At 37.6% G+C, this 72089-nt stretch overlaps 4 protein-coding genes across 6 annotated transcripts; 3 read left to right on the forward strand and 1 right to left on the reverse strand.

Annotated features, from left to right (window-relative positions):
* The first annotated feature begins 12768 nt into the window (after window positions 1–12768).
* On the forward strand, window positions 12769–16816 carry LOC132623795 (probable inactive poly [ADP-ribose] polymerase SRO5). 3 transcript variants are annotated; one of them, XM_060338611.1, is made up of 6 exons: window positions 12771–12933; window positions 13364–13932; window positions 14365–14606; window positions 14701–14837; window positions 14916–15011; window positions 15324–15671. In XM_060338611.1, the coding sequence occupies exons 2-6, from the start codon at window positions 13448–13450 to the stop codon at window positions 15336–15338; spliced, it is 975 nt and encodes a 324-aa protein (XP_060194594.1). In that variant the 5' UTR covers window positions 12771–12933; window positions 13364–13447; the 3' UTR covers window positions 15339–15671. The 3 variants fall into 3 exon arrangements, with proteins under 3 accessions (XP_060194593.1, XP_060194594.1, XP_060194592.1); XM_060338610.1 differs by lacking the exon at window positions 15324–15671 and adding an exon at window positions 16176–16816 and having other exon boundaries at window positions 12769–13932; XM_060338609.1 differs by having other exon boundaries at window positions 12771–13932.
* A 7430-nt stretch (window positions 16817–24246) lies between these two features.
* On the forward strand, window positions 24247–24804 carry LOC132624097 (uncharacterized). The gene has a single exon (XM_060338925.1). The coding sequence runs from the start codon at window positions 24247–24249 to the stop codon at window positions 24802–24804; it is 558 nt and encodes a 185-aa protein (XP_060194908.1).
* A 38073-nt stretch (window positions 24805–62877) lies between these two features.
* On the forward strand, window positions 62878–65242 carry LOC132625026 (chaperone protein dnaJ C76, chloroplastic). The gene is made up of 4 exons (XM_060339789.1): window positions 62878–63369; window positions 63837–64093; window positions 64180–64363; window positions 64540–65242. Exons 1-4 carry the CDS (start codon window positions 63025–63027, stop codon window positions 65149–65151), a joined length of 1398 nt encoding a protein of 465 aa, XP_060195772.1. The 5' UTR covers window positions 62878–63024; the 3' UTR covers window positions 65152–65242.
* A 325-nt stretch (window positions 65243–65567) lies between these two features.
* Window positions 65568–70891, reverse strand: LOC132625027 (thioredoxin-like protein YLS8). The gene is made up of 2 exons (XM_060339790.1): window positions 70642–70891; window positions 65568–66085 (listed from the first exon to the last, which is right to left on the reverse strand). The coding sequence occupies exons 1-2, from the start codon at window positions 70759–70761 to the stop codon at window positions 65777–65779; spliced, it is 429 nt and encodes a 142-aa protein (XP_060195773.1). The 5' UTR covers window positions 70762–70891; the 3' UTR covers window positions 65568–65776.
* Between the last annotated feature and the right edge of the window lie 1198 nt (window positions 70892–72089).

Below are 72089 nucleotides of genomic sequence, written 5' to 3' on the forward strand. Positions count from 1 at the left end.
TACAATTTCCTATGTCTAACTTCCAGCTCCATTTTGTGACGTCCTTGGTCTTCGTCCATTGTTGATCACAGACATACTCCATACCTGTCATAGAAATGTTAGTTATTCCCTCCCTCCTAAAGTTTAATTAATTAAAGAAAGTAGTCAATATTTAGGCACAATTACCTTCAAATATGCACATAAAGTATGATTATTGTCACTTGGGGTCGTGAACCCACTTGGACGTTTGGGTAAAGTCATCTAATGGGTTTAATACACCAAGGGTATTAAACTTCCTAGGTTATGAAATGTATGCTCTTAATAAAGGGTGTTGGTTTAGCTCTACCCTAGGTTGACTAAGAGCGGGTTTACTAGACGCAAGGTTCCCGAGTGGACTACTCGAGTGAGAAGGCTACGCGGTCACCGGTATTCGGACACCCCGCGCATATGCCAACTCTCCTAAAATTTGGATTTTTGAAGAAATTTGCGGGTGCGCAAAACACACCTCGCGTGTACGTGTGATAGTGTGAATTTCCAAATGTGGAGAAAAGTGATACGGAATGACAGTTTATATCAAAATAGTAACACATAAGCAATTTATATCAACAAGCAATTAATAGCATGTACAAACAGTTAAGAACAAATAAAGTAATTAAAATAAGCACACAAAGCCTAATTAAAACTAAGTCCGTTATGGTTAGAACCTAAGTAGTCCCCATCAGAGTCGCCAAGCTGTTATACCCTATTTTAACCGGGGTCAAAATAGTTTACAACATCCGGGTAATTCCGGGGTTATTTAAAGTTAAGAGTCGCCACCTAATTATTAACGGTGAATTAGGACACCTAAGTTTATTAAAGTAATTATCTAAAGTTGATATTATTGTAAAGTCTACGAAACCGAAAAGATTCTAGGTACGGGTTCAACTAATCTAGAGGGAAGGTATTAGGCATCCTCTAAATTCCATTAATAATGATTAATCCGACCGGACTAAAATTTAATTAGGCTAAAAGTGAAAATATAATATTTTACCCATTTAAGAAAAATATCTCGTGAGTGTTGCTAAGGTTATAGTAAAAATATAAATATGTTGTTTTAAATAAGATTTGTGAAAAAGGATAATAATTTGTATAAAAAACTTTAGTTATAAATAAACCAAGGGATGTATGGATTTGTGCAACATTTTATAAATATTTGGAGAGAGTAAGTTATGCCGATTAACGAATTTAAAAGCGTTATTGTAAGATTAATATCGGTAAAGTTTAAAGTTTTTATAGAAAACTATTAGTTCAACATAGATTATGTGAAAGTTGTTTTAATAAATACCTATTTCAAGTGTTTAAAAGAGTTAAAGTGAAGAATAATCTGCCTTTTATTTCTCAAAATAAGCTATCGCTAGTGTAAATTTTATGACGTTTCAAATTTCTAAAATAGTAAGAGTGAATCTTGATTCTTTTAACTTAAATGTGTAATCATGCTATTTTGAAATCAATTATTCTAATAAGAAGTAAATGTTATAGATCCTATGAATAACTTAACATAAAAGGGGAATGAAACCTATGAACTAATTATGATTTTTTCTCTTAAATTAAACTACCCATTATGCTAAAGCTAAACCCATTAATTTATTAGAAATTCATCTAAGTTAAGAAAATAAAATAAGATAAGATGTTAGTCATACAAAGCAAATAAAAATACACAACAAATGAAATAAGGAAGAGAGGAAAAGGTTAAATGGATCTGGCCCATTTATTAAGGCCCAACTGCTGCAACTGTTCACGTTATTGGGCTTAGGCCCAGTAAATTTCTTTATATTGCTGCTGCGGGCTGTCCCTGTTTATTGGGCTTTGGCCCAGATTTTTGTTTTCTATTTGTGCTGCGGGTGGGCTGACTCGAGGAGATTTTGTTGGGCCTTTTGGCCCAACACCGGATGCGGAAGAAGGCGAGTCCTCGGACTCGTATGCGATGGTCATGCGTAAAACAAAAGAAAAAGATTAGTGCATGATCAATGAATAAAACTAAACATACATAAGGTAAACTCAAAAGAAGGACAGGTTCATATACGTACTATGTATATCTAGTATATTCCATATTCATGGGGAACATAGAAGCAATTTGTTAACTACTTAATAACCTTTAATTAATCAGTGGACTGCTTATAATTAATATATTAACGATTTCCAAGCTAACAGTAAGAAAAGAGATTAAACAAGTGCAGCAGCCCAGCAGCTTAAAATATATTGATAATCTACAGAACTTCATAGATGTTGAAAGGTAAAAAGAAAAAAAACGAAAGATTAAATCATATCGTAAGGCTAGCTGACCATTCAAAACATTTAAAGGGCATCTTTGTAGCTCGTTTGAAAGAGAAGAAGGGTCTAATCTCTAGAGATAATAACTAAAGATGGGTATTTAGAGATTCAATATTTATCAAACTATACAAACCATTGTTCCTTGAAAGTGAAATTAAACATCATGATTCACAGTCTAGGGGTTCAAGAAATCACAGAAGGCAACACCCACATGTGAAATAGCTACCCGAACATCGGAACATGAAGGACAATGGACTCAAATGAAATAACATGCTCTTATATTTCAAGCCACCTAAAGTATAATTATTATGGTTATAATAATTACATAACCATATTTAAGCAAATTAACCTATTTCAAGGATTCAGTCATGTCTTTACACAGAAAACACACACAAACAGTAGCTAAACACATCAACATTCAAACTAGCATACGTTTTGCATTAATTCTACAATATGACAGTTGGGGAATCCATAGAGTTAAACACTTTTATTCCTACTAAACAGCGATACTCCACCAGGCCATACTTAAACTCTTTACTCAAACAATATGGCAATCAACACCACACTATAAGGACCCGAGAGATTTTACAGAGTGGAAGATGAACCCAACACCACTTGAACTAAATTAAGAATTACTACTCCATTAGCTTAGCTTATTAATGGACTAAAAAAACGTATTGTCGACAAACATAACAGAAACTATACATGATATTTAAGCTTTATCATTATAGCAAACAGGGGAATGTACATTCTATTAACGACCATTAAGTATACTGATTAACACCCATTCACATATCAAGCTCAAGTAAAGGCATGCCCTTTAAGAGTTTCAATGCTTGTGAAACAAATGAGTCCTGGGAACGCAATTTCTACCTAGGCGATGGCTAACGAAGATTTCTAACGAAGCAGTAAGCACAAAAATGACGACTCACACTCACGACATAAAAGATTTAAAATAAGCATGCTGAATGTCTCTTTTATGATACCCAAAATAAACACATAAAAAATGGAAGAACTAACAGCACTTGACAATATGCACAGAACCATAAATGTACAGAAAACTACAACAGAAAAGAAGAGATATTTTGCCGACCTTTTTCTGGTGCAGTGAAACAGGGCTGTCGATAGTCACGAATCTAAACTCGACTACGACGAACGATTCGAACCTCGGATTGAAACGAACCAGAAAGTTTTTCTTTGTCGGAAGTGTTCAAGAATAAGCTAAAGTGGCTTATCAAATCGTATGAAATTTAGAGTAAGCTGCAGACTAACCAAAGTCCCAATAGAAACAGAAACAATACCCTCTTTCTTTGGAAAAATTGGTTATTTCAAAATAATCTTCGGATGCCAGTAATGACTACCAAAAGACCTCTGTACAGAAATGGAATTTTAACAAATCCTGGATTTTGAAGTAGCAGTGGAGATATCGAAAATCTGTCCCCTTTCTTGAGACTTTCAAGATGTATTTATAGGAGATGTGTGCTAGGGTTAGGGCAAGCGGGGATTTGAAATCAAAATTCAAAAAATCGAGTCAAACCCGTGATAATCCGAACGTTGAAACCATTCACGTGTTGATTCAGAATTTTGCCCGAAGTGGACTGAATTCCTCTGGTCTTTTGAGGATATGTTGTGTTCTGAAGCGAAAAAAAAGATCCTTTGTCATTTCAACGACAGAACGCAGATGTGAGGACAAAATTTACTTGGAAAGGGAAGGACAAGGCTGTTCTTGGTTAAAGTGGACTAGGTTTTTTCTAGAAATGGGAGGGAGAAAGATGAAGAAGAGAGAGAGGAGGAGAGAAGAGCGTAGGCGGCGTGAAGGAGAAAAGAAGTAGGTTTTGTTTTTAGGTTTGGCTGATGTAGTAGTTGGGCCGGATCGGGTCGGGTGTTGTTGAAATGGGCTGGATCGGGTCACTATTAGGATGTGGGCTGGACCGGGTAGAGGAATGGGTAATGGGCTGAAGAGTTTTGGGATTAAAATGTGGGCTGCTCCTTTTGTGTTGGGCTGGCCGAATTAGGCCTTAGCCCATATGTTTTCAAGGTTAACCACAGACTGAATTAATATTTTGAGCTTCTAAATTAGATCAAATATATTATGTAGTAATAACAATAATAATATCAATAATAATAAATTCCATAATTAACGTTAATATATAAATATGAGCAAAGTGATAATAGAGTAAAAATACTACCTAAGTTATACATAATAAGTAAGTAGCGAGGTACGTCGTATTAATACTTAACAATATTAATATAGTAGTAGAAATTATAATAAAGTAAGGGTAAATATAAGATATTGATTTATTAATTGGAATAGAGGAGGGGCAAAATTGGGTGTCAACATCGTCAATAGATCAAAAGAGGCCAAAGCACATGCAGCAGCAGCAGCTCTAAGATGGATGCCAAAACCGTCACAAGTCACAACTGTTCGAGTACCACAAATATAAGGCTCAAAAACATGATCGGATGGAGTACAACTCTGCAGAGCGCATATTTGAACTCACAACAAGTGTGCACCAACGTAAAAGAGGTAACGTCCACACAATTTGTGAGATTCCAAGAACATGCACATGCGGCAAGTGGCAATCATATCACATGCCATGTTCTCATGCCTTCAAGTGTTTTATCGCAATGGGAAAGAACGTCTCCCCATACATGGCTGAGGAATATACAGTTGAAAATTATGCAAGAACGTATGCTGGAAGGTTCTAACCACTTGGTAGTGAGAGTTATTGGCCACCGGATCCATTTTCAATGGTTGCAAATAAAACATTTATCTGTAAATTCAAAAAGAAAGCATACTCCCGTATTCATAATGAAATGGATGTTCCATCGGGGAGATACAATCGAAAATGCTCATTTTGCAATTATGTTGGTCATGATAAGCGTTAGTGTCCCTTACGGCATGGTGGTCAAACTACATCTCGCGGTGGAAGTACCTTTCATGGTAGAAGAAACTTTCGTGGTGGTAGATCTAGCAGTGGTGGCACATCTAGTGGTGGTGGCGGAAGATCAACTCAAGGGCATTAACTTATAAATGTTTTTTAAGTTTTTTTCTTTCTTTAATGATTGTATTTTAAAAAGTTTGGGTTTCTTATTAATGTACAAGTTTAAGTATTTTCATATTGTTATGAATGATGCAATTTAATTATTTTGAGATTTGTATGAATGCTGCAATTTTGACTAAAAAAATAGTAAACGTAAATCTAAACCCAAGTATTCGTAAAGAATTTAAAGCTAATGACACCAAGCCTTCAAACAAAAATGGCGTTCGAGCACTTTTCAACCACTAAAACGGTAATCCGAAGATTTTCTTATCTTTGATGTATTGAGCCTACCTTATTAATCGCACAAAAATAAGTAGGGTTCTATATAAAATATTGAAGTTTCGGGTCCCGAAGCATGATTAATCTATGGTCAAAGTACATTAAAAAGTGTAATGAAAGAGGGGTTAACCAAAAGGGCAAAAACAAAAAACAAAAAAGGAACCATTTACTGCGCTAAAGCACTTAACGGTGTCGTCCCAGTTAAGTGGTTTAGCGCAGTAATTTATTGCGCTAAAGGCAGTTTTGTAACTTTTTTTTTTGTTGGGGTAGTTTGGTTCAAAAACACTTTTCTGGGGTTATTTTGGTTCCGGACTCCGTTTAATTGTTGCTTTCATTTGTTTTAAATTCATTACTCTCTCCATCTCATAATAAGTGTCACCTTAGCCAAAAACAGACATATTAAGAAACGAATGATGAAGTGTAAGTTTACCAAATTACCCTTATATAATTTTTTTTTTCTCTTGATGATTAGAGCATGCACAAGTAGTTTATCTTTTGACATTAGGAATCCAACCATCATCATTTAGAGTACTACTACTTCTTTTGCCCCTCTTACTAATCTTATCTTCTTCTATTTTCATGTGAACCCAAAATTTAACATTGTGAATCCAACTTTTGGCCTTGAATAAAGAAACTTGTCATTTTTTGTTCAAGGGCAAAAATGGAAAAAACTAATCAATATATGCATTGATATCCTAAGGTGACACTTATTATGCGACAAAAAAATATGATTAAGGTGACACTTATTATGAGACGGAGGAAGTATTATTTTGTTTCTTTCTTAATTTTTAAAATTTTATTTGAAAGACATAAAAAGTGTTAACTTTATTAACCATAAGAGTCAACAAGTAATACAGAGAACTAAAAGAAAGAAAACTAAGAGCCTGTTTGGATGAGCTTATGCCTATAAGCTGTTTGCAGCTTTATAAGCTAAAAAAAATAAGTTGGGGTAGTCTAACTTATTTTTTTTGGCTTATAAGCTGTTTTCAGCTTATAAGCTGCTTTAGATAAGCTAAGTTAAATGGGCCCAATTATTTTTTTGAGCTTATTTTAAGCACAAAATGACTTTAAGCTGGCCAGCCAAACACTCAAAAAAGCTGAAAACGGCTTATAAGCAACTTATAAGCCAATCCAAACGGGCTCTAAGAGCATGAGGAAACAAGTTGCATTACCTAAATTTTTACATTATCGTCATTTTGCTCTTGTATTATTCCGCTCATATTTAATTTGAGTTTGTTGTCAAATATTATATATAGAATGTTAAATGAATCAACAAAAAATAATAGAATCATGAAAAGATTTTCCATTAAGAAAGATTAATTTTCTCTTATAAAAAATAATATTCAATGATATTTTAAAATTTATATTGACCGCGCGCAGCGCGGACATGAACACTAGTTCAATATTAATTTATACATTTTCTGTTGATTTCTTAGCACATACTGAATTCGCCAAACATGTAGTCATTGTCAATCACGAATGCCTTCCCGATGTTAGACTACCCGGCACGAATCCGGATTTAGTCGGACCCCAATGCGGATACCGGACACCGGATGGAAAAAAAAATCATGAATGCCTTCTGTGTACATTGCTGAAAATTTACTTTAATGTATGTCCCAATCTATTTATTCAAAATGATTTATACCAAATTAATAAATACAGATACATATCTTTTATACATATATTTCTCACTTAATTATAATTAAGTGATGTGCTCACAGTTCAATTTTTAACTTGCAAGCTTAAACTGCTCAATTTGATGTACACACTAGATGTGAGAATAATTTTGCCAGAGTAGTCTCACCTACCACGGTGTGCAAACCAATAAATGGCGTTGAAGTGCAAACGGAAAAAGCTAGCTAGTCAATATAGGGCACATTATGTCCATTATGAAAGCATTATTATATCATGATGTATGGACAGTTACTACTGAACACTAATATTGCTTGCGGGCCAAGGAATACAAGTACGTCATGTCTCCTTTAATGGTGAGAAAAGATTATGGACTTTTTGGTTGATTAACGCCTTAACATTTCGTGTGAGAGAGATGGATGGACTGGACCAAAATTTGGCATGAAAATGGAACGTCTCTGCATGTTCTAATTTGTATTTCAGCATCAGAGGTGTAGTTTTACTCTTTCTTCTTTTTCTTTGTTGGCGTGGGGGATGGGTGCATTAAAAGTATCCCTCTGCTGGGAAAAGGGCTAAAAATATTCTCCATTATAAATTTGGGTCAAAAATATCCCTCCCGTCATTAAAGTTTTCAAATATATCCCTGTCTTAACGGAAATCCCCAACATAAACCCATTTCATTTTTAAACCTGCTTCATTTAAACTCGATCCAACTAAATAAAAAACGCATATGAGTTACCCACTCCTGTGCCTAGTGGCTCCAGATGTAGGACTCAGGAACAAGTTGGCCGCATATGAGCTTTTTATGTAGCTGAGTCGGGTTTAAATGAAGCCGGTTTATAAATGAAATCGGATTATGTTGGAGATTCCGTTAGGACAGGAGTATATTTGAAAACTTTAATGACGAGAGGGGTATTTTTGACAAATTTGTAATAGAAGATATTTTAGCCCTCTTACCAAAATACAGGGACATTTTTAACCCTTTCCCTACTTATAAAGACAAGATGGAGATGTGCTGTCATGGGAATCTTTCCTTTTCTGATCGGGAGGAAATTATTACTCCTTTCACTCGTAAAAGGCTTGAGAAAAATCTGTCAAAATAAATTATACTCCTGAAAAAGAAAAAAGAAAAAAAAAAAAAAGAGAAGAAGGAAAAACCGTAATAATTCAGCAGCCCCGCCCATGGGAAACGTTCGCATTATTCCTGGTTGATCACGTTTCCTAAGACCTTTCTTTCCCCCTTTTTTTTTTTTTTTCCCTAAGACCTTGTATATACGTACAAATAATTTAATCAAAATAATTTCGACATAAAATGTAGAATTATTTTATATCCCTAATTCAGTTTTTGGTATACAATTATGATAAGTATTGTTTTATATCAAACTTATTTAATGTTTGATAACAATTTCAGAATTAGCTATAAAACAACCAAATTGTAACAAATATGTCCTCCTCCGAAACTCTTCCCTCGTAGTCTTTTAAGAAGGTAAGATAATTTATTGAAAATTAATAAAAGTTTATTATATCATGTAAAACGAAACGCATGCATATTTATATTATATCTTCTATGTCCCTTGAACTCAATGAATCTAATATTACAGTCAACTTAATAATTTCTGTACATCTATCAAAAAGAGTACATCCCTTAATTATACTTCTGTTATTAATTAATTATCTCTGTACTACAATGCTCACATTATTATTTCACTATAATTTGTTTATAAACCAAACAATCCAGGAGTGAAAACATTTGTTACTCATGTAGAACTCTAAACTCACCAAGATCTTGTATTAGTGTATTACTAATCTTTCCATGCAAAAGGAGCTGGAATTTATGAGAAAGGGAAACGTCATCCCAACGCTCACACGACGGATACACCAACATGCGGATCTCATCATGCATCAATATATTTTGCAAAGTTGTCTCTTAGACCAAAGTCTCAAAAGGCACCGTAGTGTGTTATGAAGTTATTTAATTGTCTTATGAGGTACTCTATTTCACATGCATCAAAATACATATATATTAGGCGTATTCACATCCAAATATGGCCTGTGAATTGCGATAATATGGCCAAGTGGAGAGTAAAAGCTTTTTTTTTTTCTTTTTTTCTTTTTTGTTTTTACTAATTAGTACTCCCTCTGTTTCAATTTATGTGAACCTATTACTATTTGGGGAGTCTACGAGATGGTTCTTTGACTGGGTTTTGCTTGCATTTTTTCGAAATTATTTGAATTATAAATTATCATGACTTATGTAACACCCCCGCATCTTGGAACTAAGTCTAGGCTCATATCATTAAAGTTCTAGTGGGTTGATAGGCCTATTTCGGGCAGCGATAACTACTTGATCCGTTGTGAATTTGGAAGAACTTCCTTGGTGAAAGTTGTAGCCCTATTAACTAGCTTTCCAACGGTATATTATGGGGATTAAACGGACATCTGTGCAAAGAGTTATGCCCATTTGACTGAGGCCTGTTCGCTGGAAAATTCGTCTACGTTACGGTGACGTTACGGACCGTAACTCGTGTTACGGGCCGTAACAGTGAGCCGTAACACGGACGAAATTTCCAGAACCTCACTGGAAATTCACTCCAGGATACGGTCCCAAGATACGGTCCGTCCCTTCGTGTTACGGACCGTACCTTGTGTTACGGACCGTAACAGTAGACCGTAACACAGGGAAAATTTCCAGAAACTTTCTGGAAATTTTCATCAAGGTACGACGCCACGTTACGGTCCGTACCCTGTGTTACGGGACCGTAACATGGGCGTGTTTTGGTCCGCAGTTGAGTTTCGGGTCAACTGACTTCGGGAGGCCATAACCCTATCGTAAGTTGAGAATTTGGGAAAACTCAAAGAATGAAAGTTGTAGAGAATTGAAATACCTTTCCAACCATAGGTTGTGAGTTCACAGGCGACGTCGGGATAGGGAGATATGGACGTTTTAATACAGAACAGTCCCGACCCGTTTTCAAGTTGGGTCAACCCATTTTCCCATTGGTATATAAAGAAAATGATTACCCTAGCAGCCATTATTTCCCTCATTTTCAGATTTTTAGAGAGAGAAAAAGAAAGAGAGGAGATCTAGAGAGAAGAAGTGGAGAATCAACCAAGTTTAAGGCCCCGAATCCCAAAGTTCGTGAAGGATAATTTGTAGTACAAGTTGTGGTCGTCATTTTAAGCTAAAGATCGGACTTGGGGGTGTTGATTTCGTGGTGACCACCCAAAAGGTAATATTTCTACTCCCTAATAACTTATAATTGTGAATTGATGAATTCTTGGGAGAATAATAATTGGGTTTGTTGAAGATGATTATATGAACTATGCTAGTATTGTTGGATTGCTGACTTGGGATTGTTGTATTCATATGGGTGATGAAGAATGATGTTAATTGCATCTAATTGGGATTGTAGAAATGACTAGAAGTAAAAGAATGGGGATTTGGTGAAGAAAACACCATTAATGAGGGTTATAGAGCTTCATGCCCACTAAGTGTTTGATAAAATGCTTAGATGAACAAAACATGGATATTGTTGCTAATATAGAATCCCTATGACTTGTATTGCTATAGATTGAAGTTGAAGGGGGTTGAAGAACATTGTGATAAGCTCAAAAGCGGGAAGTTAAGGTATGTAGAACTTCCATCCATATGTGGGAATCTCTACGTTCTTCCCCATGATCCGTTTCGTAAAATCCATGAAGTTCAAATCCTAGGGCATTAAACCCAACATATTGGTAGCCCGTAATTATGTATTTATGTACATGAATTTTGTATCTATACTCGTTATTGTATTCCTAATCTTCCATTACGGTTATTAGGAATCCTAGCTAAATCCATGAATCATGAATTCTTCCTCATGCGTTCTCATTATGTTTATATGAAACTTTATGATTTCATCCGGCATGTTACAAGTATGTTTTCAAGACAAGTATATATATATGATTTCGAATTATTGTTATTTGCTCATGAACCAAAAACATGTTTTGTAAGACTATGACAAGTTATCTTATGAAAGTATACAAGCAAGTTAAAATTCATGAAAACCATGTACAAGCAAGTTATGATTCATGAACACTATGTACAAGCAAGTTATGATTCATGATATACCATGGGCAGCAAGTGCCACTATTTTACATGTTCATGTTTTGGGAGTTGCATTAATTACCGAGGAGGGCTTCAGATAGCCTGAAACTACGTAGCCACCGTAGGATGAGGATCGCTCCACCCATGTCCCGGACGATCTCTCATAATGACTGGATCCTTTCATAATTTACCAAATCTCATGTTCCCTGGCAAGGACTGAGTGTTCTGCTGGCGGGACGCAAGCACCAGACCATGGATCGGTTATAAGTTATTGCTCTCCCTACTTATCATGTTTTTACTAATGTTATATATATACATATGTACTCATGCTCATGTTCATGTCCAGGTTTTCAGTTCCAGTTCTTATCATGTTATTCCCTGTCCCATGTTATTTATTTCGGTTGCTTTACATACCAGTACATTCAATGTGCTGACGTCCCCTTTTATTGCCCGGGGGCCTGCATTTCACGATGCAGGTACAAACTTACAGGACGACGCCTCTGCTCATTAGGATCTGCACGTACCAGCTTATTGGTGAGCCCCATCTCATTCGGGGTTTACTTAATTGTTGTTTATGATTAGTTATGCATCTGAGGTATGCTGGGGGCCTTGTCCCAGTAAGTATGTATTCCAATCAGACTCATGATAGAGGTTTCATAGACTAGACGAGTCAGTTATGTCATGTCAGACATTTGGAGTCGTATAGCCATTTTGACTCACTCATGTTTAAACAAGTATTTTATTAAGTATTATGACTTACCATGTTTTATAAAGGCTCATTATGCATTCATGTTATATTCCGCTTATGTTATGTATTATGATGATTCAGCAAGCCATGTGGTTCGCTCGGTCATATACAGTCAGGCATCGAGTGTCGTGTTACGTCCAGGCCATGGTTCGGGGCGTGACAACTTATAGTATTTTTTGTGTACTTTCTAAAAATATAAATTTTATTTTTACAAACTAGAATAATCTATGTGAAAATATTTGGTCAAAGTTATAAAGTTTGACCCTCGTACTCCGAAAATGTTCACATAAATTGAAACAGAGGAAGTATAATGTTCCTATCGAGCGAGATTAACACTTTTTAAATCGGGGTTGGCTGATTTCGATTTAGATGAATATTGAATCAAACCGAACCATAAACATCCCTCTAGCCCCTCTTCCTTGCCCTTTCTTCTCTCAAAACATAAGGTTTCTTGCGACGGACTAATAACTCTAGATGGATCAGTAGTTGAAAAATGATGAACTACGGGCACACGTACTTGTACCATTCTACTTTTCGAATCCTTCACGAAATTAATTGCCCCACTCTGTATGGCCAGCCTCAACATCGTGTACAAAAAGGACTTATCTAAAAGGGTTTATATTTAATTACCTAACATTGACCAACCTGCCTTATAAACCAAGAAATTACCAAACGTCGGCTGAAGAAAACAAATTGCTGCCACCTCCAGAAATATTATACAAAACACGTTCAGACACCATAACTAACATACCCAAATTTAGGAGGTGGTAAATTAGAGACCCTTTCATAAACGTGTGGCAAGTAATTGTTTGCTTCATGCGTTTCATCGTCATTCTTTTTTCATTCTTCTTTCCCAAGTAATTGTAATCCTACTTCTTCTTTTATTTTTGCCACAACCCAAGTAGTGCATAAATTTCTACGTTATGTTAAAACCCCATAATTATTGCTTCTTTCCTTTTAAAGACACTAGAAGTTCTTTAGCTTTTTCCCAACAATAATCTTATCATGATTCTGCTTGAGTAATCCTACTTCCTCTATGATTTGCCGCAGCCAAATATAGTAATTTCTAGTTTTTCTTTTTCTAAAACCACATGAAGCTAATTTTGCTACTAGAATTTGCTTTCTCTTCAAAGAAACCAAACTTTCTTATTATGGTTCTTCTTCAGCTTCAAGTTTCAAGTAGATTTTAGCAATTTGTGTTATTCTTCAGCTAGATAGATTTACCTTTCCTATATACTATTCTAAATTATTTGCAGACATAAATCTAAAATGAAAAACAATTTGCAGTCTCAATTGTTGTCACTATTTCCAGTAGAAGCAATTCGAGAATCACATCTCATCATCAGTTACAAGATTGATGCTCTTCCCAATATGGGAATACCCAAAACAGAGCGACCCTTTATGGAAAGTACAAGCTCAGACACTGATCATCACGAAGAAAAAGTTCAAGAATCAGCAGTTTCTGACTCTGAGAGCTGTATTATAAGCTCCAATTATCAAGACAACACGAAATCAGATGGTTTAATATGGATTAGAGAAGGGGATAAGATTCATCATATGATAAGTAAGAAGTTCATTTCCGGATTCGGAACACTTGGATTATCTACAAAAATCGAAGCTATTCACAAGAATGCTTGCTCTAGCTTCATGAAGAGCGCAAAGCTTCAGTCATTCCTTATTTTTTCCAAAGCAATGGAGAAAAAGTGTGGAGGAAATGCTAATGTAAAGTATGCTTGGCTTGGAGCCTCCAAGGATGAAATTGACAGCATATTTTCTCATGGTTTTGGACATCCTATGCACAATAAAGCTTATGGTCATTGTATTTGCCTCTCTCATGATGATTATCCTGTTGACTGGTATATCTGAGCAGTTTCTTACAATTTTGTATGAATGAGTTTAACTTCTATACGACTAAAAGTATTTACACTGTTAAGTCTTCTATAAGGTAGACAATTGTTACAACATATTAAACTACACTAATAGTGTATTAGTTGCCAGAACAATAAGGCAGCAACCTGCTACAACAGATTAAATTACACATATAGTGTAAATTTTTCTTATATTAGTTGTATATATAAGTTAATTCCTTGCGCATTATCTTACCGAAAGTTTATTTTGGATCTGTTAAACTCTCCTTATGAGCATGTATGATTAAATTTCTTGGCCAGGTACTTAGTTTGTTGATGATCTCATCTAAAACAATTACTAGTAGTATTTGTTTTATGTTTGTCTTAACCTTTTCAATTGTTTTGTGTTTGACTAATTCCTGACTTTCTTGCATCTCTCAGTCTTCAAAAGGCAACTCCTGATAAGGATGGACTAAGGCATCTATTGCTTTGTCGGGTGATACTAGGAAGAACTGAAGTTGTTCATGCTGGTTCAGGACAGTCTCATCCAAGTTCTGAGGAGTTTGATACTGGAGTTGACAATGTACATTCTCCTAGAAAATATATTGTGTGGAGTACCAACATGAATTCTTATGTCTTCCCGGAATTTATGATCAGTTTCAGAGTCACTTCTCATGTCAAAAGTAGGCCTCTTGGAATCCCTTCTAAGAATACAGAGAATTGGTGATGCTTCAACTTTGGAGGATTTAATATTTTTCGCTCATATTTACTTTGCAGAGGATCGAAGGTTTTCAGTTCCTTTAAAATCTCCAAATTCACCTTGGATTTCTTTTCCTTCTCTGATCTCTGCGCTGTCAAAAATCTTGCCGCATAACACTGTCAAGTTGATTAATAAATATCACAGTGACTATAAGGTAAGTGCTTGCAATTTCTTTGTTCTTGACTATGTTTCTACTTTCCCATTTTTTGTTGAAGTCCGGTATATTTTCCAGGAGCGGAAGATTACGAGACGCGAGTTGATACAACAAGCTAGAAAATTAGCAGGAGACGATCTGTTAACTTCCATCATAAAATCCTTCAACAATAAGGTAAGCTGTACTTTAATCAAGATAATTGTGTGGTCATTTTGTTTTGATGACTGTTGTAGCACCAAACTAGTCCAATCATACGTCCGGTTTTCGAATGATATGTTATTTGAGCTGCAATAATGTTCTAAGATCCTGTGTTCAGTTTACATTCAAACCTTTTTACAAGTCATAGATGTTATGTAGTTGAGGGATAAAGGTGTTCTTGTCTTCTTGAACTGCTTCTTATGATATTTCACTATCTGTAGTGCATTTTTGTTCTGTATTTTTAAGAATATTATTACAACTGTCATGTTTGTGCTTTGATTTTTGCAGCAAAATAAAGAATAAAATGAAGACTCATCCGACATCAGCTCAATCAAATTTCAAGAATGGGAAAATAGAAACTGTGGTTTGCCTAAACGGGAGTTGGAGTAATTATCTTGTAGAATTTTGAGGCAATATATAAAGAATAGAAACATCATAGATTTAGACACAGGACTCAGCTAATTTTATATAATGACCTGATGAAAAGGATTAGCAGTTCTGACATCAATTTGATATGTATTCAATTTAGGAAGTATTTATTTCCCTCTAATCCCCCCTCCCCCACCAAATCTTTTTTCTTCTTTTTGGAAGTCTTAAGGGTCTTGCAGAGTAATAGTCTTTTACCATGGAGTGATAGATGGTTAAAATGTTCAGTGAATGAAGGACAATTCTCCATCAATATTTCAGGCATCTAATTTCTTATATCACTCTACCCTCCCTAGACTCCACTTTGTGGGATTCTACTGTGTATGTTGTTGTTGTTATGTATAAACAGTTCAATATCTTCAAGATTTCTGTTCCAACTTGCCAAGGTTGTCCGCTCGCTTTTAGATCATTAAGCATTTGAAGGCATCTAATTTCTTTTATCATTATGTGTCCCGAGAGGAGGGACAAAACATCACCGAGGAGACAAATACCTGGGGATTCAAAAAATTACTAGAATGTCATAGGTAAATTTCAAAATTTCGACTTAAAGCAACTTTGAACTCCCCTTACCGCTGATGTTAGGTGTATTTATACACTTTTCCGCCATCTTTTACCCATTCTTATACTGTATTTTAGAGCTAAATGCATAAAATACACCTAACATCTATTAACTATGTGATATGGGACTAATTTGTGCTTTATTGTGGAATCTAGGTGGTTTAAGTTGAAAATGCTACAGTGTGAAGATGAAGAGATTTGGAGCAAAATTGAAGAAGAGGAAAAAGAAAAGAAGGTCACGTTGAAGTCTTTTGGGTACAACAAGGACCAATGAAGGGTAATCCGAGCAATCCTGGCTAATTCTGAGGCAGTGCGGGTTGTACGAGTGAGCAGAAGGAGGTTGCAACACTTGAAGGCAAAATACAACCACTAAAGGGTCTCATGCATTGGCTGTGCGTCGCACACCTAGCGCACAAAATACCCTTTTCTGATTCTCAGACCTGTTATGCATTGGTTGTGCGGAGCACAGCGGATGCACAGACATAGTCATGCGATGGCCATGCGACGCATGATCAAAGCACAAGAGGCGTCAGTTCTCCTAAGTTGATCGGGATTGGGCCTACTTATCTCATATTTGCCCTAGCTTATAAATAACCGTTTTTACATTAGAATAGAGGACTTTGGACCTAGAGAGAGTAGGAGCCGCCGTGGAGGCCGGAGATTATTGGGTTTTATCTTTTCTTCTCCTTATTACTAGTTGGTATATTTTCTTTGAATGATTTGTTGCTTTTTTTCCATGTCTGTGGAGCTAAACTTCTCGTTCTAGGGTTGTGGTAAACCATGATTATTGATGTTTGGTGATTATTTCTTATCTTAATATGAGTTGTTGAGTTTGATTGCTTCTTTAATTCTGTTCATAATTGCTTGATTGTTTGGCTAACAGTTAGGTTCTATCGACTATCTAATATACATGCTTGGGAAAGATGTTGTTAGATTAGAGAAGGATTAAAGAAGGCGTGATCTGATTATCCCTACAGTTGGGCTAGGATTTGTGGCTAGGATAGGAATATACCTAGGCGTCGCGTTCAATTAAATACCATAAACAAATTGCGTTCTTGACAAGTCAATTACATAGGAATATAGGCGGCGAATTGTTTTGAATAGACGAGTAGTAGTTCGGGAGAATACTACGAGAGTTAATAATCCGGTAAATTAGCAATCGTCGACAATTCGGATTAAAGGGAAATAGTTCGAAAACTCAACAGGATTGGTGAACCAACCGCAACCCTGGAACATTCGTCTCATTGATAATATAAAAACCCGCTCTTTCTTTGTTGAAGTTCACTATTTGTCTCTTTTATCTTCAATTAGTTTATAATCACAATCTTCGAATTTCATCTCATGTATAGATAATTTGGATAGTTTAATTTAATTGACAGTTAATCACAACTCCCTGTGGGTTCGACATTCGATTTCTAAAATCACTATATTACTTGTACGACTACGTATACTTGCGTGTGCGTTTGGACGCAACAAGTTTTCGGCGCCGTTGCCGGGGAGTTAGAAATTAACTGTTTATCTAGATTCTACTTTTCTTTTGTCTATTCAAGTTTTTTTATTCATTTTATTTTTATTTTTTTAATTTAGTAGTTTGGATAGCTTTCTTGATATGGCATCTTGGAATAAAAATTGGTCGAATATTGGTTGTGCCTATTTTGGTGATTCTTGTCTGATTTGTGGAGGACCCCACCTGTGGAAACACTGTCATAATATTTTCGGGAATGGGTTGTGCGCACCTACCCAATCCTTTGAGCGGAATGTTTGTAGTATATGTGGTGGTCAAGATGGCCATTGGAATGGTTGTCCTAATTCTTATTCTCCATCCCCGAGCCGCTATTATGATTCTCTTGTTGTTTGTGATGTTAACAGGAGTAATGAAGTGGAGGATGCAGAGAGTCTTGCTCGGGTTACAGATATGATGAAAAGAATAGTGGAGCAAGACACATTAATAAGAGAGCAAAACACAGAACTAGAGAAGGCCATGGAGAGGATTCGTGCCAAACTCACAGAGATACAGGCCAAGTCTGAAACTTGTAATCTGCAAGTTACAGGCTCAGCCAATACCCAAGACGAACCTCAAACAGAAGAAGAGAGCGAGTTCCTACAAGGAGATAACTTCGAAGAAGCAAAGATAGTGAGCCAATCTTGGCTAACGGAACAAGCTCAACAAATGAAATTTCATGGGTTTCTCCGCGATGGACTCACAAACATGGCGACACAATTGATAGAAGGCAGAACAGAGCTCAGACAAGAGATAGACAAATTTGACTCAGATATCCATGACCTGCAGGCTCTAATGAATAAAAAGGTTGAGATGTCTGATGCCCAACCACCAGTTGTTGTGGATACTGGCCTACTTGTGGAGCAGGAAGAGGAATTCCAACCATTCGACCAGAATATTGTTGATGATGCCAATGTTGAGGGGGTGCATATGAGTGAGGATGTCAAAAATAAGGCAGTTTTGGAGTTGGGGCATGTTGGTCCTCATTCTAAATATTTTTCTACATTATGTTTGGTTGGTGACATGGAAATTGAGCCTTCCAAGCTTTTGGAGAAGTGTATAAATAAGGAACAAGACCCTTATATCCTAAAATTTACCACACCAAAAGGGCAAAACGACATTCCTCATTTAAGGGCCAAGAAGTGCAAGATGCGACACCTATTGCTTGGTTCCTTAATTTTCACACCACCGCCCCAGGAGCGGAGCAGAAAATTTGATGCAAAATTAGGGGCGCAATTCATACCCTCAAAGTGGAGGGAAAAGTGATGATGTTGATTCACGCCGTGCCACGACGTTAACTAAGGCGCTTATTGGGAGGCAACCCAATATGTAATAATTATAGATTTTTATTTTTATAGTGTCACGTTTTGTTTTATTTTGTTTTTGTTTTGCAGATTAGGGGAAGTCTGAGTACCCGAAGTTGAAAGCTGAGGAGCATGTTTGAGCTTAAGTGTGGGGTCATGCTGACCCTTAATGATGAGAGCATGTTGCTAGCTAGGTCCTAGAGGGCCCCGAGGAGTATTTCTTGCTTTACCTGTTTTTACTTTTTTCCATCTATATGCACTGAGGGCATTGCATGATTTTAAGTGTGGGGTGGGAAATACGTCCCTGGTAGGATGATTATTTAATATGCCTTAGGATTTTTTTTTATTTTTATTATTATTAGTTTTGAGTCTTAGTGTTGAAAAAAAAAATTGAAAAATGCGAAAAAGATTTTTTTTTCTTTGATTTTCTTTAGTAACTTCTTAAGTCCCTCATCAGTGGCATTCATCATCCGCCCCCTTGGGTTTTCTTATGGTCTCGGTTCTTTCCCGAGGGGGACCTTTGAATCGGGTAATTTTTTATTTTTTTAGGATTAATTTTTTTTAGGAGAAGGTGGAGATAAGAGCCCTTGAAACCAATTGAATGCTAGGTGCTCGGGATTAGGTACACTATTGACAACAAGAGCAATTCTCGAACTTTTGAAAGTAAAATTGTGCTTAAAAATAATAGCTTCTTTCGGAACACCTAAGCTCTTCTACTTGACTCTTGTGTTATATTTTTGGCTTAATTATACTTGCATTGAATTCGTGTCCTGGTTTGCTAAGTAGAAGGTCAATGTGGATCCATCTTGAACCATGAGTGTGCCATGTGTGGTGAGTGTTCTTGTATATACTCCATGTATCGTATTGATGTCTAGAACTTGCCCGGTATGTCTACAAAGTGAAACTAGGTGTGTTAAGCTAGGAGAGGATATAGGCATTTCTTTGTTAGCCATACTTTTTGACAATCTATTTGCCTACCCATATGTGATATCCTTCGTTAACCCCTTTGAGCCTTTTGCCTATTTTCTTTGGTAGCCACATCTTTAGCCATTCCCTTTGTTGGTATAACTTGTAATATTTGATCCCGAACTCCTAAAGCACATTAGAAATTTAGCGCTTGAAAGTAAATGGGAGGTTGATATAAAGGGAAGTTAAGGTGGAAACTTAAAAAAAAAAAAAAAAGGTGGCGGGTGCACTTGGTGAATATAGTTAGTGTGTGTTGTTAGTAGGGGTGAAAAAAAAAATATAAACAATAAAAAAAAATTGCTCCTTGCGAATGGCGTACGCAAAAAAAAAAAAAAAAAAAAAAAGAGAGAAGACAGTGCTTAATGTTAAAGGGTGCATAAGGTGAAGTGAAAAAGAATGGTTGAAATATTGATGAAACAAGAGGAAGTGCATAAAGGATTGATAATGTATATGTCTTAAAGTGCTTAGGGAGGTTAGTTACTATTTACCCAAATAATTTCTACCCGTCCCTTAGCCGACATTACAACCATAAAAGTCCTATGTGATCCTATGCTTAATGTACTTTTATTAATAGAGTATGACATTAAGGGCAAGCTTATGGTATGTCGTATGAGCATGTGAATTTTCTTGTGAGAGTGAGCGTAATTCTTTCTATTCATTACCCTTGTTGTGTGTTCAATGAAAAATTTTTGGGCAACTCTCTTTGAAGTGAGGGCACATAATTGGTAAGAGATTGGTGACATGTTTGATTCCTTAATTAGGCGGCAGGACCGTTTTTGCCTATATTCATATGAGCGAGTCAGTTTTAGAGGTTAGGATGTTTTGACGAAGTTGTTGGCATGTGTGCAATTCGTGTTGTGCTTGAGATCTTTGCTCGTAAATGTTTAAATTATCATAGTGAATTTGTTCTGATACAGACCTGTTCAATTTGGTAGCGTGTTGAGAATCGAAAGTGAAGTTGGGTGTGTTTAGTGTTGTTCGAGGACGAACAAAGGTTTAAGTGTGGGGTAGTGATGTTAGGTGTATTTATACACTTTTCCTCCATCTTTTACCCGTACTTATACTGTATTTTAGAGCTAAATGCATTAAATACACCTAACATCTATTAACTATGTGATATGGGACTAATTTGTGCTTTATTGTGGAATCTAGGTGGTTTAAGTTGAAAATGCTATAGTGTGAAGATGAAGAGATTTGGAGCAAAATTGAAGAAGAGGAAAAAGAAAAGAAGGTCACGTTGAAGTCTTTTGGGTACAACAAGGACCAATGAAGGGTAATCCGAGCAATTCTGGCTGATTCTGAGGCAGTGCGGGTTGGACGAGTGAGCGGAAGGAGGTTGCAACACTTGAAGGCAAAATACGACCACTGAAGGGTCTCATGCATTGGCTGTGCGTCGCACACCCAGCGCACAAAATACCCCTTTCTGATTCTCAGACCTGTTATGCATTGGTTGTGCGGAGCACAGCGGATGCACAGACATAGTCATGCGATGGCCATGCGACGCATGACCAAAGCGCAAGAGGCGTCAGTTCTCCTAAGTTGATCGGGATTGAGCCCACTTATCTCATATTTTCCCTAGCTTATAAATAGCCGTTTTTACATTAGAATAGAGGACTTTGGACCTAGAGAGAGTAGGAGCCGCCGTGGAGGCTGGAGATTATTGGGTTTTATCTTTTCTTCTCCTTATTACTAGTTGGTATATTTTCTTTGAATGATTTGTTGCTTTTCCTCCATGTCTATGTGGAGCTAAACTTCTCGTTCTAGGGTTGTGGTAAACCATGATTATTGATGTTTGGTGATTATTTCTTATCTTAATATGAGTTGTTGAGTTTGATTGCTTCTTTAATTTTGTTCATAATTGCTTGATTATTTGGCCAACAGTTAGGTTCTATCGACTATCTAATATACATGCTTGGGAAAGATGTTAGATTAGAGAAGGATTAAAGAGGGCGTGATCTGATTATCCCTACAGTTGGGCTAGGATTTGTGGCTAGAGTAGGAATATACCTAGGCGCCGCGTTCAATTAAATACCATAAACGAATTGCGTTCTTGACAAGTCAATTCCATAGGAATATAGGCGGCGAACTGTTTTGAATAGGCGAGTAGTAGTTCGGGAGAATACTACGAGAGTTAATAATCCGGTAAATTAGCAATCGTCGACAATTCGGATTAAAGGGAAATAGTTCGAAAACTCAACAGGATTGGTGAACCAACCGCAGCCCTGGAACATTCGTCTCATTGATAATATTAAAACCCGCTCTTTCTTTGTTGAAGTTCACTATTTGTCTCTTTTATCTTCAATTAGTTTATAATCACAATCTTCGAATTTCATCTCTTGTATAGATAATTTGGATAATTTAATTTAGTTGACGGTTAATCATAACTCCCTGTGGGTTCGACATCCGATTTCTAAAATCACTATGTTACTTGTACGACTACGTATACTTGCATGTGCGTTTGGACGCAATTAAAATTGTGCTTTTATATCAAAGGATATTCAACAATATATATATATATATATATATATATATATATATATATATATATATATATATATATATATACACACAGTATTTGTGGGGAAGGGGAACCTCTTAGCTCTGCCTCTTGCTAGCTCCACCTCTGCGGATAAGAGGAGCTGGGAGAGAATTAAAGAGAGAAAAGAGAGACGATAGAATGGGGAAAAAGGACGTTCTAACTTCATTTTACTGACAGAACTCCATCGATGATAGTCCTTCGGAAATCACTTATTGATTTTATTGATTTCCGCATCTTTACCTAGGTGGATCCTAAAGTCTTGGCAACTTCCTTTTATTAAACACAAATCTCCTTCTAGTCATGATTGGCGGAGGTGAAGTCCAAATACTGTTCGTTCGGACCAGTAACTTTTACCCAAAAATTATTTTCGTGTTAAGAAATTCATTAACTATTTATAAATATTAAATTTAGAATCTAGTTATTAGCACTTGAAGTCGTACTTTAAAATTCATAATCCATAAAGTTAAAATCTTGACTCCAACACCGCGCTACTATGCTTTGAAGGAATCAGTTATTCCATTCTTCAGTTGAGCAAAATGTATGATAGTGAAACATGATCATGATTTCATTATTCATGAGGATGATGAAGTTGATTCTAAAAAAGAAAGAGTAATTAGTTCATCAAAGGAAGATGAGTTCTTCCTCTACTGTTTACTTTTCGACTCTTCTGTGAGCTGTGACTTTGGTATCAATTTACCGTTGGAAAAAAGTATAAAGAAGAGTTGCAATAGGAATTTTTGTATAGAAAATTAAAAGGAGTAGCTAATAATATGTCATGTTTTAAATTCTATGTGTGAAAGAAGAAGATTGTGAAAGCCTGAATGAAACATATAACCACTTCGGCATAATGGCATTTGAAGCTTCAATTGCAATCCAAGTTTATTTCACGCTGTCCCCAAACATGAAAATCATCAATGACATATGCATTCTCCAATTGTTTTACTACTCTATTTTATTTGTAATCATGTTTGGTGTAGGAAAATTCTCAACTACCAAATTAACATGCTAAGATATTAGAAAATAAAAAAAAGTACAGATAGTGCTGCAATAGCAACTTCCGATTCAGACATCACTCACTGATTTATATGGCAGATTTGACCAACAAATGAAAAAAAATCTGAAGCTTAAACACTGAGGCAAATTTAGGTTAACTCGTAGGTGCAAAATGCGTACTATTAATTCTCTTGTATATGAAGATTGAAGTACTACTTTGTGACAAGGATACAACAAAAATATTTTTCGGAAGAAACTTTCTCCCACCTCCAAACATTCTATAAAGTTTTGAATCTACTTCAAAGGGTCTATCAGAGGAGAATATAAGAAAAAAAGTCTGTTTCAATGGAAAAAATATTTTCCGAAAGTAGTGGTCTTAATTTCCTTTTTGATATGTCTCAAAAAGAGTGTCTCTTTCCATATTTAGTAATTTGACAATTCAAACATCGTACGTGGAAAGTTTATAACCACAAGATTCAAAGAATATTTTAGTACATTATACACATCTTTAATTTAGGACCACAAGATTCAAAAGTCTCTCTTTGTTTCTTAAACTTTGTGCCTAATCAAACTAAGACACTTAAATTCGGACGGACAAAGTACTAAGAAAAACCGTTTCTGAGATATATTTTCCTTAGCACCTAACACACCTAACTACCATGTTTGGTTTGTAAGCAAAATACTTATATTTTTTGAAAGGAACACAATAACCAACCCTTATATGTATGAACCTTAGGAGCCAACCATTCATGAGTGCAGCATTAGCTCAACTGAAGCGTTGTCAAGTACCTAGAAGGTCCCAATATAAATATAAGTATAATTTATTGAGTTGGTATAGTTAAACCAATATTAGGTGTGGAAATTTTTTCTTTCCCAGCGCAATATCCTATATACTAATCTGATTTTTGAAGTTGACCCTCAGAGATGCAAGCAATGTCAACATTCGTCGAAGAATTCAGGGTTCGAAATGAAACCGAGTCCGAGTTTTTCGTTCAGTATGATAGGGCTATCTTCAGTTGTCCTGAAAATGGAGAATGTTTAAAGGAAAAGGGAGATGATCCCGAGAAGCTGGAGAAAGCTGGGAAGGAGAAGGAAGTTGAATACTCTGCTGCACCAGAAGATGATGAATTTGAGTTTAATATTGTAGCTGAGCTTTCACCTATTTCAGCTGATGAAATCTTCTACAATGGTATGATCCGTCCAATATTCAAGAGAGACGACGCCATCCACGTCAAGAATGGCTCGAAGAATCTCTCTGCTACGCCAGCGTCATTCTTGATAGAAACAACGTCGTCTGGAATCAATGACTTAGAAGGAATTCCTTCAGGAACCTACTGCATATGGAGGCCAAGAGCAAAAGCAGAGTCTCCAGGACACTGTAAGAAGAGCAACTCTCCAGGCTCTTCAAAGCGGTTGAAGTTTCGTGACTTTCTGCAGCGAAGCAACAGCAACAGTAACAACAATGACATTTCCTTGTTTTGAGAGAAGAAAAAGCATAAAAGATATACGGGAAGTTGAAGTTTCGGGGGAAGGTTATGTTGGGAAGAAACAAGCAATAACAAACTACACTAGGGTAGCAGCAGAAGAAATACTCAAGTCTAAAAACTTTCCACACAACTTGAACCAAGAGAATGCAATAAACGCTAGCACAAATGGAAATCCGGGCAGCAGCTTAACCAACAATAAAATAGGAAGGCAAGCAAAATAAATCAAATGTAGGAGACACCAAATTTACGTGGAAAACCCCCTTCAATGTGAAGAGGGATAAACCACGGGACATCGGACCACAAAAGCTCCATTAAATCAATAACAAGTGTACAAAATGTTCTCCAAAATGGCCACCGATAAAGTTGTATACGGTAAAAACCGGATGCGAGGCAAACCGGTGGAGCGAGGGGGCCGACTGATCTGCCTTCTTCGTCATTGGAACGACCAAGCCCGGTGACCCGAGCATTCGTGGCCGTTGGTCCGTACGGCTGTTGGTCCGAGTAGCCGTTGGTCCGTGTGGCCGTTGGTCCGAGTAGCCGTTTGTTCGGGTGGCCGTTGGTCCGAGTAGCCGTTGGTCCGGGTGGCCGTTGCACGCGGGTCACGCGCTAGTAACGTCCTGTCCTGGTCAACTACCCACCATGCGTGTGTCAGACGACGCCGTCAGTCTAATCCCACCAAATCCGTGCAGAGCTGTCCTTGTTGCTATTATTTTATTAGGTCACATCATATGAGACCCATGGAGGTCACACTATAAATAGAGCACATCCCCCTCCTTTGTAAGGGTTGGTTTCTTTATCCTCCAAGAACACTTGTAATAGAAAAATATATATGCAATCTCTCTCTCAATATCTGATCCGGCCAAGGCCGTTTGTTTCCATTTACGTTGTGTTTCTTCCATTAAGTATTCAACATGGCTTCTAAACGTTCATGTCCGTAGCAAATTAAGCAAATCACCGTTACTAACCGTCTTATCGCCAAATACTCACACACTTATTTTCCGCTATCAAATATACATCAAGATCCAAGCACATTGAGAGAGAGATTGCATATATATTTTTCTATTACAAGTGTTCTTGGAGGATGAAGAAACCAACCCTTACAAATTCAATTGGTTTTCCAATTTCGGGGTAAACAGTTTGGCGCCCACCGTGGGGCTAGGATAATAGTGGTCTTTGATCTTGATCTCTATCTTACCCATCAAAATCGGAAATATCTGCTGTCCGTCTCGGAAGAAACGGACCAAATGGCTAACAGTGGGCAATCTGGTCACGTCAACAATAACGAGATCGTCGCTGAAAATGAAGGCAGCGGGCCACGAGGATTGCCAAACCCCACTGACCCTTTAAATACTAACAATTCAATTACTTTGTCCGGGACACAAGTCCGGAAAGAACCGGATACCTCGAATGATAATATTGACTTGCGTTTAATTTTTGAAATGTTGCAGGAACAGAGAGCGGCAATTGCCGAACAGGGAATCGCAATAGCCCAGCTGCAAAACGGAAGAGGCAAAACGACCCCGGAAAAGGCGAAGAATGTTGCTGAACCCAGAAGAGATGAGGAACGGATGGTTGAAAGCAGCTCTGGAGCTGGTCCATCCACCGAGGTTCTGAGAATGCTCGAAACGTTGGCGAAGCGGGTGGACTCGACCGAAAAAAGGGTGGAGACATACAACTCCCGGGTGGATCAAATCCCGGGGGCTCCGCTTATTTTGAAAGGGCCGGATTCAAAGAGGTACATCCAAAGGCCTTTTCCTCCGAGTGCCGCTCCGAAATTGATCCCGAAGAGGTTCAAAATGCCGGATATCCAAAAATATGTCAGCACAACGGACCCTCACGAACACGTGACCTCATACGCCTGTGCTATAAAAGGCAATGATAAGGAAGATGATGAAATCGAATCCGTGTTGCTGAAAAAGTACGGGGAAACTCTGTCAAAAGGAGCATTGACTTGGTACGATCATCTGCCCGAGCATTCAATCACTTCTTTCGAAATGCTCGCCGATGCCTTCATAAAAGCACACGCCGGAGCCAGAAAGGTGCAGGCTCGAAAGACGGATATTTTCCGTATAGCCCAAAGAGACAAGGAGCTATTGCGTGAATTTGTCAACCGGTTCCAAAGGGAACGAATGGAGCTCCCCCCGGTTCCGGAGGAATGGGACGCACAAGCTTTCACAAAGGGGCTCAATGTTCAGAGCTCGACGACTTCGTTCAAATTAAAGGAAAGCTTGCTGGAATACGAGGCTGTGACCTGGGCGGATGTCCATAACCGATACGAGTCAAAAATTCGGGTAGAGGATGACCAACTCGATCTTCCCCCGAGGCCCAAAAAAATAGACAAAAGCTAGGAGAGATCACGAAAGAATTACGAACCGGAGGCCGGACCATCGAGGGAAAGGTATCGGCCATACTCTCGAAAACCAAGCTTCAGGTCGGAAAAATCAAGGGATGGCCCGAGTCATTTCTCCGGGCGGGGGTGATAAACGGGCCGAGTCCCCAGTTCAGGTATACCACCGAGGAGTCAAACGAGGAGGCCACGGCTGTGAAACTCGATCTCATAGATGAATTTCGCGAAAACGCGTAGGTCCGTATTGCAACCCAGAAGCAGAGAATGGGAAGGTACTACAATCGGAGAACCAATTTTTGACATTTCTAAGTTGGGGACTTGGTGCTTCGGAAAGATACCTTGAGCTCCAAGAATCCCAACGGAGGAAAACTGGGTCCGAACTGGGAAAGACCGTACAAGATAACTAAGGTAACGAGCAAAGGTTCGTGTCAGCTGGAATCCGTGGACGGGTAGCGATTGTGCAACAACCGGAACGTGGCTCATTTGAAGGGATATTACTGCTAAGGTATGGACACCTCATGTTTAACCTTTTTCTTTTTTGCAGGAAGTCAAATACCGGATAAAGTTAGGATCTAGGTCTGTAAACGCGTGTTGCACTCTTTTCCTTAGTACGGTTTTGTCCCAAAATGGGTTTTTCGACAAGGTTTTTAATGATGCAACAAGTACAACGTGTTACTTAACAAAATAAGGACAAACGGCCGGGAACTCGGGGTCATGGCCTACGAGTGGGGGCTTGATAGCGCTCGCCTGATCTTGCAGCTCGGATAAGCACTAGGGGACTTATACCCACATCGAGGTTTACCTCGGTTAATGGAAAACGGAGGAGCTCAACAAATCAAGACCGGACCTTCTGCATTAGGTTTCGGTGTAAGGACCAAACGATCATAATGAATCGTGTCCCATTCAACATTTGCTACGGCAAAACTAAGGCCCGGCCACCGGCCACAGCCTCCGATGTAAGGACCAAACGATCATAATGAATCGTGTCCCATTCAACATTTGCTACGGCAAAACTAAGGCCCGGCCACCGGCCATAGCCTCCGATGTAAGGACCAAACGATCATAATGAATCGTGTCCCATTCAACATTTGCTACGGAAAAACTAAGGCCCGGCCACCGGCCACAGCCTCCGATGTAAGGACCAAACGATCATAATGAATCGTGTCCCGTTCAACATTTGCTACGGCAAAACTAAGGCCCGGCCACCGGCCATAGCCTCCGATGTAAGGACCAAACGATCATAATGAATCGTGTCCCATTTTTCATTTACTACAACAAGGCAGAAGGAATTAAAATTCTCATATGTACAAACATTTTGCAAACGCAAAGTCATCAAAAGCTGGTATAACAAAATCTTGGGTGTCTTTCTGTTAAAAGGACTTCGCCCCGATGGTAACCGCCGTATTCCGGCACTGCCCCACTCACATACTCTATATCGAGGATTGTGCCCGAAATTCGACAAAGGCGACAAGGTCACAATGACCCAAGCCAAAGCTCGGAAAATTCCCCCAAAACGGGGACTGCTACATCAAAAACTTTGCCAAGGTTGAAAAAATACCGACCCTGAAGAAAATGCCTATCGTAATTCGGAGACATCTGAACTTATGAAGCATCGGATAAGTCCCATGGGCACGGTGAATTAACGACTATGAGTCGACCTGTCCTAAAACGGACCAACGATCATGACCAAAATAAATGGCAAACATTCGAAACGAAGAAATAAGAAGGTAACGACGAGCTGGCAGGGCCACCGGTTTCGGAAGTTATCCACTCCCCGTTACTCCGATAGATCGGAGATCCGGGAAGTGTGGGGCTATCTGTATACGGTATAAACCGGATGCGAGGCAAACCGGTGGAGCGAGGGGGCCGACTGATCTGCCTTCTTCGTCATTGGAACGACCAAGCCCGGTGACCCGAGCATTCGTGGTCGTTGGTCCGTATAGTCGTCGGTCCGTACGGCTGTTGGTCCGAGTAGCCGTTGGTCCGTGTGGCCGTTGGTCCGAGTAGCCGTTTGTCCGGGTGGCCGTTGGTCCGAGTAGCCGTTGGTCCGGGTGGCCGTTGCACGCGGGTCACGCGCCAGTAACGTCCTGTCCTGGTCAACTACCCACCATGCGTGTGTCAGACGGCGCCGTCAGTCTAATCCCACCAAATCCGTGCAGAGCTGTCCTTGTTGCTATTATTTTATTAGGTCACATCATATGAGACCCATGGAGGTCACACTATAAATAGAGCACATCCCCCTCCTTTGTAAGGGTTGGTTTCTTCATCCTCCAAGAACACTTGTAATAGAAAAATATATATGCAATCTCTCTCTCAATATCTGATCCGGCCAAGGCCGTTTGTTTCCATTTACGTTGTGTTTCTTCCATTAAGTATTCAACATGGCTTCTAAACGTTCATGTCCGTAGCAAATTAAGCAAATCACCGTTACTAGCCGTCTTATCGCCAAATACTCACACGCTTATTTTCCGCTATCAAATATATATCAAGATCCAAGCACATATCCTATACCCGCGTACAAATTCAATTGGTTTCCCAATTTCGGGGTAAACAGAGTGCCAAACAATGAGCAACAACATAAACAAGGTAATAAAATCACTTAAACACAGCTATTGTTCAGGAGCCAAAATCTGGGGGCTACGGAACTCCAAATTGACATTCGCCAGATCCCAAGCAAAGTTTAAGTTGAGAGGAACAAGCTTTCCAAAAATCAACTCAATTAGACAAGGAACGAAGCGAAATCACATTTTGAAGTTGACTGTTATGGCTGTCTTTGTGTAGAAAAATCTGCTACTTCTTGTTAAGATTAATGTTTCAATTAATTTTGAAACACTTCATCTGATAAAAGTTTTTTCAAACTAAATGAATGTGAATTTGAAGATACATTCTTCATTTAGTATTTTACGTTTTAGATTGTTGAAAGTTACATGAAAGTTACATGTATTTTAAGAAAAATTCATGAACCTATTATAAATTCTATTTAATGAAAACTTTTATGTTAAGTAAGTTGTATCCTATAAATAGTGTTTCATTCTTTTGAAAAAGGCAAGCACTTCAAGAAAACAATTTTCCCTAAAAACTTTAGAGACATTGATCACAAGGTGAAATCACCGATTCAAGAATAGAAGAGCAACTTTTTTGAATGCTACTTGTTGTGGCTTAATTGAATCCCGAAGATAGAGTTGTTATTTATTCTTCCGTTTGTGCATGGGAGAGACTCCAAGCCAAGCAAGTTTTATTTTGGATTTCTTATATTATTATCATCCTTGTTGTAACAATTTGAAGATAGTTATCTCTATGGCTACTACATCAACATTGCATGGTGTTCCATCCTTGCCTAATCCTAATTTTGAAATATTCGGTGGGAAAGACTTTCCTAGATGGAGTAGAAAGGTGGAATTCTTTTTAAGATGATTGAAGTTGGAATATGTTCTTGAATAACCTTGTCCTAATCCTCCTGGTTCTGAGGTAGCAACTGACGAGGCTGCTTTGATTAAAGAACAAATTGCCTAGTGGAAAGATGATGATTATTTATGTAAGAATTATATTCTTGGAGGAATGTCCAATAAATTTTATGATCAATATTATACCAAGTGAAAAGTTGCTAAGGAGATTTGGGACACTCTTCAAAATATGGCGGAAGAGGCAAGTTCAAAGAAATTTCTTGTTCCAAACTATATGGAGTTCAAAATGGGTGATGATAAGTCAATCACTGAACAAGTGCAAGAATTCCAACTTATAGCTAATAAAATTGCTATCTCTGGAATTGCTCTTGATGAAAATTTTCATGTTGGTGCTATTGTCTCGAAGCTTCCTTCCTCTTGGAAAGTATACAGAAGCACACTCTTACACAAAAAGGAAGATTTGACTCTTGAACAATTGTTGCAGCATTTGCAAATTGAACAAGAGACTCGATATCATGACAATAATATTTTGAAGGAACCCGTCATGAAAGCTCATGTGGTTGAAGAAAAATCAACCAAGAAGGAATCTGTTAATAAGAAAATTCCAAAGGCAAAGAGAAGTACGAATTTCAAGCAATCCAGTATCAATTCTAAGTCGGTTGAATGTTACCACTACCACAAATTTGGACACTATTCCCGTGATTGTAAAATTCTTAAACCTGAAAAGAAGAAAGAAAAGGCAAATAACCATGGAAAAAAATGAATTTGTGGCAATGGCTACAGAAGCATTTGTAGCAGGAAATCAAGTGAAATGGTGGATAGACACTGGGGCAACTCGTCATATATCAGGTGATCGAAATACTTTCAAGACCTATGAATTGTGGGGGACGATAAAGTTTTGTTTATGGGAAACTCGTCCTCTGCTAAGGTTGTGGGAAAAGGAACTGTTGAATTGAAGTTTACTTTCGGAAAGATAGTCACGCTGATGGACGTATTGCATGTTCATGATATTCGGAAGAACTTGGTGTCAGGTACGCTTCTTTCGAAGCATGGTTTTAGAATGATTTTTTAGGCAGATAAATTTATACTGTCTAAAAATGGCATATTTGTTGGAAAAGGCTATGCTACAAATGGAATGTTCAAACTCAATATTGATAATGAAAATATTTCTGCTTATATTGTGGAGTCTCTAGATTTATGGCATGAACATCTTGGTCATGTGAATTTTAGATACATACTACTTATGGTGAAGAATGGATTAATTAAGGACAGTGGCAAAGATCATACTACTAAGTGTCTTACTTGTAGTAAATGTAAGATAACAAAGAAACCTTTTAAGATGGTTGAAGCGACATCCACTCTTTTGGAATTAATTCACACCGATATATGTGAGATGGATTGTTTGTCACATCATGAAAAGAGATATTTTATCACTTTCATTGACGATTATTCAAGATATACATATGTCTTTTCATTAAGAACAAAAGATGAGACATTTGAGTCTTTCAAAACATATAAAGTAGAAGTTGAAAATAAATTGAGTTTGAAGATTAAATCTATTAGATCTGATAGAGGTGGAGAATATTTAAAGTCGGATTTTATTGATTTTTGTGAAAAAGAAGGTATTGAAAAACAATTGACTATATCTTATACACATCACAACAAAATGGTGTTGCAGAAAGGAAAAATAGGACTTTGATAGAAATGGTTAATTCTATGCTTTATGGATCTGGTATGCCTGGAAATTTGTGGACTGAAGCCTTATTTTTAGCATGTCATATTTTGAATCAAATTCCTTCCAAGAAACTTGAGGCATCCCCTTATGAACTTTGGAAGAACCGAAATCCAAATATAAATTATTTAAAGTATGGGGTTGTTTGGCTCATGTTAGATTACCATATCAACATTTGGCTAAGGTTAGCTATAGAGGAGTAGATTGTGTGTTTATTGGTTATTCTTATACCATTAAGGCTTATAGATTCTTAAATCTTGAGACTCCAAGTCCTCACACAATTATTGAATTCTTACATGATAACTTTTTTGAGCATATATTTCCTAAGAAAAAATAATCTTTAGAACAAGATGCAAGTTTTTTTACATCTCCTCTTAAAAGGAAAACAGTTGAGTCCTTGGAAGCAAGCCAAATGAGGCGCAGTACAAGATCAGCCCAACCAAAGAATTTTGGACCTAATTTTCAAGTCTATTTGGTTGAAAAAGATCCTAAAAGTTATGCTGAAGCAGTATCTTCCCATGATTCTCCTTTCTGGCGTGAAGCCATTGATGATGAAATGCATTCTATCATGTCAAATAATACATGGATTTTAACATATCTTCCTCCTGGGTGTAAACTTATTGGTTGTAGATGGATTTTTAGGAAGAAATTAAATCTGACGGTACTATACATAAGTAAAAAGCTCGCTTGGTAGCAAAAGGTTTTACTCAAATGAAAGATATTGATTATTTCGATACCTTTGCACCTGTAGCTCGGATGACATCTATTCGGCTCTTGATTGCGTTAGTAGCAATTCATAATATGACAATTCACCAAATGGATGTGAAGACTGCATTTTTGAATGGAGATCTAGATGAAGAAGCTTACGTGAAACAACCATAGGGGTTTATCATTCCTGGTCAGGAACATAAAGTTTGTAAGCTTCTTAAATCTCTTTATGGATTAAAACAAGCTCCAAAGCAATGGCATGAGAAATTTAGAAAGGCCATGATTTCTAATGGCTACTCAATCAATGGTGGCGATATATGCATATTCAGTAAATTTCAAGAAAATTATGGAGCTCTAATCTGTCTCTATGTGGATGACTTGTTGATCTTTGGAACTGATATTGAAAGAGTTAAAGAAACAAAATCATTTCTTGCTTCTCAGTTTGAAATGAAAGATCTTGGAGAAGTTGATGTAATTTTGGGCATTAAAATTGTGAGGTCATCTAATAGTTTGAATCTTACTCAAGCAAGTTATATTGAGAAAGTTCTGAAGAGGTTTCGTCATTTTGATGACAAGCCTGCTCCTACACTATTTGATCCTAGCATCAAACTAGTGCGAAACTCTAGTGACGTTCTTAATCAATTGATGTATTATCAGATTGTTGGGAGCAGAGGCAAATTTAGGTATCAAATTTGGATCATGTGAACACATGGTCACTCGACTAAACTCGATATATTATGTGTATAATTTTAAAAATATATCTAATATTAACTAAAGGAACACCTGGTCAAATCAGGTTGAGTAGAGCACTGGTTAGGGGCTGTGTTTATATCCTCAGGGTCTTGGGATCGAACCTGAGCTCCTACACGTTTTATGCTTTTTTTTAAGCAGTCTTTTAACTTTCCTTTTTAAATTATTCTAAATCTTTTTTCTTCTATAATTCTAATTACCCAAAAATAAAAAAAAGTACTTCTTTTTTTATATTACATTTAATGACTTTTCCCCCCTTTATTTCTAATTACCAATTCCCAAAAGCAAAAAAAAAAAAAAAAAAAAACCATAGGCCCTAAGCTGCGAACCAAAGACAAAAGAAATCAAAAAACCCCATAGCTAATGATGAACTCATCCTCTTGAAATCCTGGATTCGCCTCTGGTTGGGAGTCTTATGTATGCCATGCATTGTACTAGGAAAGATATTGGTTATGCAGTAGGAACTTTGAGCAAGTTTACTAGTAACCCCGGAGTTGAACATTGGAATGCCTTAATTCGTGTTTTAAGGTATCTAAAGGGCACGATTAATGTTGACCTACATTATTCTACCTTTCTAGCAGTTATTGAAGGCTATAGTGATGCTACTTGGAATTCTTATCCGAATGACTCTAAATTTATTACTGCTTGGATTTTCACTTTGGCTAGAGCAGCAATCACTTGGAAATTAAAGAAGCAGACATGTATTACTCACTCAACCATGGAGTCAGAATTTATAGCTATGTCTTCTGCTGGAGAAGAAGCTGACCGACTTCGAAGTATGCTGATAGATATTCCTCTGTGGAGTAAGCCAGTGCCTCCTTTGACTGTCTATTATGATAATAAAGCTGCTATTTTTCAGCCTTCAAGTGATTGTTACAATGGCAAATCGAGGCAAGTTCATCTCAAACACAATCATGTGAGAAGATTATTAGAGGGTGGCATAATATCGCTTGAATATGTGAAGTCCAGATTTAATCTAGCAGATCCTTTGTCTAAAGGGTTAGGCAAAGAGTTAGTAATGGAAACTTGTAAAGGGATGCAAATAAATCCTGTTGTAAATTAATTTACTTTATGGTAACCCTACCTAATGATGTAATCTTAGGTTCAAAGGGAAAAACAAGTAAAGTTACAATTGTGGAGCACATCAATAAAATTTGCATTTGTTCAAAGAGTGAGTAAATGTGCACAGGTTGAGATTCTATTCTCTTAATAAATTTATAAGACCAATCTTGGTTGGAGTTAGTATGAAGACTCTTGATAGATTTACTAATATTTCTACTATAGAGGAGGATGATATTATTCTCTTAATAATTCTATAAACCGGTTTCAGTTGGAGTGTGTAGGAACCCTCTTGATAGATTTACCGACACGTTGTTGTAAAGGAGGATGAGATTAGATTCTCTTAATGAATTCATAGACTATTTGGTCGGAGTATGCAAAGTTACTCTTGATGAATTCACCGCGCTACGTGCAAAGTGGAGGCTGCTTCAATAAGATTTTTAATAGGGAAATCTTAAAGCACTTAGATAAAAGTATTCAGGACACACGGGCGTAAGGTGTCAAAGGATTTCGATTTTCACCGGAACATAGAAATGTGCGTGGAAACATTTCTACTTCATTTAATGATTACTTAGTTCAAGATTCGTTCACTAGGTAGTCAATGATTTAGAAAGTATTCACTAGCTAATAGTTCCAGTCCAAAGACACCATTATTGATGCATATTACTAAATTAATGTCTCAAAAATATTTTCAAAATTTCTTGAAACAAGTGGGGGATTGTTAAGATTAATGTTTCAATTAATTTTGAAACACTTCATCTGATAAAAGTTTTTAAAAACTAAGTGAATGTGAATTTGAAAATACATTCTTCATTTAGTAATTTATGTTTTAGGTTCTTGAAAGTTACATGTATTTTAAGAAAAATTCATAAACCTATTATAAATTCTATTTAACGAAAACTTTTATGTTATGTAATTTGTATCCTATCAATAGTGTTTCATTTTTTTGAAAAAGGCAAGCACTTCAAGAAAATAATTTTCCCTAAAAACTTTAGAGACATTGATAAAAAGGTGAAATCACCGATTCAAGAATAGAAGAGAAACTTTCTTGAATGCTACTTCTTGTGTCTTAGTTGAATCTCGAAGATAGAGTTGTTATTTATTCTTTCGTTTGCTCGTGGGAGAGACTCCAACTATCTTCAAGAAACGTCTTAACGTGCCTCTAAGCCAAGCAAGTTTTATTTTGGATTTCTTATATTATTATCATCCTTGTTCTAACACTTTTATCTCTCTTTTCTATCTATTTGGCTGCTTTATTACACTCATGTTTTGTGTAAAATCAAACCTAAGTTGGTCTTATATGTGTACCATGATAGTGTGCTTTAGGGTAAAAGTGGGTTTGGTCCAAAAAAGTAGTTATTTATTCACATAGGAAGGGAAAAGCCCAAAAACCCCAACAATTCTCCCCCTCTTCACAATGTGGAGGAGACCACATCCCGGTGATCAAAAACATTCTTCAAATTTCGCTCTTCGCAAAGATTTGGTCAGCATTTCTAAACCATTATCATTTGTGTGAATCTTCTTAAGTGCAAGCAACTTAGCATCCAACACATCTAGAATCCAATGGCATCTCACATTGATATGCTTTGACCTACCACGAAATGTAAAATTCTAGCCAAGAGAGAGCATTCTTCTTTCTTCAAAATGAACTCAAGCGTGTACAGTATGAGTTCTTATGCAATTTATAGTGTTGCTTAAAATTTATAGTGTTACATAAAGAGCCATAAACATGACATTAATTATGACGGTCATAAGGGAAGATCGTGGAGGTGTGAGAGATCACAGGGAAGGTCAAGGTGATGTGAAAGTTAATTACTAAAGTAATTGCGGGAATTATACCTTTTGAAGTTATGAATATCCACAAATAAATAAGAATATTTACAACAAAATGTATTACATTTTTCCCTTGTTATAGTAGGAGTAGGTTTATGAGTGTATATACAAATTGGCTTGAGTCGTGCAGGCTCTGTCCTAAAAAGCTATTTCTTTCTCCAAAATTAAACAAGTCTATCTCCACGAAAGAGGATTGAAAAACATCAAAATTTCAATATTAAAACCAGCAAGTCGAAAAAGATAATTAACATGATGAAATGATGGTTAGGTCCATTATTCTTCTTGAAATGCTGAAGACGTAATGAGAGACTTATAGGACTACAAGAAAAAATAAGAACTGTGACGAAGATCCTGTCACAATTCGACTTTGTGAAGGATATGCGACAAATTCTCGGGCATCTCACATATTCTCGTCGTAAAAATGTTGTGACGGAATAATGATTGCATCACAAATATTTATGATAGATTTGTAACAAAGTGTCCATCTCAATCGATTAGAGACGGATTATGCTAATTAGTCACAAATAAAATATCTAACATAATAAAGTTAAATGCGTTAGAGGTAGTAGTAGACGAAACAATAGATAAGTCCATTACAAATCAATCATAAATTAAAATTTTATTTTAAATATAAATAATAATTAAATAATATTTTATAATAATTTCTACAATATTTAATGATTTGTTAAATAATAAATAATTTTTTATTAGTTATTTACTATTTTTTTTTTTTTGAAATTTGTTATTTACTATTGAAAGGTAATCAAATCATTAATAATAAAATCATTTTAGTCCTCCAACTTTACTTTAAAAATCAAAGACCTCCCCAAACATTGAACAATCGACATTTTCATCTCCTTCTCAACTTTAGGCTATTGACCGGTAACTTTGTATTATTTGACAGATCATCAAGGGGTAAAAAGGAATTTCACTTATATTTTTAATTAATTAGTGATTTCCCTAATTAATAATATATATAAAATTTTCATAGTTTCCTCCGTTAATTAATTCTAATGCTTTCTGCCGTCTTCAATTTTTCTCCACAGCCTAAGCATTTCTTCATATTTCCACTGTTCAAACCCTTGTAACCATGTGATCTTAGCACTAATTCCCAAATAGATAAATCTTGGTGTGATTCCATTTCCAAAGCCTCTATATTTTTATGAAGCCTATTGCATCTGATGAGAAGCTGGATGATAAAACAATGGTGTTATTTGGATTATAAGGAACAAGGTTTTCCTTTGGCTGACATGGTGATTCGATGAAGATGAAGATAAACAGTTTCAAACCTTTTCAGTATATAAGTGGAAAAAGTACACCATGTGTCCATGAGAAGTAATACATAATTGTAGTGAAAGTAAAAAATATGTAAAGTATTTCTTACCGTGACTTAGTTCTCCGAACAGTGAAAATGAAGTTCAGCATTATTTGGGTGCCTAGATTCATAAAGAATTATTTACCAAGGTTGGAAAGGTTCTCTGGAAATATGAAGAACTGCTTAGGATGTGGAGAAAAATTGAAGACGGCAAAAAGCGTTAGAATTAATTAACGGAGGAAACTGCGGAAAATATATATTATTAGTTAGGATAATCCCTAATTAATTAAAGATATAAGTGAAATTCCATTTTACCCCTTTGATGATTGGTCAAATAATATAAAGTTACCTTCACTGGTCGGAAGTTGAGATAAGGGATGAAAATGTCGATCGTTCAATGTTGGGGGAGGTCTTTGATTTTTATATTAAAGTTGGAGGACTAAAATTATTTTTACCCCATTAATAATAAAATCATACCTCTAAAGGTTCCTCTATCACTGTTTTATACCAACCACTTATACTACATGTTTTATCATCTTCCGGCGTGGGATATTTGTTTTTGCCAAAATTGTGACGAAAAGATCTGTCACAATTTCATCACTAATTGATGTGATGAGTTTCCATCACAAAATCTTATTATTTTTAATTAAAAGTTTCCTTGTTAAAAAATTTGTGACAAACACCTTATTTTCATCACGAATTTGTGACCGAATCATAAACCTGTCCCAATTCTGTGCCAGATTATTCGTCATAAACTTTAATTTCGTCAAGAAAATATATTTAGTAAAATATTTGTGACCGATCAATATGTCTGTAATAAAATTGTGACGAAATCATAACAGATTCTTATTTTTCGTTATAAAGTGACAAATTGTTAATTCCGTTAAAAACTTTGTATATGAATTATGATGGATCATCATGTTCCGTCACAAATTTTATTAGCAATGATGAATTCTTCATAAAATACCACATATCCATCACGAAATGGTGATGAACTTGTCTGTCAAATATATTATATTTTTTATAGTGAAAAATCAGGAAGTGACATGTCACGCTGCAAGTTGAATGACATGACACATGTTGGTTGATGAATGTATGAAAAGGACACATGTACATAAGAATTTTCTAGGCTTGACATGTGTCCTAATGACTAATCACTTAATAGTTCCTTTTCACTTTATTGCTAACATTTTTTTTTTCGGTAACTATTGATTTATATTACCAGGGTAAATATTTACACAGTTCATAATCAGGACCCTCTAGAGTTGGACATTGAGCACCAACTTCTAGTTCATCAAATCACAAAAACAAATATATCCTCAACTCATTACATGCTCCTGTCAGCTACTGTTTATGGATAGAAGTTCAGCTCTTTTAGTCTGTTTGCAAGTTTTGGCTTCTTCTCTCCTTTGGAGTGCATGTCTTGTATAATCTGCTTAATTAGTGTTGCTGCAGTCCTCTTCTTCTGCTGGAACACTCTCATTTTTCTTTCCTGCCATGTGTAGTATATGCATCCTGATAGGGCCATCCTGTAGACTTCAGCTTTTGCATTGCTTCCGTATGCATGTTGGTTTGCCCACCTTTTCTCTTGATCCCAAGTATATACCTGCCTATGGATCTGCTGCCATGTTAGTAGCTTTTCCCACATCACATGTGCCACAGGGCACTGAAAGAACAGTTGATTATTTCTTTCTGGGCAATTCTCACACAGTGGGCAGATTGGGTTGCAGTTAATGGACCATTTGATCAGTCTATCTTTTGTTGCTAGCCAGCCATATATAGCTAAGTAGTGGATAAAGATCCACCTTGGGCAGCCCTGGTTATTTCATAACATTCCATTGCACCTTTGGGAAGTCACCTCTTAGTTGGTTATAAGTTTTTCGGATAGAGAAGGTTGACTCTTGTAGAAATTCAGCTCGAGTGATGCCAGTACCCTCTAGGTACTTGTGCGCTTTCATGATTTTCCTTATGACCCAAGATGCCTATTTTGCTTCTGTGTTCCATATGTCTCCTCCTTTTATGTGGTAAGCATGTACCCATTGTATCCACAACTTATCCTTCTTTTTGCACAGGTTCCATAGGTGTTTAAGAATAACAGCTTTGTTCCATATAAGTATATCAGTAACATTTAGGCCTCCTGATGCCTTTGGTAAGCATAGTGTTTCCCTGGCAACTAATGCCTTCCTTGACTGTTCTGCACTTCCAGTCCAGAGGAACTTTATACAGATTGACTCTATTTGTTGGATGACTTTTTTAGGGAGGACAAAGATTTGGGACCTGAAGGTTTGTATAGCTAGCAGGACATTTTTGATCAATTGTAGCCTACCAACATATGAAAGGAATTTAGCAGTCCAATTGGTGATCTTTCCTAGCATTTTATCCAGCATGGGTTGACATCGGCCAATGGACAGTCTTTTAGACCTTAGAGGAACCCCTAGATATCTAAAAGGCAAGGTGTCTGTGGTGAATCATAATGTTTGGGTGATTTCTTGCTGATCAGCAAGGTCTACACCCCCAAAATAGATACAATTTTTGCTTTGGTTAGCTATTATACCTGATGCCTTTGAAAACAATTGGAAAGCATCAAACAAAAATCTGGCAGACCCAAGATCCCCTCTACAGAATAATAAAAGGTCATCAGCAAAACCTAATTGTATAAGGTTTAGCTTCTCACATCTAGGATGAAAATTGAAATCAGGGTTTTGTTTGAGGTTTTTCAGGATCCTACTCAAGTATTCCATTGCATTACAAAGAGGAAAGGTGATAAGGGGTCTCCCTGCCTTACCCTTCTTTTTGCATCAAAGGGTTTGGATGGGTTTTCCATTTATCACTATGGAGTAAGATACTGTTGACACACAGGTCATAATCCATCTAACAAAGATATTAAGAAAATTCAGATCACACAATATTTGTTCTAGATACACCCATTCTACTGAGTCGTAGGCTTTTTGCACATCAATTTTGATCATGCATCTAGGTGATTCTCCCTTCCTCCCATACCCTTTGACTAGTTCATGACTAAGTATGATATTATCATGTATGACCTCCCTGGTACAAATGCAGCCTGCCCCTTATCTATTATACTGTCCATCACTCCTTGCATTCTAGAGGTTAGCATCTTTGAGATGATTTATAAATGGTGATGCAACAAGAAATAGGTTTGTATTGTTTTATGGAGGTTGGATTTTGGACTTTGGGGATTAAAGTAACAAATGTGCAATTAATGGCTTTAAGCATGTTGTTTGTGTCAAAAAATTGTAGGACAGCTTTAGTTACCTCATCTCCTATTGTTGGCCAAGCTTTTTTGAAGAAGCATGAGTTGAAACCATCTACACCAGGTGCCTTCATGTCATCTATGTCTTTGAGTGCTTGGTACACTTCTGCAGTACTGAATGGTTTGATGAGCTCTGTTTGTTGTTCTCTGGTCAATGTTGGCTCATTATTCAGATTGTGAGGTTGTATGGCTGGTATAGCTTGGTTTGTTGTCCCCAACAGATTGTTGTAGAAGCCCAGAACCTCTTCTTCTATGCCCGCTTCTGTACTCACAGTGTCCCCATTTTCATTTTGAAGTGTGATAATCAGATTTTGAGCTTTCCTACTTTTAGCACTAGCAAAGAAATAAGCAGTGTTGCAGTCTCCTTCCTTTAGCCATTTATTCCTTGATTTTTGCTTGTATATACTTTCCTCAATGAGGTTCCATTTTTCTAGGTTTTTCTTTAACAGCTTTTCTGTGTCATATGACTTGACAGCTTGTGTAGGATCCCTCATTTTTCCTTGCAGTTCTTGTAACTGGCCCCTTGCTTCTTTAATCTTGTCTGCAACCCCTTTGAATTCTTTGTTGTTAAGATCTTTTAATCCCTTCTTCACCTCCTTTAATTTGGCCTAAACTTCCTGCATATTTTTTGTTGTTTCATCAATGTTCCAACTTTCTTGAACAATTTCTGTAAAGTGTGGATGAGCCGCCCAGCAATTAAAAAATTTGAATGGTCTTGTTACTTTCTTTGTGTCATTTCCTAGTATCAAGGCTAGTGGTGAATGATCAGAGAAAAGAGGGTCTAGCATTTGTACCACCACTGGTTCCATATTTAGCATCCAATGTGTGTTTACCAGTGCTCTATCAATTTTGCTATTCACATGGTTGTTTGTCCAGGTGAACTCTCTCCCCCTTGTTGGTAGTTCTGTCATTCCTGTATCAGTTATGAATTCTCTAAAATCTTTGATTTCACTGTCCTGTACTGTATTTCCATTTATTCTGTCATCTATACTCAAGACTGCATTGTAGTCACCCAACAATAGCCATGGTGAGTGGATCCTTTGGTCCAGCCCCCTTAGTTCCTCCCATAGGGTTTGCCTATCATGAACTGTGTGTAATCCATAGATGGCTGCCAGGGTAATTTGCATTCTACCTCAGGGGTCTTGTATGTTTGCTACTATAAACTGAGTTTTATTCTAAAGTTCTGTGATAACCACCTGTCTAGGATCCCATATCAGCCAAATTCTTCCCTTATTTCTTATTGTTGCATTTGATAGCCAATCCCATCCAGGTGCTATTTTATTTATGATAGCACTAGCTTTACTATTTTCAGTCCTATGTTCTATTATAGCCAAGACAGACATCTTATTTCTCCTAATAAACTCCTTCATCTCCTTTTGCTTATAGATTTTATTTATGCCCCTCACATTCCATGAAACTATCTTCATTTGGACATGGGGGAAAAACTTCATGATAACTCTGCCCACTTGTACTCCCTTTCTCATTTGCATTATTTTTTACCCCACGAGTAGTCTTCCCATTTCCTTCTTGACGATTTAGGATATGGAAAGTATTACCTGTCTGTACTGTTTTATCTGTTGCTGCTGGTGTGGTTTTGGTAGGGGACTTTCCCCTGACTTCCACCCATCCCTCTGTTGCATTAGTGTTGTCTTTCTGCTGCATCTGAGTTCCTCTCTGTGTATTTTGTGTGTGCTTCCTTGTCTTATCATCCTGTTGCTTATCCTTATTGTGTTGATTCTTTGCAGCATTCATATGATCCCCATTGTCTCTGTCCTTCCACAATTGTCTAGCTCTGGGGTTCCTTGTTTTTTTGCATTGGAGCATTTTCCTTTGCTTGTCCTTGTGTTACTGGTTGTGTGTGCCGAGGATTTGCGCAGTTGTGCCCAAATTTTAATTATCTCTCACAATACTCAGGTTCCCAATCATATGCTACTTCTTGTTCAATTAGTCCTTCTCGGGGTACATGAATTTTTACACACTTTGGTAATGGCTTGGTGATATCCATGTCAATCAACACCCTGGCATAAGATATTCGTGCCCCATTTGTGGTACAGTCATCTGCATAGACTGGTGTTCCAAGGCCACTGCTTATCTTACCTAGTGCTTTCTTTCCCCAACATAACAATGGTAGGTTTGGGAACCTTACCCAGATTGGAACAGTGCGCAATACTTCTTCCTTGAACAGAAAGTTGTTCGTCCAAGTCTTCACTATTACTGGTCGATTATTAATTGTTCCCGGTCCTGCTAGTAGTACTTTGTTTCTATCCTCCATACTATTGAATCGAATAATAAAGTAATCGTCGTTATGATAAAAGATTAGGGGTTTTTCATCAAAATTACCTTGACTAGCTAGGAACCGATCTACTGCTCCTATTGTTGGTGAGCATCCGATTACATACAGGATAAGGGCACACTTCCATTTTTCAGCTTCTTCTTCGATATCCTCTTCGTCGAGTGTGACTATTTTTTGCCCTTCGTTGATTGTGGGTGCAAAGTAGTTCAGATCCATGCCCTTCGATGCCATTTTGCCCGTTACCACATTTGCCCAAGTCTACTTTGCTTCCTGTGGTGGATTTTCCGGCGTCGGATTAGCCACTTCAGCCAGGGGCGGATTTAGTCATGGCCCAGGATGTTTACCCGAACACTCTAGGCAAAAAATTACAGTGTATATTTAGGGTAAATTTTTTGTGTTTATATACATATATTAACTTTATGTACATATATTAACTTTTGAACACTCTGAACAAACGCAAAAGGCTAGGTCAAGTGGTCCAGTTATTTTTCCGAACACCCTGAGTGGAAATCCTGAATCCGCCACTGACTTCAGCAGGGGTTTCCATTGGTGTTTGCAGATCTGGTGTCAGCCTTCCTTGTTCAGTGGGTGTTGTTGTTGGGTTCGTCATCTTGCTACTATTGCTATTTGCAGGTGCTAGGGCCAGTTCCCTTTGGCTTGTAGTGTCCTCAACTTCCGGTGGAGTTTCCTCTTTTTCCAGCGATGATTCCTGTATCACTCCCTTTTGTGTCATATTTTTTCCTACTTCTTTTGCTTTTTGTGGTTGTTCGATGATCTCCGCCAGTCTCTTAGTGTTTACCGGCGTCGTATTTGTGTTAGTTTGCTTTCGTGTACACCTTTCCCCATTTTTCACGGCCGCCTGCGCACGTTAGCACTTCACTCGTCAACGTGCGCCGAGAGCATTTGTAAAGAGAGAGAGTTTTTTTTACCATTGATAACATTTTCTTACACTGCGTTTGAAACTGTTCCAGTACTCGCTCCATCATCCTTAGTAAAAAATTGGTTAGTCACCGGGAAGTCCAAAAGAGAAGGGTTACCATCAGCCACGACATTCTTATAGAAATCTTGGTACTTCTGCCAATAAAGTCACTGCTCAGACTGAAATCGGTTAGCAAATTCTGTCATCTCCAGCCACGACTTCTCTCTTCTCCGCCACCCAGCAGCCATGCATAGCAACCCCTTTCACACTCTCCAGTAATAGTAATATCCAAGCCTGCCACGGTTTGCTGCTTTGTGACAATGCCCCTCCTGGCTACTACTATATTCACAATCTTGCTACCAGACCTCACAGACCACTCGACGTTGATCCCCATGCAATTAAAGGCCTTAGCTTAGCTTTTGATCCATCAAAATCACCTTACTATAAACTTATCTCTGTTAAAGCTGCTGATGCCGAGTTCTGCTATCAAATTGATGTTTATGGTTCCAGGTCGTCTTCATGGACCGTTGTCATAGAGAATTATAATGCACCAATGGATGTGATTTCATTCAATGGTGTTTATTGGAACAATTCCATTCATTGGGTTATAGGGGGTTGGACGATTTGATTTACTTTGATATTGATAAGGGTGTGATAGGCGAAGCTCCTGAGGTTCCGGGAATTCACATGTCGAGGTTTAGCCATTTCACGCCTTTACTTGTGGAATCTGGTGGCTATTTGCATTTCATTATGAGTGACGGGTCTAAATTGAGTGTTTTTGAGATGGAAAGAGACTATTCTAATTGGACTATAAAGTATCACGTTGAACATGGTGGAATTTCATATGATGCCTTTCCGGATGTTACTGTGCTTGGTATTGTGCGGAACCAAAATGAAGAAGAGACAATCGTGCTGTTTTGTTTTTCAGTAACAAATGCTATAATTCATTATGATTTTTCAGAAATTAAAATGTATGTTCTATATCTGTTCTTCCTCTCTCACCAGCACGCAAACATTTTTTTCAGAGATCTGTAAATGTATAAATATTGTGCTAATGTTAAGTAGAATTCAGCCAATGCAGAACATGTCTCTATATATCCCAGGTATCTGTAAATGCATATGCATCTAACTGTGATTCTATGTTATGGATTTACGACTATCAGACCAAAGGCCCTTCTCTTCTTTGATTGTCGTGGGATGGGATATTTTATCCACTTCCAAAGAATCAATAGATTCCTTTTCGGGAGCGATTCATCCTTCCCAAACGTAGCATACAACTCTCCGTTGTACTTCACTCTCCAAGTGTTGCTTGTTCCCCCTCTTCATTGTATTTGTTTTTTGATTGTGAAATAACTCCGATGAGCAGAAAAAGGAAACCAAAGGGGTGCTGTCTTCACAATGTAGAATAGCACAATATACAGGCCCTATTTATGAATGTAGTGAGCTAAATAGCTCCATCTGGTCATGTATGTCATCTTGTCATTGTATTAGTTTTTTGCTTTGCTACCACTTGGTCTGATCTAGATTGCGGATGTGATCTGTTAAACGGACAGCTGGTTGATACGCTTCCATTATTTTTAGAGCCTCTTTATATGACGGGTCTTGGTTTGTGTGAGAAAGACTCTTAACTTTTCTGAGTATTGTTTCCTTAAGGTTTTTTGTATTTTTATCTAGGGCTTCGATCTGTTTGGTTATTTTTGTTGCAACTGCAGTTGTTTCTAGTTCATACATCCAAAGCTATGCAAAGTATTCCTTTTATTTTTCTTGAAAAGAGACCAACTTATGATGTCTGCGAATATCCCTGCAATAAGAATATGCTACACTTCATCAATTAATACTTTTCGTTATAATGAGCTAAGAAGTAATCGATAGCAATCCATCTTCCTCCAGTACACATCTAACGATTACAACAAATAGCTAACAAAAGGATAAATTTATTGCGTCTCGCTTTCCACAAATGGGGGAGGAATGGTATTCTACACGCCCAGTGTAGAATACTGTGAATGGAATTGGAGAGAATAACTTATATATCATTACTCAAAGAATATAATGGTATAAATACATGAAGAGGATAAGCTAACTATGGTAACTAAATATTTAAATCCCTATAAATCTGCTAAATCCCTACAAATCTGTTATGCTATCATCTATATTCACTATAATGATTATAATGATTCTGTAACACTCTCCCTCAAGCTGGAGCATAGATATTGATCATGCCCAGCTTGCTACAAAGGTAATCAACTCGAGTTCTGTTCAACGCTTTTGTGAACAAATCAGCTAGTTGCTCTCCTGTCTTCACGTAGCTAGTGGAAATCACGTTTTCCTGAATCTTCTCACTAATAAAATGACAGTCAACCTCAATATGTTTAGTTCTTTCATGATATACCGAATTTGAGGCAATATGAAGAGTAGCTTGATTATCACACCACAGTTTTGTTGGTGCATGACGCTTCAACTCAATTTCAGTTAAAAGATGAAGTATCCACATAATTTCACACGTGGACTACTGTTACACCTCGTGTTTTCGCGTCGTATCGTAAGGTTGATAACATGGTAATAAGGTATTTTTTTGAGGTATTTAAACAGTATGATAGTCGTACGTTAAGTTTTGAAGTCAAATGAGTTGTGATACGGAAATCAACAAAGGTCGTCGCAAGTTACGTCTGTAAATTTCACTGAAATTTGGGTCAGATGAGAAAGAACTTTTCTCTCAATATACTTGGATTTATGGGGTGATCCACCTATCAAATCGAAGGTCTACGAGTCTAGTTTCCAGCGCATTTAACCGTTTGTTGATACGACATCCGAGTAGAGAGAAATTCGCATTTCCGTACAAGGGTGCAAACTGCTACAGGGCAGTGGGCCCAACTTAAAGGGATATAAATAGAGCCCCCAACGTTTTAGGCCCTCATTTTTCATCAATATTAAACCCTAGAACAGCCCTTATACTCTCCTAAATTTATTCTCCATCAATCACAACTAAGTTCAAAGGCAAATCAAGTGATTACAACACAAGGAACCACATGCCAATTATAGAATCGTAGATTTCTCGTTGTTTCGATTTTCGGAAGAAAGCTTCATCTTGAAATAACTTAAGTTGCAAAGCATTATTCAATTTTTGAGGTATGATTTAACCTTCTCTTCATCTCTTTGAGCCTTACAAGTAATTAAACCTAGAAATTAGGTAGAAACCCCCATAGAATAAGCTTTTGCAATTCTTATGGACTTGGCTTGATTGTTGGGCTGTTTTATATAGTTTTAACATGTTGCTTGGAGTTATGGTGGTATGTATAGGATCGTACTGATGAGGGGAAGTAGAAAAGTAAAATTTTGTAGCGTTTTGCAGGACAATTGAGCTACAAAAGTGCCTACGAACTTATGCTCGCGAGTTGTTTGCTTAAATGTCTAAGTGAAGATTTCCATGAGCTAAGAGTTTGATTTTGATCTTGAATAGTTCGTTTTGTGTAGGTAGTGGTTCATAAGGTATTCAAGGACCCGGAAGACACATATAGCTTTATCAAAGAGGTATGTAGGGTCCTTCTTTGTATCTTTCAGCATGACTAGAACTCGAACGAACGTTTATTAGATTGTTTCATCGAATTCGAACTGCTCCACTTCAAATTGATAAATATGATTAAATCTGCCCTTTTCTCATGAATAACTCACATCGAAGAAGATTTAAGTATTCTCATCCTTCCTTGTTCGCCGCTCAAACAGAATTAAAATTCTATTGTTCGTTCTTTTTCCGACGTTCATATTGATCATGTTTACTGATAGCTTGAACATGATGTCTACTTCAAACAAATCCATACTACGTAACTTCCATGTTTCTTGTGCTGGTTGTCTCATAATTGGAAACCAAATAACGTAGGGACAATAACGATAGTCGAAGGATAACGACGATAGGTCACTTCGACTCTTGTCATGATATCTCTTCTGAGGCCGGTCTTGCATTGCACTTATATATATGTGTTTATTTTCATTACCGAGCCGCGCTATAGTCGGCCGGGTAGGCACTTATATGTGCACCTAGACATGTTTCTTCTTTACCGAGCCGTGTTGTAGGCGGTCGGGTAGGCGCGTAGCTGTGCATCGCCACTGATCAGTTGGGCAGAGATGATGTTGTGATGATGAGCTCACCCCACAAAGGGATTTATTATTATCGTTATATGATATGATATATACCTCCACAGTGAGGAATGATTTTACGAGCACGCATTTACATTTATGTTGTGGTGATGGTCGCCCTCAGTGGCTTTGAACAGAGTTTCAGGTTATTTGTAAATCTTTTATCATATTATTTACATTATTTGTATTGTGCTTACCGCCCTACATATTCAGTACATATTTCGTACTGACGCCTTTTGTGCGCTGTGTTCCTGCCCACAAGTGCTGATAGACAGGCCGGCGTGCCTCTGCGGTAGGACACCGAGATCAGCGGTTGAGTGTCGCACTCCACTTCTTCGGAGTTGCTGGTTATGAGTCTATAGGTACAGATTCATATGTATATGTATATTTTTGGGGTAGGTCGGGGCCCTATCCCGACCTGTTGATATTGTGTTGCTCTTTTAGAGGCTTGCAGACCAGTTGTCAGTATATATATGTTTTTCTTGGCCTTGTCGGCCCCCTGTACATTTGGCACGACCGTGATATAGTCTTGTTGGTCTTGTATATATATATATATATATATATAGGTTGTTGTTGGGTTCTTCTGCGTGTAGGATTATACATTTGGTTCTTGTTAGTGTCATATTGCAGCCTTGTCGGCCTATTATTCATGTTACATGTCACAGATGCCATGGTTGGTTCGCTAGTGCCTTCGGCTACCGAGTGTCGGCCACACTCCCCAAGGTTGGGGTGTGACAACTACAACATAGCTCTGTATTCGGATTCTGCACTGAATCGAGATAAACACTTTGCTTCTTACTTCTCCATAATACTAGATTCCCTCCAACAAATATACAATAGCATGTAGTAGATCTTCTATCAATTTTGGATCCAGCATAATCTGCATCTGCAAAACACTCAATAGGAGTATGACCATGATTGCTATACAATATGCCAAGTCCCGGAGCTCCTTTCAAGTAACATAAAATCTGTTCCAAAGCTTCCCAATGTTTGACCGTAGGTGCAGACATGAACAGACTAACTACACTTACCGCAAAGGCAATATCCGGACGAGTCACAGTAAGGTAGTTTAACTTTCCAACCAACTTTCTATATCTCTCCAGATCATGAAAAGGATCACCATCATCTTTCATAAGATGTACACCGAGAACCATTGGAGTACTACAGGGTTTGGCTGCCGACTTTTCTGTGTCTGCAACAAGAATATACTTTCTCTGAGATAGAAATATTCCCTTCTTGCTTCTAGCGAATTTCACTCCTATGAAGTATTCCAGTTGTCCCACGTCTTTTGTGTTAAACTTAGTGCAAGAAAGACTTGAGAGAAGAGATTCCTGCATAACCGCTTCCTGCAATAACAATACAATCAACATATACAACAAGAAGAATAGTTCCAGCCGATGATTTCCTGTAGAAGACTGAATGATCACATTTGCTCTTTTTCAATCCAAAGTCCTGAACTACCTCACTAAATTTTCCAAACCAAGCTCGAGGACTCTGCTTCAAGCCATACAAGGACTTCTTCAAATGACAGGCCTTTCCATACTCCCTCTGAGCAACAAAACCTGGTGGTTGCTCCATATAAACCTCTTCATGGAGATGACCACGAAAGAATGCATTCTTGATATCCAACTGATGCAAAGGCCAATTCTACGAAGCAGCTAGAGAAATGAACAAGCGAACAGAAGTGAGTTTGGAAACCAGGGAGAAGGCGTCTGAATAATCCACCCCATAAGTTTGAGCATACCCTTTTGCCATAAGTCTAGTCTTAAGTCTCACCAAAGAGCCATCTGGGTTAAGTTTCACCACAAAGACCCATTTGCAACCTACTGCTTTCTTTCCACTAGGTAAATCCACTAAATCCAAGTTTGATTTTCCTCTAAGGTATGTATTTCCTCAAGCATTTCTTTAGACCATCCAGGATGATTCAAAGCCTCCTTCACTGTTTTGGGTACAGTAATGGAGTCTAGAGATGCAATCAAAGATCTAGAATTTGGAGATAAGTGGTCATAGGAAACAAAATTAGCAATAGAATATGTGGATTTGCAAGTACGTGTCCCTTTGCGAAGAGCAATAGGAATGTCAAGATTTTTCGGAGGATCTAATGATGAAGAAACGGGTGCAGGGTATGTATCATTAGTCTCCCGCCTCCTAGAGTAAACCTGAACAACTGGTGGTCTTGTACGTAGTTTTGGTGCGGCAGGTGCAATAGTCAATTGGTGATCAGCTGAACTAGGTGGTGTATGAGAAACAACATCATCTGATCTTTTTGGCACAACCATAGTGACCTGGTAGACTAACCATTCATCTTTCTCCCCCTGACTTATAGAAACGGGAGGTGCATAGAACAATGGTGTAGTTTCCAAGAATGCAACAACAGTTGACACCAGATATTTTCCAAGTTCAGTAGAATAACAACGATATTCTTTGTGAAGGCGAGAATAGCCCAGAAAAACACACTTCAATGCCTTGGGATCCAACTTGGTAACAGATGGTCGAACATCTCGAACATAACATGTGCCTCCAAACACCTTAGGCTCCATAGGAAATAGTGACTTGTTTGGAAAATAGAATATTGTAAGGCATATTACCACCAAGCACAGTGGATGGCATGCGATTAATTAGAAAACAAGCCATAGAAATTGCATCTGCCCAAAACTGTTTAGGAACCTTCATTTGAAACAGAAGTGCCCGAGTTTTCTCAAGTAGATGCCTATTCTTCCTCTCATCAACTCCATTTTGAGAGGGTGTATCAACACATGAAGACTAGTGGAGAATACCGTGTTGTCTCATGTATGACTGAAACACTTGTGACATATATTCTTTAGCATTGTCACTTCTAAGAATACGTACCGAAACACTAAATTGAGTTTTAACTTCAGCACAGAAAGCACAAAAGTGAGCAAACACTTCAAAGCGACTCTTCATAAAATAAATCCAAGTCATCCGAGATAAATCATCCACAAAAGTGACAAAATACTTATGCCCAGTTTTGGAGACGACCGGACATGGTCCCCAAACATTAGAGTGAACTAACTCAAAAGTTGACTCAGCCCGCTTATTAGCCCGTGGACCTACTGAGTTGCGATGGTGTTTTGCAAATCGACAAGACTCACATTCCAATGAAGGAATATTCTGAAACTAAGGTCAAAGCTTCTTCAATAGAGGTAGGGAGGGATGTCCCAATCGATAATGTGCTTTAAAAGGAGACACGACACTAGAGCAGACAACAGACCGAGACTCCCATTCATCGAGGATGTATAAACCGTCAGATACATGTCCTTTACTAATAACCTCATTCGTCGCAAGATCACGAAACACACAATAATTGAGAAATAATGATACATAACAGTTGAGATCTCTAATAAGTTTACTCACATAAATCAAATTAAAGGCCAACTTCGGTAGACTTAATACAGATGACAAGGTAATACGAGAGTTTGGTTTAATAGTCCCAGATCCAACAATACTACCGGTTGACCCATCAACTATAGTCACAGAAGAGAGTACTTTATATGATCGAAAGTTGGAAAAAATGTTAGGATTACCTGTCATGTGATTTGTGGCACCTGAATCAATTATCCATTTGCTTGTAGAGGGGATTAAACATGTTTTACCCAGCTCAACATGTATACTAATCGAATTGGGTGTTTTCAGTTATTTCTAATACTGAATATATTTTGCAAACTCATCTGCTGAAATAATAATTGTTTTGTTTCCTCCTTCTTTATTGTTTACGGTCATATTCCCAAACTCACTATAGATCAAATTAATAGACCAAAGCTTTGTACCAAAAGAGTTATCCCAATAGTTATATTCACCCAAACAAATCAAATAAAATCAGTCAACTCAAAGCAGTAGAACGAACCCAAAATAAGTTGAACTAACGAAGTTTCACACACACTGGAATCCTCCATACAATTGTGAGACCCAAAATAAATAAGACATCCCACACCAATTAAGATATCCCAAATAAAGTCTAGCACCCAAACAAAATCTGTAAAGATCACCCCAAATCAGTAAGCAATAAGAGTTCAAAGAAGTTTGACCCAAGACAACTTCTTACTAATTACACAATGAAGCAGAACAAAAAAATATACCCAATGACTTAGGCAAGACAATACCAGGAATTAGGAACCAAAAGTACAAAGAAATCATATAACCAAAACGGAAGAAAAAGAGATGGTCTGATCAAATAATCGAAAGCCATAGGTGTTTGCATCTAAACTTCGCAGTCCCAACACCAGTAAATAGAAAACCCGTCAACAATGGCAGCGGTAGAGACCAGAGAAACTGGCCACGAAGAACTGAAATTCAAAGTCCCAACACCAGAGATAAATTGCAAACCCGTCAAGCGGTAAAGACCAGATGAATTGGCCACAAAGGAATCAGTATATCCTTCGGCAATTACCAACAAGAAACAGCCAACCGAAGTCGACTCCAAGATTTGTTTATGATCTTGACGAAAGTGCAAGAGGAGGGGTGAATTGTAATTTTTTTTCTTTTAGAGAGTCGACTATGTAGAACAGCTAGTCGAGTACGATAATTATAACTGTAAAGTAAATGCAAAAAGTAATTGACACACAATGTTTATACTAGTTTAGATTCAATGTGAATCCTAGTCCAGTTCCCTTGGGTTGCAAGGGTGATCTCTGCAACTCTTTAATGTGAATCTTGGTACAAGGAATTGGTTTGAATGGAGCTCCTATGTCTACACTCAAACTCTCGTAATTTTGTGTTACAAAGTCTCACCAACTAAAAATTACTCTCTCCTCTTTTTTTTTGTTTACACATCAACTCTCAATTTGAATTAAAATGCTTATGAAAAGTAGAGCAAAGACTATGTGAAGGTTGAGGCCTATATTTATACAAGTGACGTGAGGTTGTCGCGGCTCTTCCAAGCAGAGAAAGCAACCAAAGAGATTTGATCCTTGGAAAATAGGAAGATTGAGGATCCTTATTTTCCAAGAACAAAGCAAGAGCGTTGATGATGATTGATCTTTTCCTTGTGTCTTTGGAAGACTTTATACCTGATTATCTTCCTTCCTTTAAAGAATCCTTATTTTGCTGATCAATACTCAATTATCTCCTTCCTTTTAACGATCCCGTGATTTGCCTTCAAATTATTTCCTTTCCTTGTGCAGAAGGTCTCATGGTACTTGATTGCCAGTGGTAGTTTCCTTTTAATGACCTCTTCTTCATTAATGCAGATATCACGCTGGCTTTATCCATTCGTGAGATCATGGGCCGAACTGTTGCAGTGTTAATTGCTTGGGCCTTGAGTATTTTCCATGCATAGTAATATCAGTTGTCATCATTAAAATATTAACATTAACAATCTCCCCCTTTTTTATGATGACAATTAATACTCAAGATAAAGTAGTCAACTTCCCTGATACATGTGATTGTTGCTTCAGTCTGGAGGAAAGCTCCCCTTGAGTAGTTGACTCCCCTGAATGTTTGAATGGTTGTCCTAGCTATTCTCCCCCTTTGGCATCAATAAAAAAAAACAGAAGAGCAAAAATAACAGAGAAATATAGCCTAGATTTAAAACGCAATAGAGAGGCTACATGCAGCACCACAAACATAATCCACAGAACTGAGCTTAGGCCCAGGCACACATAGTGTCATAACAAAACAAGTAAGAAAAACACATAAATTGTCTTAAAAAGAAAACGGCTAAGCATCTTGTTGATTTTCCACCTGTTGTTGCTCTGCAAAGGGTCGAAGAAAGTAAGCCAAAGTGTTAATAATGGCATCCTTAAGAGCATCCAAGGTTCCTGTCAGCTTGTTGGGAAAGTCATCCACACTAGCCTGGAGCTTAGTAGACAGCTTGACGGCTTCCTTGACAATCTGATCAAGTTTGACCCTAACACGAGCAATATCAGCACCTGTTTCCTTAGTAGAGTCCCTTACACATTCCATGTTGTATAACGTGGATGCCATTAAATCCTTCATGGATTCAAGTTGAGCATTCATAGCATCCAATTTGACGAGCACTTCAGGAGACACATCTATGGGAGAGGTTGACTGAGAGGAGGAGGGCTTTGTTTTATCTTTAGGGGAAACAGGGGGGGGGGGGGCATCATCAACGGAGTCTTTAGGAACCCAGGAGTCATTAACAAATATGTATCCCATGCTATAGAAGGCCCTAGAGTTGTAGCATTGTTTGACCAGAATGCTGGGATAGTCACTAAGATTGATATAATGGGCTTTAAGAATACGAGTTGTAAGCATACCATAAGGTAGACTGGTCGGATTAGCAACACATTCAATCATGTAGTTAAGGATGACAATAGATAATTTCACTTTTTTTAGTCAAAAGACAGTAGGCAAAAATAGCATCACGTTGAGTAACGGTAGAGAAAGAACCTGCACGAGGAAGAAGGGTGGTGGAGACAATGTGGGCTAAGACACGGGCTTCAAAGGTGATGTCAAACGGGCCAAGATGACTAGGAATGGTGGAGGAACCAGATTAGGTTTGCTTAACTTGGTCATAGGAAACGTCAAGAGATTCAGGCCAACTGGTTTTGGGAAGATCAAAGAAGCCTGAACAATGACAGTCTAAAATCGAACCCAACACATCAGAATCAAGCACAATGCGAGTACCAAGAACAAGGGTTTCAATTTGATTAGGTTTAGAGGACTTGAGATTAGCAAAAAAAAAAAAAGCGAACAGGGGTTTCATAGACACGGGTGGGGTTTTGAAAAAAGTTTGTCCAGCCTTGAAATTCAAAAAGGGGTTTTACCTTGCAAAAGAGTGTTTGCATGTAGTCAAGATCAACAATACGACAAGAAACCACCGATTTCTCTTTGAGAGCAACGAACAAGTCACAGTTAGAAGTGTCCCAAAAGTGTTTCTTAAGCCCAAGAGGAGTTTCGGGGTCAAACTTAAGTTTCTTAAAGGATTCAACACAAGTATCAACATTGAGAGAGCGTTTACCCTTGTTTTTAGAGAGAACCGACGCAGTGGCTTCATAAGAAGACGAATGGGTAGAAATATCGGAATCCACATGAACAAGGGAGGTCAATTTACTTTTACTTTTGATCCTAGAGCTTTGGCAAGTAGAGGAAGGAGCGGCTTTTTGTTGTTTGGCCATTGAAGTAGGGAGAGAAGAGACAAGAAGATGAAGAAGAGAAGAGAAGGTACAAGAAGTATATAGCAAAACCTTGGGATGGTGAACCGGTGTTGGGAAAAGGAACAGATGGGATGGAAGATGAGCAGGTGGTGTGTAAAGTAATTATAACGGGTGCCTCGTAAATATGGAAAAAGAGATAAATGGATGGATCACAAAATCAAATAAAATCATGCAAGAGATTTGAACAGCCAAAAACATAAAAAAAAAAAATTAAAATAAAACACATACTAAATAACAAAATCATACAGTAACAGGATTTTCAAGTAGGCCAATTAATGTTCTTGGATGACAAAAACGATCTTCTAAGAGAGGTTTTGTAAAAATATCACCAAGTAGACTATCAGTGCTAACGAAGCTAATTTCTATATTTCCTTTTGACACATGATCTCTAATGAAATGATGCTTAATGTCAATATGCTTGGCTCTAGAGTGATGCACAGGATTTTTAGAAAGACATATAGCATTAGAATTATCACAGAAAAGACAAATAGGTTTAGAGAAAATATCATAATCACTCAATTGATGATCCATCCAAATTACTTGAGCACAGCATTGACCCATTGCAATATATTTAGTCTCAGTAGTTGACAAGGAGACTGATCCTTGTTTCTTACTGTGCCAGGAGATTAAGGATATTCCTAGAAATTGACAAGAACCACTTGTACTTTTGCGATCATCCTTATCACCTGCAAAATCAGCATCTGGGAACCCTTCAAGTTGAAAAGAATTAGTGCTAGGGTACCATAAACCATAATTTGAGGTTCCAGCTAGGTATCTTATAATCCTTTTTACCGCAGTAAGATGAGATTCTTTTGGAACGACCTAAAATCTAGCACACTTACACACACTAAACATGATATCTGATCGACTAGCAGTGAGATATAGTAGTGAACCAATCATCCCTCGATATTTAGTTTGATCAACAAGTTTACCTGTCTCATCTTTATCAAGATTGCATGTAGAGCTCATTGGAGTTCCTAAAGCTTTTGCTTCCATCATACCAAATTTTTGAATAAGTTCCTTAGTATACTTAGTTTGGCAGATGAAGATTCCCTTTTCAGATTGAACAATTTGGAGACCCAGAAAGAAAGTCAACTCGCCCATCATACTCATTTCAAACTCACTTTGCATAAGATCAGAAAATTCCTTACACAAGGATGGGTTAGAACTTCCAAAAATAATATCATTAACATAAATTTGAATAATGAGATTTCCTGAGGGAGTTCTTTTTATAAAAAGGGTGGTATCTATTTTACCTCGGGAAAAATCATGATTCAATAGAAAAGAGGTCAATCTATCGTACCAGGCTCTAGGAGCTTGTTTAAGACCGTAAAGAGCCTTTGAAAGCTTAAAAACATGATAGGGCAGCTTAGGATCTTCAAAACCAGGTGGTTGTATGACATAAACTTCTTCGTCAATGAAACCATTTAGAAAAGCACTTTTGAAGTCCATTTGAAAAAGTTTGAATTTTTTAAAATATGCATATGCAAGTAAGATGCGGATTGATTTTAACCGTGCTACAGGTGCAAACGTTTCATCGTAGTCGACTCCTTCTTGTTATGAGTAACCTTGTGCAACTAGACGAGCTTTGTTTTGTACAACTTCTCCTGCTTCGTTCAGCATGTTGCGAAAAACCCATTTGGTACCAATCACTGAAATATTTTCATGTCTAGGAACTAATTTCCATACGTTATTCTTTGAGAATTGATCCAGTTCCTCCTGCATAGCTTTGACCCAATGTTCATCATTAAGTGTTGCGTCAATCTTCTTTGGTTCTAATTGCGATATAAGAGCAATATTTGCATTTTTCTTACTTGATGCTCTAGTCTTCATTCCTTCATGAATATCTCCTATGACAAACTTTCTTGGATAGTCAGGCTCACTTCGCCATTCATTTGGAATAGGTTCAAGAGCCACATCAGTCGATTTTACTAAAGTAGTAGTCGACTATGTTTTATCATTTTGTATAGTAGGTGAGAGAGCCGCAGTGGATTTCCTTTCTTCATCATCTGCATTATTACCTTCCTCGACCAACCGATTAGTATCATCAAATATAACATGAATAGATTCTTCAATTGATAATGTACGTTTATTATAAACTCTATATGATCTACTAGTATGAGAATATCCAAGGAAGATACCTTCATCGCTTCGAGGATCAAACTTACCAATGTTGTCCTTACCATTGTTATGAACTAAACACTTGCATCCGAAAGGGTGAAAGTAGCTGATGTTTGGTTTCTTTCCCTTCCAGAGTTCATAGGGAGTTCTTTTTAAAATGGGCCTGATTAGACATCGGTTAAGAACAAGACATGTTGTGCTTATAGCTTCAGCCCAAAAGTGGTATAGTAAGTTGTGTTCTACAATCATGGTTCTTGCCATATCTTGTAGAGTTCTATTCTTTCGTTCAACAACACCATTTTGCTGAGGAGATTTTCGTGAAGAGAAATTGTGGGTATAGCCTTGATCATTGCAAAAATCCTCAAATGCTTTATTTTCAAATTCTCCTCCATGATCACTTCTAATGGAGGTGATGTAGTAACCTTTTTCACGCTGTATTTTCTCACAGAAAAACTTAAAATTGTTGAGAGTATCATCTTTGTGAGCAAGAAATATGACCTAAGTGAAACGAGAATAGTCATCAATAATAACAAAGACATGCCTTTTTCCTCCAATGCTAGCAGTTCTAGTAGGAACAACAAGGTCCATATGTAGTAGCTGCAAAGGTTTAGAAGTAGACACTATATCTTTTGAATTAAAAGAATTTCTCGTTTGCTTACCTTTTTGACATGCATCACAGATATGATCTTTTGTGTAGTTCAATTTAGGCAGTCCTAGTACCAAATCATGTCTCGCTAATTTCTCAATTAGTCTCATGCTGGCATGCCCTAGTTTCTTGTGCCATACCCAAGGATTTTCTCCCATAGATGCTAGACATATATGTCCTACTGGATTCTTCACAGAATCTAGTACATACACATTTTTGTTCCTGCTTCCGGGAAGAATTTCTTTACCCTTGGAGTCCTCAATAATGCATCCTGTTTCTTGAATCTTACTTCAAGATTTGAATCACATAATTGACTAATACTCAAGAGATTATACTTGAGTCCCTTCACAAGATACACGTTAATAATATCACAAGAGTTATTAAAAGTTATAGTACCAACTCCAATAACAGTTCCTGTGGAATTATCTCCAAAGGTTACCAATCCTCCATCATATTTGGCGACTGATTTAAACAAATTTTTGTCGCTTGTCATATGACTGGAACACACACTATCCAGATACCATTTACCTTTGGATTTCTTCGTGTGGTGTTCCTTGCTGGTTTCTCCAATTGCCATGAAGCATATATTTTCCACAATATCTTCATTTTCTGAGAGTTTATCTTCGCTCTAGCTGCTAAAAGCCCTTTGTTTTTTATAGTTCATGGAGGATTTCCTTCTTGATTCTGAGCACTCAGAAGCAATATAACCATACGTCCCACATTCATAACATTTTCCATCATTTTTCTGTGGATCAGTAGAACTTTTTCCTTTTCAAAAATTTGAGCTTGTTCTTCGATTATTTCTTGATCTCCTCATTGCTTCCACTACAGATCTGGAGATCAGTGCAACTTCATCTTCCTTGAAGTCATCATCATCACTTTCAACCATCTGAGTTTTGAATGCAACCACTTTCTTTTTCTCTTCCTTTTGGTGCCTGTTGATGTGATTTTTCTCAAAGGTCATGAGATTTCCTCTGAGTTCATCATAAGTCATTTTATCAAGCTTTCCATCTTCCAAAACGATAGCTTTGGTTTCCCATGATTTTGGAAGAGATATAACAAGTTTTCTTACTTGTTGAGCATTGGAATACACAACACCAAGAGACTTTAACTCACAAATTACTTTGCTGAATCTGGAAAACATTGATTCAATGTTTTCATCTTCCTTTATCATAAAATTTTCATACTCATGATGAAGAGCATCAATATTGTTTTCTCGAACTGTGGATGTGCCTTAATAGGTTACTTCCAGTTTGTCCCACATTTCCTTTGCAGTCTCACAATTTGATATTTTACTATACTCTTCTGCACTGACTGCACGGTACATCAAAGATATAGCTTTGGCGTTTGTAGCAATGACTTCTTGTTATTCCTTAGTCAAGTCAGACGACACTTCATCAAGTTTCTCTTTATTATCTTTTGCTTCACTGGGGGGAATAGGTTTTGGTCCCTTCTTTATTACAACCCATGCTTGGTAGTCAGTTGACATGACAAAGATTCTGAATCTCTCTTTCCAGTGTGCATAGTGCTCACCAGCAAAATAGGGAGGTCTAGTAGTGGAGTGTCCGTCTTGCAGTATTGCTCCAGGGATATGATATCCAGCCATTTGATCTTTTCCTCAAGTGCTGTTAAGCAACTAAGATTGAGTCCGGCTCTGATACCAATTGAAAGTGCAAGAGGGGGGGGGGGGGGGGTGAATTGTAATCTTTTTTATTTTAGAGAGTCGACTATGTAGAACACCTAGTCGACTACGATAATTATAACTGTAAAGCAAATGCAGAAAGTAATTGACACATAATGTTTATATTGGTTCAGATTCGATGTGAATCCTAGTCCAGTCCCCTTGGGTTGCAAGGGTGATCTCTGCAGCTCTTTAATATGAATCTTGGTACAAGGAATTGGTTTGAATGGAGCTCCAATTTCCACACTCAAACTCTCGTAATTTTGTGTTACAAAATCTGACCAACTGAAAATTACTCTCTCCTTTTTTTTTTTGGTTTACACAGCAACTCTCAATTTGAATTACAATGCTTATGAAAAGTAGAGCAAAGACTATGTGAATGTTGAGACAAAGTACAAGTTGTGCGTCTGAATGAGCCAGTATTGATACAAGTGACGTGAGGTTGTCGTGGCTCTTCCAAGCAGAGAAAGCAACCAAAGAGATTTGATCCTTGGAAAATAGGAAGATTGAATATCCTTATTTTCCAAGAATAAAGCAAGAGCTTTGATGATGATTGATCTTTTCCTTGTGTTTTTGGACGACTTTATACCTGATTATCTTCCTTCCTTTAAAGAATCCTTGTTTTGCTGATCAATACTCAATTATCTCCTTCCTTTTAACGATCCCGTGATTTGCCTTCAAATTATTTCCTTTCCTTGTGCAGAAGGTCTCATGGTACTTGATTGCCAGTGGTAGTTTCCTTTTAATGACCTCTTCTTCATTACTGCAGATATCACGCTAGCTTGATCCATTCATGAGATCATGGGCCGAACTGTTGCAGTGTTAATTGCTTGGGCCTTGAGTATTTTCCATGCATAGTAATATCGGTTGTCATCATTAAAATATTAACATTAACACTTGATACCATGTGAATGGAATTGGAGAGAATAAGTTATATATTATTACTCAAAGAATTCAATGGTATAAATACATGAAGAGGATAAGCTAACTATGGTAACTAAATAGTTAAATCCCTATAAATTTGCTAAATCCCTACAAATCTGTTATGCTATCATCTATATTCACTATAATGATTGTAATGATTCTGTAATAAATACCATAATGATTGTAATGATTCTGTAACAAATACCAAGTGAACCCCAAAAAGATTCGAAAACACGGACCCTGTATTGTTGCCACAGAAAATGGCAAGACGAAATGATTAGTATGTAAAGCCTCATGATTTTTAGGCGTAAAATGTCGATGATAGCGAGCTCAATGGCAAAATTAAGGTGTCCCGGGTATTATAAGAATCAATACAATCCAAACGAAGTGTTTAGTGCTATGCCAATGTGTATAGAATGAACCAAAAGTGATTTAACATGGGAAAAAAAATCAAAGGATTTAACAAAAAAAGAAGGAAGAGAATGAAAAAGAATAAATTTTATGAATTATGGGCCAAAGCCGGCTATATATGAGCTTTCAACAGAAGCTCCTAAAAAAATGACACAACAGAAAAGCTTTACAAGCTTTCTTCCAAAAACACAAACGCATTGAGTCATGGCTAGTATTATCATTTTTGCGGATTATTTGAGATGCTTTTGTGTTGTAATAGTTGGATGTTTCTAGTTATACCATATTTCTGTTTTAGATTATTTCTTAAATATCTTGAAAATTCGTTGTCATATACCGAGTGTTCGTTTGCCTAACGGGGATATTGGGTGCCATCATGGCTTGGGTGAGTTGGTGTCAAAATGAGCCCAAAGTTAAATGACCCGCCCAATTCGTTCAGATTTTTATGGGTTGACTCAAGATAATTTAAAATTGGGCTAAATTGTAACCCATTCAAGCGTGACCCATTTAAAATGATTGTCAGCTTAGCCTAGTTTAATCATCAAATTCAACCCACTTTCTATCTTCACTAAGTCAAGCATTCATCACTAAGTTAAGCATGACCCATTTGCTTCATCACTAAGTTAAGCATGATCCAACACGCTCATTTGACACCTCTAGTGCTCTATATAAAAAGGGTTGTAATTAGAGATCTCTTTGTCTCATTCATAGTGAAAAACTCTCTCTAAATCTGCACCGAGAACGTAAGCTTAGTCGAACCTCGTGAAATCCTTGTGTTATTTCTTCTTCTCTATTTACTTTAACTGTATACTTCTATGCTAGTTAACCTACAATCTTTTACAATAATAGGGTTTAACAAAATTTTAATTCTGCTGAAAATTACTGAAGCGACAGAGCTTTCATTTTAGGAACAAGAGATGACTAATTGGTTAGTCTCACACGCGGTGAGTAAGTTATTTTTGAAGTAATCTAAACTATTTAAATCAAATACTCCAGTTTCATCGGTGTCTTAGTTTGATTGAGTACAAAGTTTAAGAATATAATGAAGATTTTTGAATTCTGTGATTTTAAACTAAAGATAATGAATAATGTATCTAAAATATTCTTTGAATTATTGTTCTCTTAATCATATCATGTCATTCCTATAAAAGAATATCACTAAGGATAAAATAAGAATGTATGAATTAAAACTTGCTAAAATAAAAGGTGAATTTTTTTTAAATAGACTAAAAAAAAGTTAAGACACATAAATTAAAACGAAGGATTCTTTTTTCTTTTTCGTGTCTAAAAGCTTAATCTAATTAATAGATTTATGTGGCTGCCAAACAAATTGACAAGTGTGACTATAAAGTCTTGGGACGTTTTGGCACTTTGGAAGCAGATTTAAACTTCTCAATCTCTCTTGTGATGTGAAATATGCAAATATCTTTCCACACAAAAAAATATCTGCCCCTAGCCAAAAGGAAGAAGACCTTACTCTTTTTTGCCACTTTTTCCTGTCCCCCCTCCTGCTTCAGAGGACCAAGTAGGAAAAATGCATTCTTCTACTCTGCCCATTCAAACCATTCCCACAAAAAGCATAAACAAACTTCCAAATCCAAGAGCTCCTCTTGCAAATTCATGGAAATACCGTGACAATAATACTAATAATTCTCTCATATGCAGAGCTCATACTTCTTCAATCACTGACTTTGACCTCTATGATCTTCTTGGAGTTGAGAGTTCATCTAACCAGGCTCAGATTAAGCTGGCCTATAGGATGCTGCAGAAGCGATGCCACCCGGATATCGCTGGACCAACGGGCCATGACATGGCTATTATACTCAATGAAGCTTATGCTCTTCTTTCTGATCCTATTGCACGTATGGCTTACGATAAGGTCAGTCCATATACATGGTGGAAAAAGTAGCAGTCTTGAATGTTTCTTTGCTAAATCATTTTATTTAGTATATAAATCGCTGATATTCCACCCTGATGCGGATCTAGGACATGTACATGTTCTGTGGGTTGAACTGAATCTATTGCTTCCAATTGAACTGTGCATACATAAGCAAAAGAGAGTCTTTTAAAACGTACGCGTATAATAAGATCAGAATCATTTTATTACTCTAAATCCTAAATTCACTGTTGATTCCACCAGTATAACAGGGAGAGTGATACCACCACTATAATTCTTATTTAGGAGTGCAATAAAAAGTTTATGTACTCTTTTCACCACTCTCCTTGTTACCTTGTATTATCCTAAAGAAGTCAGCTTAAGCTCTTAAAAGACCAAAATCAGTTGATATGTTTTTCTTTTTGATGTTTCTCTTGTAATCAATCCTATTGGTGGAAAATATGATGCAGGATCTGACAAAAATAGCAGATTTAAGGGGCTACACAGGGAAACCTTTATATTCAGCATGGTGTGGTCCAGAGAATGAAGAAAAAGCTGTGTTTGTTGATGAAGTAAAGTGTGTAGGCTGCTTAAAATGTGCTTTATTGGCTGAAAAGACATTTGCTGTTGAATCTGCGTATGGAAGAGCCAGAGTTATTGCTCAATGGGCTGATCCAGAAGCCAAAATTCAAGAATCCATAGACGCATGTCCAGTTGATTGCATCTCGTAAGACAAGTTACTTCTTGGGACTTCTAAGATAACTGTTGTTTGATAATCTTTAACTTGCTGTTCTTTCTGACATGTTTTCATAGGGTTGTTGAGAGGTCAAATTTGGCTGCACTTGAATTCCTAATGTCCAAGAAGCCACGAGGCAAAGTTAGAATTGGTGCTGGAAATACAGTTGGTGCTCGCACCTCCAATATATTTGATGATCTAGAAAAATTTCAAAGCAGATATCAAGATGCTTTGAACAAAGCTTCCAAGACAAATCCTGAGGTAAGGCTTTTATTAATAATATATATTAGCATAATTGTTCTTTTGATAAGTCAAATGCGATACAAATAAAAAAAAAAAAAAAAAAAAAAAAAAAAAAAAAAAAAAAGGAATTTAGTTAGCGTTATGGCAAACCAGGGGAACTTCCGTTTGATCATAGAACTGTTACTATATTTCAGGCTTCAGATGTGCAAAAAGAAGAACGAATGTCAGCATTTCAAGCAATCCGAGCAATGTCAAATTGGTTCTACTGGCAATCACCTGTTGCAGGAACTGCAGAAACGGACCAAGCTTTGGTTCCAGTTAGGAGAAGGCTAATTGAACCCGATGTTAAGAAGCTCAGAGATGCTGCAGCGGCCATGAAACAGGTCAAAGCAACAGTTAATCAGAGGTGCAACGACGAGTATTGGTCTCCATCAACTGCTGCACTTCCAGAAGTAACAAACACTAGTCTGGTAGATGAAGTTTCCTCGAATGCTTCCTCTCCCAAAGCACCGGTGGAATTCTATGACGAAGTTTTCTCACCTAAGGAGAAACATCAAGACAATCCCTGGCTCTGGAGAGTGCCATTCACAACAGCAACAGCAGCAGCAATTATAGTTTGGATAAAACTTGGAGAAGAAGCGACTGTTACACTCGACGATCATATTGGTGGCCCTCTCCCATTAGACATTGTCAATAGCTCATGGCTGAAGTCCATTCTGGCAGCTGTTACATGGTATATGATTGGTATGGCTCTAGTGGAACTCGCAGGGTCCATTCATAGTTTGTTTGGGAAGGACAGGAAATAGTGAATTTTCATTCTGGAGGATAAGTTCAGACAGATAAATCTTGTAACATAAATGTAAAGTTATTATATGGTCCAATCAGTTCTTACAGTTATCATCTGGTCTAATCAGTTCTTGTCCCAAGGGCCTCAAAGCCTGCTCATGGAAAAACGAAGCTTCACTTCTGAGATTGTTCCATTTTTACATGTTTACTAGGTAAAACTCTAAGAGATAACATAGAATGCCCTGATCCGACTGTACACCATTATTGGAACTGCGGATGGAAAATGCTTATTCTCTATGAGTTAGCGTAGCATTAACAGAATTAATTGAAATCAGTACGTTGTAGAGAGAATAATAGCTACCTGAATAGTTAAATCATCTCCCTAATTGACTTGTTCACTTGTATCATCTGGCACATATTGAAGCCGAAACCACAATTACAGAGAGGTCCATATAATTGATCATAACATAGTTTTAAGAAGAGTTGAGGTCTTTCCACTTGCAACAAATGGGAAGTTATTATACACTTTTGGAGCTTGACAGCAACTGAGTCAGCTTAATGGGAAATCGTTTTAGCAACTGTATATAACAGTTCAGTCATAAAGTGCAGCATATTCCACAACCAAAATACAATATCAACAAACACTCAGTAACGATACTTGGTAGAGTAATCTTTTGGTGCAATGACCAGACCACGACCCTTTCGTGCACCACGGTACACTGTCTCAACAATATCGATGAACTCTTGTTTATCTTTGAGTGCCCAGTTGATCTTGTTATTGTTTCCAGTGCCAAGATCAATCATGATGTGCTTGTTCCTGAAGAAGAACATGATAGTGGATGGATCGTACAACTCGTACATCGTGTTAAAATCAGGGACCTCTGTGATGTCCACCAGGTATATGACAGCAAAATTCTTTAATGTATCTGCAACTGAAGCCAGCACCTCATCCATCTGAAATGCCAGAAGAAATAACCAGCTCAAACCAAATATAGTTTTACAAATTTTATAGCAAGGGGAAAATGAGAATAAATATAAAACAAAAAAGAGAGGGCGTGAGAGAGAATAAATATGCCACCGTGACTCCAACTCTCCTCACGAGAAGAGAGAAGCCAAATGATGTTACGTTACTGCAAAGTAATGAATCAATTAAAAATACCACTATTGCCGATATTAGCAACAACCTGCCAACCACCCAAAAAAGGAGAGGTCTGGGAAGATATCACTAACAGCGGATGTGAGAAGATACTGAAGTGGAGAAACCAAAAAAAAAAAAAAAAAGTTAACAGCAGAATAAACAATCTACATCCAATTAAACTGGACAGTCACTGACTAAAGCACCTGTTCTGACAGTACCTGACATTAATCAGGTTTTCTGGTGGAAACTAACGTATGCCAATCTGGTATAGGAGCTGTATTAGGAAAAGGCTAATAGCATTTCTGAGTAAGCTCAAGCACCTAGAGACCAGAAAAATCTAAATATGAGAAAGAGTTTATGACAACACTGAATGCTGTAGAAAAGTGGAGGCGGTATCTGCATTATAAGAACTGATCACCATACCCGAAGTATTTGGTGGAACAGAAGGTCATTACTGCTATTTAACAAAAAAGGCTCACTAAGCTACTTGGTTTGGGTTATGAGACCCAATACAAAAGGGAGCTGAAAATAGAGTTGTTGATCTGCTCTCAAAGAGAAATGAGGATACAAAGAGACTGAAGGAAGGTTACAGGCCATAAGTCACTGTACCTACTTGGATACAAAAGAATCAACATCAGTATGAAGGAGCAGCAGACTACAGACCTAATTACTTAGTTCACTCTACAGCCTCAGAGCAGTGGAGCTTACAATCTGTAGTACCAAGAAGAGAAGAAAAATTGCATGTTGGAAATACAGGAAACTTAAGGCATCAAATACTCAACCAACTACATGACTCACCAGTAGGTGGACCCTTGTGTCAAGTAGGCACGTTTAGATTTAGGAGCATTTCCTCAGATGAGCTTAACGAAAATGTGAAATCGAATATGAGCTGTTGGGAAGTGCACCAGATAAGCAAGAAAGGAAACATACTATCTAGGGCTTCTATAACTCTTCCCCATTCCTGACCAGGCTTCGAAGCAGAGCATATTTGTGCAGACTTTATAGAGGTCTAAATCACAAGGAAAGAGCGTCATCTTTGTGGTAGTAGACAGGATGACTAAGGGAGTACAGAAACTAAATTGAACTCCTGATACAATCCTTTCTGATAGAGACGGTCAATTTTTGACTGACTGCTGGCAGGAATTATTACATTAAGTTAATGGGAACACAACTATGTTAGCATCGCTTATCCCCATCAATCATTTGGACAGACGTAGAGAGTGAATAGATGTACTGATACCTATATGAGATGTCTGACAGCTCATAGGCCCGGTGGGAGCAATGGCTTGGTTTAGCTAAAGTGATACAATTCAAACTTCCATCACTATTTGAATTTCACACCATTTGAAATATGGTATGTGTATTCACCTCTCAAGATATAAATTGGACCTCATTAGAAGCTTATATACCAGCAGCAGTGGATTTCTTAACCAAAAGGCAACAGACACAGCAGCTATTGAAAGACAATCAAAAGAAGATCACGAGAAAGAATGTCATTTTATGCAGATGCACCACAAATCTGAATGAGAATTTATAGACAGACATTAAGAAAATATAAATTATCCAGAAAATTTAAGTTCAAGTTATATGGCCATTCAAGGTTCTGGAAAGGGCAAGGTGGCATACAGATCGGACTTACCCTTACCCTTCTGACCCTAGTACACCCTTTATTGCATATATATGTGTGCTCAACGAAGATGGGGCAATTTGTGGTTCAACCAGTAGCAATCTCGCAGAGACAGTGGGTCAAAAGGGGGAACTTGGAAGTGGCAAAGGTGCTGGTGCAATGGTCGAACTTACCTCTAGAAAACTCCAACTGGGAGATTTCAATTTCACCTAGACCAGGTTACCAAATTTTGCTATTAGTTCTTGAGGACAAGAATTTATTTCAGGGGATTGGATTGTAATATGTCAATGTAGGGAAGTCGAATTATCTAAAAAGAGAAGTCAAAGTAGACATGAAACATAACCAACTGCTGAGATTAGCATTTCATTACTGAGCAGAAACTTCTTGAATTGATCCTAGCTAATTTAAAAGAAGCAGCAGCTGGAGGAAGGGAGGCAGTTATAATGGAATTCTGGTATCCCCTTCCTCCTCACTCTCTCATTTTCCTCTCTTCATCTTCATTTGTTCGCTTGAACTCTTCTTCTTCCTCATTCTTCTCTTCTCCATTCTCCTAATCTTTTCATTGTAATCGATTACGATCTATTATTTTTCAATGATCGAGCTCTCACTATGTTTTGTCTTCTTTAGTTATTTCTACATTTCAGCTATAAATTCAGTTGTTATTGCTTATGATAGTTGCAAGTTGCAACTAGTACTAGCAATTAAGACCCATTTTTTGGTAACCCACCCAAACCGCCTATATTTAAACAGTTTGGGTATTGTGACATTAAAATGGGCCAACTATGGGTTGAGCCCATATTTAACCCACCTAAAATTGGGCAGTTCACGGGTTAAATAAAGGTCACTGTCATTCACGGGTAAAAAATTGCCTTCTTTTTGCTGGAAAGAGATACAAGTCCAGCAGTCTCTCTTTCTTCAACTTCCACCAGCATCTTATTCGCAAAGCTTGCTAGACGTGGTGAAACTTTCCTCAAAGCTACTTCCTGTTTCTACTTTCTCTTTCCAAAACCGAATCTCCACTTAAGGGCCTTGCTCGTCGTTTCAATCTCAAAATGGTGTTGTCATCGACTGCAAACAAAAAGTAAAACCTCTTTGTCAAAGCTACTTCATTTCTTTTGTTTATGAATTGAACTTTTTGAAAGCCTTGGAGGAGAGTTACATGGTGGAATAGTTGAGGTGTCCACAAGCTGGCCCAGACACCAGTGTTACTAAGAAATTCACCTTTTGAAAGTTGCTTCCAAAATGAATGGAGAAATGGGTTGAACAGTAAAACTCCTTCTTTCTTATCATTTCCTTTGTTACAGATTTTCAATTCGATTTCTTGAAAGTTGCGAACTAGATGAAACAAGAAAATGAGTCAAAATGGCTTTAACTAAACAGCTTTTCACCCGGTCCACCTTTGACCCATCTAAAACATGGGCGACGCCGCGACGGGGTGTGGATGGTTATGTCCAGCCGTCTGAATCCAACCCAACGTGCCCATTTTTCCTCCACTACTGGTCATTGACCGTAGAAATTACAGCTAGACTTGAAATCGGATTTAGATTCTCGGGTTAATTAGTTGTCTTTCAACTAGTTATATTAGTCCACCCAAAAGTTTTCTTTGGTTAACTTAAGTCCTAAGCGGCTATAGATGTATTAGAAAGCCACTTGGGGTTTTATGAGAAGGTTTTCACTGAAGAAAAAACTGTTTTCAAGTCATACGCCTATGACTACACCAGGGGGTTCGCTTACGAATGGAGGATGGAATTATGTCGATCCATCCAGAAATGCTCACCCAACACGGAATTCACATGCCTATTATTTACCAAATCGGGTTATGATGGTGTAGGGTTCAGCAGTGATTCATTGCTATCAGTAACCTTAAATGGAGCAGACGGCTTTCTCATGTCTGGTATCAGTAACCTTAGACGGTTGTGACATTTCTCATATGTTCACCAATACTTGTTGGGACCCATATTACCCTGCTTACAAGTGGCGCTACTACAGCTGCTTGTAGCATTTGATGGCCTTAAAAACAATGACATCTACAACCTTCATGAAAAATCCACCGGTTGGGTGCAAGTTGATTATCACTATACGATTCATTTCCAACCTTGAGGACAAGGTCACCTAATGAGGATTGGATGTAGCAATTGCAAGTAGATTAGGAATCAGATATATATGCTCGGGTTAATTAGAGGTCTTCCAACTAGTTATTTTAGTCTCCAAAAGTTTCATTTTATTAACTTAAGTCCTAGATTAAGTTAACTAGGAAAATACATTGGAATATTCCAGCTGTCCAATTTAGCTACTGCTTGTAAATACCAGAGATTATTTTCCATGTTGAATGAAGAAAAATCTTATTTCCTTAACCTCCTTTCTCTGTTTTCTGAAGGTAGAGTCCTTTACATTTTTTCATTATTCATTAACTCCCAGCTTCCATCCGTTAATCACAATTATATATCTAAATTCAAATATGAAGAAACATTATAGACTACTAATTGACTATCCTAACAATTAAACAAACAAAACTCTGCAATAGCCAAAACTTCTTCCTTCTTTTCTAAATCTTTAAAAAAAAAAAAAAAGGACAAATTCGAGAGGTCCACCTCACCACAAAACTGAGATAAAAAAGGGTTTAATGGTGAAATCAGTTAAAAGTGGAGCAATCAAGAATACACAAAACCCTAAGGTTTTCCTAAGAAACCAGCAAAATTATTGGTGGAAGCAATAATAAACCCTAAAACAAAGATTGGATAATACCTGCATGCAAGTTTCGTCCCAGTCATGGCCGAAGCGAATAATGACAAGGCGCTCTTCTTCAGCGAGAATGGCTTGATCCACAGCCCATCCTGAGTGAAGGTGTGGCAACAAGTACGACATCTTCCCTTCCTTCCTTTCTTTCTTTCTTTTCTTTCTTTCTTTCTCTACCTCAACCAAGGGTTTGGGTTTTCCTTCTCTTCGATTGGTGTAAGACCCAAGGGGGGATTAAATTGCCACATAAAGGCTCTTCCTATTGCCACTCCTCTTTTCCCACGCGCTTATGTTGCATTATTATACTTCCAAAAAACAAAAAACAAAAAAAGAAGGTTGAAAACTAAGCGGGTTCGCGTGTAACGACCCGTTTGGTCATTATAGTGCTTTTGACCCATTTACCCCCGTTGACCCTTCCCCGAGCCATGTTAGTACGATTTTGACCCGCTAGGATGGGTGGCACGGTTCCCAAGGTAATCGGGCGAGTTTTATGATGAGTTATGAGAAATAGAACCTTAAAGTGAAAAATGGTTGACCGATAGTTGACTTTTGGGTAGACGGACCATTTTTGAAAATTCATCGATTCTGTGAGGTCCGGATATGACTTGGTGGGATGTTCAGTTCAGTTCCCGAGGGACTAGGGAGCGTTTTGGGTTATTGGTTGGAAAGTTGGTTTTTGTTCATGGGGTGTTGACCCAGTCAAATAGACCTCCGATGGAAATTCCAAGACCACGAGTGAGTCCGTGGCGTGTTTTTATGTGTGTGTGCATGTCTAGTTTGTATCTGGGAGGTCTCGGGTGATTGTCAGGATTTGGGAAAGACTTGGTGAAAAACCAGGAAAATTTTGGTGTCTGGTGTCTCGCCCCAGCGAGACTCGATACGCCCCCGCAAACCAGGCCTCATCGCCCCGACTGACCCGTCTCGATGAGGCCTGGCCCGCGGGCGCGGAAAGGTGGATTCCTTGGGAGTCCGCTCCAGCGGACGGTATTCTGCTGGAGCGGATGCAAGGTAGCAGACGTTTTCCGCAGCGGCGGAAATTGCTGTTCCAAAATTCATTAAATGCTAAGTTAAACCCTTCATTTCCCATTCCCAAAAATTATTTCTCCTAAGTGTCTCAAGGGCGATTTGAAGTTTTTCTGAGTGGATTCTTCTTAGGGTAAGTCTCTCTAATCTTGGTATCCATTATTTATCTTTCCTAAGCTTGAATCAATGGTGGGAATCTAGAAAACTAATGGAAGAAGATGAGTCTTAACCTTAACTTTGTTATTTGAATTCTAGGCTTCAAATGTGAGATTAATTGATGGATTTGACTAATCTAAGCATGGAATTCCATTAATTAGTAACCAATAGGCTTGAATCTTTCATTCTAGTTGAGAAATTGAATATGGAAAAGCTATGGTTTATGCCTAAATTGGGGGTTTTGCTTTGAATAATGAAATTGACCAATACTTGAGCTA

This window comes from Lycium barbarum, chromosome 12 (genome assembly GCF_019175385.1).
Source record: "Lycium barbarum isolate Lr01 chromosome 12, ASM1917538v2, whole genome shotgun sequence".
Classification (NCBI taxonomy): Eukaryota; Viridiplantae; Streptophyta; class Magnoliopsida; order Solanales; family Solanaceae; genus Lycium; species Lycium barbarum.

Excerpts from the sequence above, each read along its gene's own strand:
- LOC132623795 (XM_060338609.1), top strand. The coding sequence starts at position 13,346 with ATGAAAAACAATTTGCAGTCTCAATTGTTGTCACTATTTCCAGTAGAA. Across the intron at positions 13,933-14,364 it reads GATGATTATCCTGTTGACTG|TCTTCAAAAGGCAACTCCTG; the intron begins GTATATCTGAGC and ends TGCATCTCTCAG. Across the intron at positions 14,607-14,700 it reads AGTCACTTCTCATGTCAAAA|AGGATCGAAGGTTTTCAGTT; the intron begins GTAGGCCTCTTG and ends TTTACTTTGCAG.
- LOC132624097 (XM_060338925.1), top strand. The coding sequence starts at position 24,247 with ATGCAAGCAATGTCAACATTCGTCGAAGAATTCAGGGTTCGAAATGAA.
- LOC132625026 (XM_060339789.1), top strand. The coding sequence starts at position 63,025 with ATGCATTCTTCTACTCTGCCCATTCAAACCATTCCCACAAAAAGCATA. Across the intron at positions 63,370-63,836 it reads CACGTATGGCTTACGATAAG|GATCTGACAAAAATAGCAGA; the intron begins GTCAGTCCATAT and ends AATATGATGCAG. Across the intron at positions 64,364-64,539 it reads CTTCCAAGACAAATCCTGAG|GCTTCAGATGTGCAAAAAGA; the intron begins GTAAGGCTTTTA and ends ACTATATTTCAG.
- LOC132625027 (XM_060339790.1), bottom strand. The coding sequence starts at position 70,761 with ATGTCGTACTTGTTGCCACACCTTCACTCAGGATGGGCTGTGGATCAA. Across the intron at positions 66,086-70,641 it reads GGGACGAAACTTGCATGCAG|ATGGATGAGGTGCTGGCTTC; the intron begins GTATTATCCAAT and ends CTGGCATTTCAG.